This window comes from Rana temporaria, chromosome 12 (assembly GCF_905171775.1).
Source record: "Rana temporaria chromosome 12, aRanTem1.1, whole genome shotgun sequence".
NCBI classification, from domain to species: Eukaryota; Metazoa; Chordata; class Amphibia; order Anura; family Ranidae; genus Rana; species Rana temporaria.
This window is the reverse complement of record NC_053500.1, coordinates 550640-618088: the sequence shown is the minus strand read 5'-3', so window position 1 is coordinate 618088 and position 67449 is coordinate 550640. Positions and strand designations below refer to the sequence as shown.

Sequence of the window (67449 nt, the reverse complement as noted above, 5' to 3'; positions counted from 1 at the left end):
ATGAGTATATGGTAAAATAGGGGGAGCACCGCCAGTGTATATCCACAAGGGGGCAGCAGAGTGACGGTGATGAGTATATGGTAATATAGAGGAGCACCGCCAGTGTATATCCACAAGGGGGCAGCAGAGTGACGGTGATGAGTATATGGTAATATAGGGGGAGCACCGCCAGTGTGTATCCACAAGGGGGCGGCAGAGTGACGGAGATCTACAATGGATATAAAAAAACATTCACTTCTATTGAAATTTATCACATTTTGTTGCTTTGCAGCATGAAATGAAGACAGACACAGTTTTTGTTTTATCCAGCTGTATTTATTTCATGCAACTTATAATATCCAAGTGAAAGATAAAATATCAACATGTCAGAGATAAGGGAATAAGGCTGCATTCACATCTAGGCTAACGAAATCGCGGCGTTTTGTCGCCGCAAATCGCGGCGTTTTGTACCGCGATTTGCGGCGACAAAACGCCTTATATATATATATATTTAATAGGAAAGGCTGCACCAGACCATGGAAATAAATCAGCCAGCGGTGGGATTTGAACCCCGGGCCCCAGACCAATGCGGGGGTCGGGTCGTGTAAGAAGTCGGTGAGCCACAAGCAGGTTGGTGATCTCCCGGCCGGGTCTCTATCTTTGGTACGGAGGGTTCCCTGAAATAGGAGAAGGAAGGGGGAGGTAGGTGAGCAGGTTGGTGATCTCCCGGCCGGGTCTCTATCTTTGGTACGGAGGGTTCCCTGTGTCCTCCTGAAATAGGAGAAGGAAGGGGGAGGTAGGTGAGCAGAGGTGAGTAGCTCAGTGGATAAGGACGGTGATCAGGGCGGTGACGACCCGAGTTCAAATCCCGGAGCGGATTGGACGGACATGAATGGCTCAGAGAATGTGATGAAGGGCCCATACAACCAAAGCTGGGGCCCCTGAGTGATCCGGGCGGAAGTCCCTCAGGGGAGGAGCTTTGTGACTGGAGGCCCAGCAATGACCTTGAAGTTTCAGGATCAAATCTCAGCTACTTCTTGAGTTTTTTACTCTTTTATGACTTTTATTCTTGAAATAGTAGAACCAACACACAAGTCACTGAGCAGAGGCGAGTAGCTCAGTGGATAAGAGCAGCAACCAGGGCGCCATGGACGTGAGATCAAACCCCGTAGTCCCCAGGTCACGTCTCTGAGTGGATTGGTGGAAGGAATCACTGACAGAGGCGGCATTGACTCGAGTTCATATCTCTGAGTGAGTTGGTGGATAAGAATCACTCAGTGATGGAAGGACCGTAGACCCGCATTCATATCCTGCAGACCCCCCATTCATATCCTGCAGACCCCCCATTCATATCCTGCAGACCCCCCATTCATATCCTGCAGACCCCCCCATTCATATCCTGCAGACCCCCCCATGCTCAAATCCCTGAGGGAAAGCTTGGAGGCCATGGACAACCCACCAGTCTGCTCCAGTCCCAGGTCCCCACCGGCCTGTAACATGTGTGGCATCACCTTAGGTTGTGGACATCACGCTTCTTCCGTCCATGGTCTGTGACATCACTGCAACATATATAAATAGAATGGGCTGTCTTACCGGGGCAGCCCATTCCAAACTCTTGTACTTAGCAAAAAAAATTCAATTTTGTCTTCCAATATAGGGGCCACCCCTCAAGTACAACACAGTAACTGAGCCCCCTACTGGTGGGATATAGTAGAGGGCTTCAAATATGCTCCTCCACCACCACCAGGGGGCACCACACAGCCCCTGGAACTCACCAACCTCCACCAGAGGGATTTGAACCCACAGCCTTCATCACAGCAGTCTGAGTCCTTACTCTCTGAGCCATCACCTGCACACAGATACCAAGGTGTTCCTTCTCATAGTTAAGGTATTAATCTGCTGCAAATAAATAAAGAGACACCGAGCCTTGAACCTGCGACTCCAAAATCTCTATGGGGGTCACTGGCTGCCTACCAACCCTCAGAGCCACCTACCTGGCTGGAGGAGATGTCTGATTCAGATAAACATCAACCGCTCAGAACAATATGAAGGAAATAATGAGCTGCCGGCCCCGGGATTCCATCTCACGTCTCCAGAACTTTCCACAGAACATAGGCGACCCAACTACCTGAGCCATGAGGGAGGAGGACCTACTGGACAACGTTCTCATCCTTCTATTTCCTATACATCGGGTACAAGCCGAAATACCAAAAATATTCCAAGCCCCACCATCCGGAATAGAGGAGAATATTCTATGTTGTCATTGGATTCAGGTGTCCCAATCCCCTCCATGGTCACAGGTGTAGAACATCAGCACCTCGGCATGCAGACAAATTCTACAAACATTTGGGTCGCTCTCTGGAGCTCAGTGAATACAAGCGTGGTACCGGGATTGGTGGTCACCTGGGCAATAAAACCATCTGTGAAATTCTCTTGTTACTAAATTTTCCACCATAACCTGTTATTATAACAAAGTGGAAGGACTTTACTGGCAGGATATAGTAGAGGGTTAGAAACATTCCCCACTACCGTCCTCCACCAACAGGTGATCAGGAACTGCACAGCCCCTGGAACTCACCAACCTCCACCAACAGGTGATCAGGAACTGCACAGCCCCTGGAACTCTCCAACCTCCACCAGAGGGATTTGAACCCACAGCCTTCATCACACCAGTCTGAGTCCTTACTCTCTGAGCCATCACCTGCACTCAGACACCAAGGTGTTCCTTCTCATAGTTCAGGTATTAATCTTCTACAAATAAATAAAGAGACACCGAGCCTTGAACCTGCGACTCCAAAACCTCTGGGGGGTCACTGTCTGACTACCAAACCTCAGAGCCACCTACCTGGCTGACTACCAACCCTCAGAGCCACCTACCTGTCTGACTACCAACCCTCAGAGCCACCTACCTGGCTGACTACCAACCCTCAGAGCCACCTACCTGGCTGACTACCAACCCTCAGAGCCACCTACCTGACTGACTACCAACCCTCAGAGCCACCTACCTGGCTGACTACCAACCCTCAGAGCCACCTACCTGACTGACTACCAACCCTCAGAGCCACCTACCTGGCTGACTACCAACCCTCAGAGCCACCTACCTGACTGACTACCAACCCTCAGAGCCACCTACCTGGCTGGAGGAGAAGTCTGATTCAGATAATCATCAACCGCTCAGCACAATATGAAGGAAATAATGAGCTGCCGGCCCCGGGATTCCATCTCACGTCTCCAGAACTTTCCACAGAACATAGGCGACCCAACTACCTGATGAAGATGATAGGGAGGGAAACCCTATCAGGGGTCCTAGAGCAGAGGTTCTCAACCCTGACCTCAAGTACCCCCAACAGGCCATGTTTGCAGGTTTTCCTCACCTCATCCATCCATCCCCAACCCCTCACCTCATCCGTCCATCCATATGTCTGTCCCAGGATTCCAGAATGTAATTATAGAACACCTGATATACAGAACCCCTCCCACAAACTCTCCCCTCATCCATGGAAGGGGGATCCGAACTATGGAGTGTTTTTTTTTTTTTAATAAAATCATTTTTATTGAAAACATTTTTAAAATTACATATATACATCGTATACAGATACAGCCCCTCCCCCCCCCCCCCCCAAAAAAACCAAACTGCGGATCCCATACAAAAATATTTCTTTATATCAAAACCATCGTTCCTCCAATCACAATCTTACAACTTTCAATGGCTTTTCTAATAATAAACCTTCTTAATTTCTTCTATCAAATCAACAACATAAAAAAAATAAAAAATAGAAACATTTTAATAAATAAAACATTCAAAGCCACAAGAATCCGCCCACATTTTATAAAAAAAAAAAATGTCTTTTTGTAGCCACATTTGCATTTTATTAGCGTTTTTGCAGTGGGGCTCCACCCACACACATGCGTTTATTTTCTGCTCCTAGAAGCTCCGTGTTCTCCTGTATGTCCAACACATTATTTTCGGATATTTGTGTTTTCTGAGCTTCATCTTCTAGGAGCAGAAAAAAGAAATCGTTTTTCTTGGAATGTTTTTCCAGCAGAAATGCCGCTAAACTCGGCTGAACACGAATAGCTTTTTTTTTTTGTTAGTTCATAATTAGGGATCGTTTTCAGGCGTTTTGAGGTCGAAGGGTCACCAATGTAAAAAGCAGTAAAACGCCTGAAATCGGAAAAAAAAGAAGTTCATGACGTTTTTTGAGCTCCGATGAGAGGCGGGGCCAATGAAATGAATGCGATTTTGTTTGTTGGGCATTTTGGAACTTTTGAATTGAGCGTTTTTTACGAGCTGGAAACAATCCGGGTGTGAATGCCGCCTTACTGCAAAAATGCTAATAAAACACTCCTAAAACGCTACAAAAAAAAACAATTACCAGCATTTTTTCCAGCGTTTTAGCCCGAAAAAAAACTCTAGTGCGCATGGAGCCTCAGTTTAGGGCGATACGTATTCTTCTACAAATTTTTGGTAAAAAAATTTCAATAAGTGTTTATTGATTGGTTTGCGCAAATGTTATCGCTTCTACAAAATAGGGAATACATTTATGGCACTAGTAATGGCGAACTGCGATCTTTCACAGGACTGCGACATCGCGGCGGACACATCAGAGACTTTTTTGGGACCAGTGATATTTATAGAGCGATTAGAGCTAAAAATAGCCACTGATTACTGTATAAATGTCATTGGCAGGTAAGAGGTTAACACTAGGGGGCAATCAAGGGGTTAAATGTGTGTCCTAGGGAGTGATTCTCATGCCATGTACACACGATCAGATTTCCCGTCGAAATTCCGCTCAAGCTTGGCTTGCATACACACGGTCACACAAAAGTTCTCTAAACTTTCGACCATCAAGTACGCCGGTGACATACAACACTACGATGAGCCAAGAAAATGAAGTCCAATGCTTTAGAGCATGTGTCACATTTGTTTCTGAGCATGCGTCAAAATTTTGCGTGTCAGAATTGCTACAGACGATCAGAATTTTCGATTGGAATTTTTTTTCCGTCTGAAAATTTGAGAACCTGCTCTCAAATTTTTGTTGGCGGAAATTCCGACAAGAGAAGTCAGATGGAGACTGCACATGGTCGGAATTTCCAACCAAAAGCTCACATCAGACTTTTCTTGTTGGAAATTCCGACCGTGTGTACGAGGCATAACTGTGGGGGGAGGGGACTGACTGGAGGATGATCGCTGTTTATAATTACTATGAACAGCAGATTTGCCTTTCCTCCCTGTCAGAAATGGGATTTGTGTGTTTACATTGACAGATCCCTGTTCCGGCTCTCGTGCCTGCGATCATTGGTGGCCGGTTGCGTGCAGCAGGCGCGCACGTGAGCCTGCTATGGCTTTTAAAGCCGCCATATTGTTGTGGAAAATTTATGAAGATGTATGTAATATGTATTGTCATAGTGTCTCCCAGGGTTAGTTCTCCCGCTCTAAAGAGCTGACTGGGGAGGACTGACGCTGGTTGAGTCCCGTCTGGTAGTGGAAAACTTCCTGGGATTGGAGAGAGGTGTTTGCGGAGTGGGGATATGTCCGCCGGCGAAGGGCCCCTGTGCGATGCACAGAACGATTGTCTGGAGGGGATATGTTCACTCTGCAAGGACATTATCGGTTATGGGGGGATGTACGCACCGTGTGTCTCTGCTGTGTGTCTGATCAGCACAGGTCGGGATTCGTAGCGCATGCCTGCAGATAATCTCCCATCCACAGGAACGGTAGTATAATCCGGGTATGTGTTGTTCTCTGGACAATGCAGAATAAGGATTCACACCAGCGGTAAAATGGGAGCTTTTAAATTGTTATGGTCAGAAACGGAGTCCATGATTCCAAGCGGCTTCCTTTGGCTAGTTGAAGATGATGGCATACAGGTACAGGGGGTGGGAAATCATACACACTATCCCCGCCCAGATACGCCCATAACACTCCCCTAGTCATTGTTCATTGGTTGTTGTATAAACTCCTCCTGTTGGAAGGATTGCCTGTGCTTGAATGGCCTATTGGTATATAAATAAAGAGTACAGGCGGGTCCCGGGGTTACAAACAAGACAGGGACTGTAGGTTTGTTGTTAAGTAGAATCTGTTTGTAATTGTGAACTGGTACTTCTTTAACCACTTAAGGACCGGACCAATATGCTGCTAAATGACCCAAGGGGTTTTTACAATTCGGCACTGCGTCGCTTTAACAGACAATTGCGCGGTCGTGCGACGTGGCTTCCAAACAAAATTGGCGTCCTTTTTTTCCCCACAAAGAGAGCTTTCTTTTGGTGGTATTTGATCACCTCTGCGGTTTTTATTTTTTGCGCTATAAACAAAAATAGAGCGACAATTTTGAAAAAAAATGCAATATTTTTTACTTTTTGCTGTAATAAATATCCCCAAAAATATATAAAAATTTTTTTTTTTTCCTCAGTTTAGGCCGATACGTATTCTTCTACCTATTTTTGGTAAAAAAAAAATCGCAATAAGCGTTTATCGGTTGGTTTGCACAAAATTTATAGCGTTTACAAAATAGGGGATAGTTTTATGGCATTTTTATTATTTTATTTTTTTTACTACTATTGGCGGCGATCAGTGATTTTTTTCGTGACTGTGACATTATGGCGGACACTTCGGACAATTTTTTTGACACATTTTTGGGACCATTGTCATTTTCACAGCAAAAAATGCATTTAAATTGCATTGTTTATTGTGAAAATGACAGTTGCAGTTTGGGAGTTAACCACAGGGGGGCGCTGAAGGGGTTAGGGTTCACCTAGTGTGTGTTTACAACTGTAGGGGGGTGTGGCTGTAGGTGTGACGTCATCGATCGTGTCTCCCTATAAAAGGGATCACACGATTGATGCAGCCGCCATAGTGAAGAACGGGGAAGCCGCGTTTACATACGGCTCTCCCCGTTCTTCAGCTCCGGGGACCGATTGCGGGACTCCAGCGGCGATCGGGTCCGCGGGTCCCGCGGTCATGGAGCTTTGGACCGGGTCACGGGCACGCGACCCACGGCTGGGTACTAGTACAGGACGTACCTGTACGTGGATGTGCCCAGCCGTGCCATTCTGCCGACGTACATGTGCAGGAGGCTCCAGCCATAAAATCTTCTTTTAAGCTTTTCTGAAAACATAGAGAAGGGTTATCACCGATGTAACATTTGTTTTGCTGTCTGTGTGCATCTGTTCAGAAGATTGCACCTCACTTTCTGTCCCAATGACACTTGGATTTAGAAAGTTTGGGGAATTTAGGGAAACAAGGACTGGTGATAAAGCATCAGTGGAGAGGAGACACCTTTTCCCATATTAACTCTGATGTCTCGTACACGCGGTCAAAATTTCCGATGGAAAAAGTCAGACAGAATTTTTTCAACGGATATCCCGACCATGTGTATGCCCCATCGGACTTTTTGGAAATTCCGACGGACTTAGAAAGAGAACATGTTCTCTTTTTTTCCCCGACGGAAAAAAATTCTGTCGGAAATTTCATTTGTTTGTATGGAATTCTGACAGAGAAAAAACACTCATGCTCGGAAACAATTCCACGCATGCTCGGAAGCATTGAACTTCATTATTCTAGGCTTGTCATAGTGTTGTACGTCACCGCGTTTTCAATGGTCGGAATTTGATGTGTCCGTGTGTATGCAAGACAGCTTGAGCAAAATTCTGTCGGAAAAAAACCCATCAGAGTTTATTCTGACAGGAAATCCGATCGTGTGTACGCGGCATTACAGGAGAATTTCCCTTCCTAGGGGGAGATTTCCTCTCACTTCCTGTTGTCTCCTTCCGTTTGTAAGTCAGATGTTTGTAGGGGACCGCCTGTACTCCGAGGTTCGGCCCGGTCAGGATGTAAGCACGTAAGCTGTGGTCATGTCTGTTGGTTTGGGGATATGAGGGAAAAACAGAGTGATAGTTCTGGATCTCTTAGGCCGGGTTCACACCAATGAGAATTGAGTGCGGCTTAACCACCTGAGGCCCGCGCTATAGCCGAATGACGGCTACAGCGCGGACCTGAAAATCCAACTGGACGCCAATTGACGTCCGCCCCTTTCCTCGTTCCCCGATGCGCGCTCCCGAGCACGCAACGGGGAAACTCTGTGCTGGCCGTGTCCCTTGGACACAGCCAATCACAGATCGCCGTGAACGGCCAATCGGAGTGGCGATCTGTGCGGCCAATGAGAGATGATCTCATATGTAAACATATGAGATCATTTCTCATTCCCGGCTCTCGCAGACAGCGGTGCTGTCAGGGGAGAGAGGAGACCAATCTGTGTCTCTTGTACATAGGGACACAGCATCGGTCCCCTCCCCCAGTCAGTCCCCTCCCCCCACACAGTTATAACACACCCAGAACACACATTTAACCCCTTCCTCACCCCCTAGTGTTAACCCCTTCACTGCCAGTCACATTTATACAGTAATTAGTGCATTTTTATACCACTGATCGCTGTATAAATGTGAATGGTGCCAAAAAAGTGTCCGATGTGTCCGCCATAATGTCGCAGTCCCAATAAAAATCGCAGATCGCCGCCATTACTAGTAAAGAAAAAATAATAAAAAATAATAATTCTGTCCCCTATTTTGTAGGCGCTATAACTTTTGCGCAAACCAGTCGCTTATTGTGTTTTTTTTTTTTTTACCAAAAATATGTAGAAGAATACGTATCGGCCTTAACTGAAAAAAAAAAAAAATTGGGATATTTATTATAGCAAAAAGTAAAAAATATTGTATTTTTTTTCAAAATTGTCGCTCTATTTTTGTTTATAGCACAAAAAATAAAAAAACGCAGAGGTGATCAAATACCACCAAAAGAAAGCTCTATTTGTAGGAAAAAAAATTACGCCAATTTTGTTTGGGAGCCACGTCGCACGAGCAATTGTCAGTTAAAGCGACGCAGTGCCGGAAGCTGAAATTTCACCTGGGCAGGAGGGGGGTATATGTGCCCAGTAAGCAAGTGGTTAAACCGCATCAAATTCGCAGAACATTTCTAAATACATTCATTTCAATGAGGCTGGTTCACATATGTGCGATGCATTCGCACTGCGCATTGCCGAAAAAACGTGTGCGTTTTCTAGGAATTGCAGTGCGGCTCAGGTGCGAATTCAGGCCCATTATCTTCTATGGGGACGCATCCGATTCACAGATGTGTTCATTTCTCATCAGGATTTCTCTCCTTCTCAATACACTTCCCCCCTCCCCCTCCCCTCTCCCAGGTCTCCAAATTCGCATCTAAAACAGAGATGATCTGCTGAACAGCTCTCTTATCTCTCTGCAGAAATTCGCACCGCACAAGTGTGAATCCGGCCTTAATGAACTAGTAGGCATGAAAAAAGCCCCATTTCACAAATGGAATGGGAGAAGGCATCTTCAACAATACATAAAGCATCGGTAGCGACGAAACATCAGGAAAGAAATGATAAAATGATGATGAGATGGTAAATTCAGAGACCTGTTGGCGATAGGGGGACTGCGGCCCATATCTGGTATGGCGGTCACATGGTGAGGGACTTCTGGAATCAGATATTTGAGAGATATCAGGAGGTGTCTGGAGCCGAGATGAACCCAAATATAAATGTCTCAATATTGTCTATAATGTCAGGATCAATAAAAGCAATAAAGACGGATGTTCTTCACCACATGATGACCACAGCCAAAATAATAATAGCCCGTAAATGGAGGAATACAAAAAGCCCGACAATAATGGAATGGAAATGTGAAATATATGGTGTAACGGTCACCACCGTTTACGATATTCCATTCCATCGCCCCACGAAAGCTTATCCGACACTCCACAATCCGACAGGCACAACCCATTCCATTTCCCAGAATAACCGAGACAAAAGCTCTAGTTACTGGTTCCAAAATGAATGAATCTTTTATTGGTAAAACTCAGGTTTTTATACAGTTCACAACCAAAAAGCATGTTACAGGGACAATGAAACTCTCCACCCCCAAAACATCACACAATGGGGCTTCATACACATTCTTTTAGATAATGACATTCAGATGAGTTAATTATCTCCCAGCCGTCTGGACTCCGACAATAAGCGATTCACCTGCATAATACACATTCCTATGTCAGACGTCCTGACTCCGACAATAAGCGATTCACCTGCATAATACACATTCCTATGTCAGACGTCCTGACTCCGACAATAAGCGATTCACCTGCATAATACACATTCCTATGTCAGACGTCCTGACTCCGACAATAAGCGATTCACCTGCATAATACACATTCCTATGTCAGACGTCCTGACTCCGACAATAAGCGATTCACCTGCATAATACACATTCCTATGTCAGACGTCCTGACTCCGACAATAAGCGATTCACCTGCATAATACACATTCCTATGTCAGACGTTCTGTCTCCGACAATAAGCGATTCACCTGCATAATACACATTCCTATGTCAGACGTTCTGTCTCCGACAATAAGCGATTCACACCTGATCATCAATAGGCTTTTCACACCATACAGTGTCATTAGCATCCACAATGAAAGGTCTTTCAGAAGCCAGACTCAATTAACACCTCAAAGTTAGACATCTGACCTTTACAGACTTATAGCTAGATTCACAAAGAGTTAGGCCGGCGTATCAGTAGATACGCTGACCTAACTCGGAATCTGTGCCATCCTAAGTTTAGGCGTATTCTCAAACAGAGATACACCTAAACCTATCTAAGATACGACGGCTTGCGCCGTTGTATCTAAGGGTGCAATATTTAGGCTGGCCGCTAGGTGGCGCTTCCATTGCGTTCGGCGTAGAATATGTAAATCACTAGATACGCCTATTCACGAACATACGTGCGCCCGTCGCAGTAAACATACGCCATTTCCGTTAGGCCTCGTACACACGACCAGACATGTCCGATGAAAACGGTCCGTGGACCGTTTTCATCGGACATGTCTGCCTGGGGATTTTGGTCTGATGTGTGTACACACCATCAGACCAAATTCTACGCGGCGACGATGACGCGGCGACGTGGCGGCGACGATGACGCGGCGACGTGCGCGACCCAGGAAGTACAATGCTTCCACGCATGCGTCGAATCACTTTGACGCATGCGAGGGATTTCGGCCCAGCGGACATGTCCTTAGAGATACGCCGCCTAAAGATAAACATGCCCCCTAGGTGGCGTAGCCAATGTTAAGTATGGGCGTCGTTCCCGCCTCAAAATTTGAAAATTTTACGTTGTTTGCGTAAGTTGTCTGTGAATAGGGCTGGACGTAATTTACGTCCACGTCGAAACCAATACGTCCTTGCGGCGTACTTTGCCGCAATGCACACTGGGATATGTACACGGACGGCGCATGCGCCGTTCGTAAAAAACGTCAATCACGTCGGGTCACAGTTAATCTACATAAAACACGCCCCCCACATCCTCATTTGAACTTGGCGCGCTTGCGCCGGCCTATTCACGCTACGCTGCTGTAACTTAGCAGGCAAGTACTTTGTGAATACATTCCTTGCCTAGCTAACTTACGGCGGCGTAGTGTAAATACGATACGGCAAGGTACATGAATCTAGCTATTAATTAGTACAATAGACACAAAACAGTATTAGCATCACACAATAGACAATGGAATATCTTAGGAGTCTATTGACCTGTTCATAAAGAACAACTTGTAATATTCTAAGATATCCTTCAAAACATGAACTATCAGTTCTCAGTTACCCTATGCCCAAAAGGGGCACAGGGTGACCCTAGACCCAAGAGTCATTAGTGACGCTGGCACAGGAGTACCCCCCATCCTTCCAAAGGTCTCTGGGTGTCACGGGCCATTCCCTTACATCTGGAAAAACAGATAAGGGAAGAAGGGTGTATAAAGAATCCAGTGCCAAAAAGGTTGGGGACCACTGATTTACAGGACAATTAGAAATGGTATAATACATATGAATGTGTTTGTAATGTACAATTTATAAAAAGAGATTGAAAACAGAGTGATAGTAAAAGCCCCTTACACAAGATCCGACTTTTTGACAACAAGCCTCTAAGTTTTTAAAAAAAATCAGAGTGTGTGTACGCTCCATCGGACAAACGTTTTCGGTCTTCATCGGACAAATGTTCACTCTGCAAACGAACATACTTTACGGCAACAAAAGTCTGATGGTGCAAAGTACGATCGTGTGTACAGAAATCCATCGGACTTTAGTCCAAAGTACCAACACGCATGATCAAAACCAAGGGAAAAACAGAGTGATAGTTCTGGATCTCTTAGGCCGGGTTCACACCAATGAGAATTGAGTGCGGCTTAACCACCTGAGGCCGCGCAATAGCCGAATGACGGCTACAGCGCGGACCTGAAAATCCAACTGGACGCCAATTGACGTCCGCCCCTTTCCTCGTTCCCCGCTGCGCGCTCCCGAGCACGCAACGGGGAAACTCTGTGCTGGCCGTGTCCCTTGGACACAGCCAATCACAGATCGCCGTGAACGGCCAATCGGAGTGGCGATCTGTGCGGCCAATGAGAGATGATCTCATATGTAAACATATGAGATCATTTCTCATTCCCGGCTCTCGCAGACAGCGGTGCTGTCAGGGGAGAGAGGAGACCAATCTGTGTCTCTTGTACATAGGGACACAGCATCGGTCCCCTCCCCCAGTCACCCCCCTCCCCCCACACAGTTAGAACACACCCAGAACACACATTTAACCCCTTCCTCACCCCCTAGTGTTAACCCCTTCCCTGCCAGTCACATTTATACAGTAATTAGTGCATTTTTATAGCACTGATCGCTGTATAAATGTGAATGGTGCCAAAAACGTGTCAAAAGTTTCCGATGTGTCCGCCGCAATATCGCAGTCCCAATAAAAATCGCAGATCGCCGCCATTACTAGTAAAGAAAAAATAATAAAAAATAATAATTCTGTCCCCTATTTTGTAGGCGCTATAACTTTTGCGCAAACCAGTCGCTTATTGCGATTTTTTTTTTTTTACCAAAAATATGTAGAAGAATACGTATCGGCCTTAACTGAAAAAAATAAATAAATTGGGATATTTATTACAGAAAAAAGTAAAAAATATTGTATTTTTTTTCAAAATTGTCGCTCTATTTTTGTTTATAGCACAAAAAATAAAAAACGCAGAGGTGATCAAATACCACCAAAAGAAATCTCTATTTGTAGGAAAAAAAATTACGCCAATTATGTTTGGGAGCCACGTCGCACGACCGTGCAATTGTCAGTTAAAGCGACGCAGTGCCGGAAGCTGAAATTTCACCTGGGCAGGAGGGGGGTATATGTGCCCAGTAAGCAAGTGGTTAAACCGCATCAAATTCGCAGAACATTTCTAAATACATTCATTTCAATGAGGCTGGTTCACATATGTGCGATGCATTCGCACTGCGCATTGCCGAAAAAACGTGTGCGTTTTCTAGGAATTGCAGTGCGGCTCAGGTGCGAATTCAGGCCCATTATCTTCTATGGGGACGCATCCGATTCACAGATGTGTTCATTTCTCATCAGGATTTCTCTCCTTCTCAATACACTTCCCCCCTCCCCCTCCCCTCTCCCAGGTCTCCAAATTCGCATCTAAAACAGAGATGATCTGCTGAACAGCTCTCTTATCTCTCTGCAGAAATTCGCACCGCACAAGTGTGAATCCGGCCTTAATGAACTAGTAGGCATGAAAAAAGCCCCATTTCACAAATGGAATGGGAGAAGGCATCTTCAACAATACATAAAGCATCGGTAGCGACGAAACATCAGGAAAGAAATGATAAAATGATGATGAGATGGTAAATTCAGAGACCTGTTGGCGATAGGGGGACTGCGGCCCATATCTGGTATGGCGGTCACATGGTGAGGGACTTCTGGAATCAGATATTTGAGAGATATCAGGAGGTGTCTGGAGCCGAGATGAACCCAAATATAAATGTCTCAATATTGTCTATAATGTCAGGATCAATAAAAGCAATAAAGACGGATGTTCTTCACCACATGATGACCACAGCCAAAATAATAATAGCCCGTAAATGGAGGAATACAAAAAGCCCGACAATAATGGAATGGAAATGTGAAATTCAATATATGGTGTAACGGTCACCACCGTTTACGATATTCCATTCCATCGCCCCACGAAAGCTTATCCGACAGGCACAACCCATTCCATTTCCCAGAATAACCGAGACAAAAGCTCTAGTTACTGGTTCCAAAATGAATGAATCTTTTATTGGTAAAACTCAGGTTTTTATACAGTTCACAACCAAAAAGCATGTTACAGAGACAATGAAACTCAACACCCCCAAAACATCACACAATGGGGCTTCATACACATTCTTTTAGATAATGACATTCAGATGAGTTAATTATCCCCCAGACGTCCTGACTCCGACAATAAGCGATTCACCTGCATAATACACATTCCTATGTCAGACGTTCTGTCTCCGACAATAAGCGATTCACACCTGATCATCAATAGGCTTTTCACACAATACAGTGTCATCAGCATCCACAATGAAAGGTCTTTCAGAAGTCAGACTCAATTAACACCTCAAAGTTAGACATCTGACCTTTACAGACTTATAGCTAGATTCACAAAGAGTTAGGCCGGCGTATCAGTAGAGTATCAGTAGATACGCTGACCTAACTCGGAATCTGCGCCGTCCTAAGTTTAAGTGTATTCTCAAACAGAGATACACCTAAACCTATCTAAGATACGACGGCTTGCGCCGTTGTATCTTAGGGTGCAATATTTAGGCTGGCCGCTAGGTGGCGCTTCCATTGCGTTCGGCGTAGAATATGTAAATCACTAGATACGCCTATTCACGAACGTACGTGCGCCCGTCGCACGACCATACATGTCCGATGAAAACAGTCCGCGGACCGTTTTCATTGGACATGTCTGCTGGGGGATTTTGGTCTGATGTGTGTACACACCATCAGACCAAATTCCCCGCGAACAGAATACGCGGCGACGATGACGCGGCGACGTGCGCGACCCAGGAAGTTCAATGCTTCCACACATGCGTCGAATCACTTTGACGCATGCGAGGGATTTCGGCCCAGCGGACATGTCCGATGAGTTGTACTAACCATCGGACATGTCCGACGGACAGGCTTCCAGCGGACATGTTTCTTAGCATGCTAAGAAACATTTGTCCGCAGGAAACCTGTCCGCTAGCCCAGGAATCCAGTCCGCTAGGCCGTACACACGGTCGGACAAGTCCGCGGAAACTGGTCCCCGGACCAGTTTCAGCAGACATGTTCGGTCGTGTGTACGAGGCCTCAGAGATACGCCGCCTAAAGATAAACATGCCCCCTAGGTGGCGTAGCCAATGTTAAGTATGGCCGTCGTTCCCGCCTCAAAATTTGAAAATTTTACGTCGTTTGCATAAGTCATCCGTGAATAGGGCTGGACGTAATTTACGTCCACGTCAAAACCAATACGTCCTTGCGGCGTACTTTGCCGCAATGCACACTGGGATATGTACACGGACGGCGCATGCGACGTTCGTAAAAAACGTCAATCACGTCGGGTCACAGTTAATCTACATAAAACACGCCCCCCACATCCTCATTTGAATTTGGCGCGCTTGCGCCGGCCTATTCACGCTACGCCGCTGTAACTTAGCAGGCAAGTACTTTGTGAATACATTCCTTGCCTAGCTAACTTACGGCGGCGTAGTGTAAATACGATACGGCAAGGTACATGAATCTAGCTATTAATTAGTACAATAGACACAAAACAGTATTAGCATCACACAATAGACAATGGAATATCTTAGGAGTCTATTGACCTGTTCATAAAGAACAACTTGTAATATTCTAAGATATCCTTCAAAACATGAACTATCATTTCTCAGTTACCCTATGCCCAATCCTTCAAAGGTCTCTGGGTGTCACGGGCCATTCCGTTACATCTGGAAAAACAGATAAGGGAAGAAGGGTGTATAAAGAATCCAGTGTCAAAAAGGTTGGGGACCACTGATTTACAGGACAATTAGAAATGGTATAATACATATGAATGTGTTTGTAATGTACAATTTACAAAAAGAGATTGAAAACAGAGTGATAGTAAAAGCCCCTTACACACGATCGGACTTTTTGACAACATGCCTCTAAGTTTTAAAAAAAAAATCCGAGTGTGTGTACGCTCCATCGGACAAACGTTTTCGGTCTTCATCGGAAAAATGTTCACTCTGCAAACGAACATACTTTACGGCAACAAAAGTCCGATGGTGCAAAGTACGATCGTGTGTACAGAAATCCATCGGACTTTAGTCCAAAGTACCAACACGCATGATCAAAACCAATGTTAAAATCAACCAACAATAGCAGAAGTTGACCAAAGGGTGGCGGTAAAGAGCAGAAAAACCACGTGATTTTGGGAAAGTTTGCTGAAAAAGTCCTGTTGTGTGTATGCATACCAAGTTCACGGGCAACGTCCTTCAAACAAAAATCCACGGAAAAGTTTGTTGGAAGTCCGATCGTGTGTATGAGGCTTTAGATGCATTATACTCTAAGACTGAAATGTATGAAAGGGTGCTGATTAGCACAGGAGATATAGATTACGCATAGCGTATAGCCGTATTTCCATGACACATATGGGTACGGCGAATCACGGGACAGAGCCACATTGCTGCCGTGTATCTATAGGAGCCGATCAGCAAGTGGCTAAATATCGATTGTCTTCGATTTTAATATGATTTCTGACAATTTTCAGGTTGTCAGTAAAACAAAAAGTGCTCCGTCAGAAAAATTTCTATGTTATGTGATTAAAAAATGGGGGGGGGGGGGGCAACACTGATCTGGAGGGGCTTTTATAGTGTATTGTGTGCAGAATGTGACATAGCGGGATTGTCCCGTCACACAGATCTCATCAGAGGAGATTCATTGTAGACTCTCTATAGATTGATCTGAAAGGAGTCGTCTCCGGGAGATGTAGTCCTGGTCATTAGAGCAATGTCTGTGTAATGAGTAGATTTCCCCCATAACATCATGAAAATAGATAAATCCCAAGGACTCACCATAATAACGTCCCCCTCCAAAGGTCACCTGCACAAGGTGCTGTTCACAAGGAAGCTCTGCAGACCAACATTTCATCCAACATGTCCTCCTTGTGTGTACTGACAGGAGAAGATCTGGTGAGACAATGGACTGGTTGGGACAAGAGATGGGAATGTGTGGGTCAGGAATCGATGGGCCGGACTGTCCCAGCTGTATAAATGTATTGATCTCAGTTTTTTTTATCTCTGCACCCCCCCTTTTTTTCTGTTCTTCCTAATGACTCTTATAATATAAGATTGATGTGTGTGAGGCCGTGTACACACGATCGGTCCAAACCGATGAAAACAGCCTGAAGTCCAGTTTAATCAGTCCAAACCGTCCGTGTGTACGCCCCATCGGTCCGTTGTCCTTCGGACAAAAATTTGAGAACTTGCTTTAAAATCGAACCGATGGACCGCTGACCGATAGGTCTTATACATTTCACTTTGATCAGAACAGAAGGTCCATTTCTGAGCAAAACTAAAGAATAGGAAAGGAGGTGACACAAAGGTGGACGGCGGCCAACTTGGAAGGATGCAGCAGGACAATAACCAGGAGGTTCCACCCAATCCGACTGAAGAGTTCAGTTTCCTTCAAAATTGAAATAAGAGAGAAATAAAAGGATAGCAAAGTGTGAAGATTTTTTGGGCTGGATTCCCACCGGTGGCATTTTTAGCGCTTTTTGCATTTTGCAGGTTTGCACTTCAGTCCATAGAACTCGGTTTCCTATGGAACACGTTCTGTAGTACAAATCTGCAAAATGAAAAAAGCACTAAAAATCCCACAGATGTGAATCCAGCCTAATGCCGCGTACACACGATCAGAAATTCCGACAAGAAAAGTCCGATGGGAGCTCTTGGTCCGAAATTCCGAACGTGTGTAGTAAGCTCCATCTGACTTTTTCTTTCGGAATTTCAGGCAAGAAAAATTTGAGAGCTGGTTCTCAAATTTTCCGACAAGAAAAGTTCTTTTAGGAAATTCTGATCGTCTGTATGCAATTCTGATGCACCAAAAACCACGCATGCTTGGAATCAAGGCGACGCATGCCCGGAAGCATTGAAGTTACATTTTTCTCCGCTCATCTTGTGTTGTACGTCGCCGCGTACTTGCCGGTTGTGTGACCGTGTGTATGCAACACAAGTTTGAGCCAACTTTCAGACGAAAAAAAAATCCACGTTTTTCTTGCCGGATTTTCCGATCGTGTGTACGCGGCATTAGGGTGAGGTCAGTCACCATACAATGTAGGCTGCAACAACAAGAGTACAGGGAATATTTTCAAAGGCTGAGGTATTTTTTAATGAGCCAAGGTTCATGACTTTGGGTTGGGCTAACAGACTGCTCTAGCCCAAAGTATTGTACAGGTGAAAATCGAAAAATTCAAATATTATGCAAAAAGTAAGAAACGAAAGCCTCTTGAGGGGGGAGGGGCGAGCAGGCAAGTCAGGACGCTCTCTACTTTGCAGATAGAGAAAGGAGCTGTGTGTTAGTGGGCGTCCTGACACTCCTGCTCGCCCCCTCCGAAGGCTTTCTCCACACCAGGGAGAAGCCTTGCATTACTGTGTGGAGTTACAGACAGAAGAACAGGAAGTGAGGATTTCTCAGAAGAAATAAGGACATTTAAAAGCAACATGGAAGGATGAGATAAGTGAAGGAGGACTGCACTGAGGTAAGTGAAGGAGGACGGCACTGAGGTAAGTGAAGGAGGACGGCACTGAGGTAAGTGAGGGAGGACTGCACTGAGGTAAGTGAGGGAGGACTGCACTGAGGTAAGTGAGGGAGGACGGCACTGAGGTAAGTGAAGGAGGACGGCACTGAGGTAAGTGAGGGAGGACTGCACTGAGGTGAGTGAAGGAGGACGGCACTGAGGTAAGTGAAGGAGGACTGCACTGAGGTAAGTGAAGGAGGACTGCACTGAGGTGAGTGAAGGAGGACGGCACTGAGGTAAGTGAAGGAGGACTGCACTGAGGTAAGTGAAGGAGGACTGCACTGAGGTGAGTGAAGGAGGACGGCACTGAGGTAAGTGAAGGAGGACGGCACTGAGGTAAGTGAAGGAGGACGGCACTGAGGTAAGTGAAGGAGGACTGCACTGAGGTAAGTGAGGGAGGACGGCACTGAGGGAAAGGAAGATATTTAGGGAATTTTTTTTTTCCTTTACAACCCCTTTAAATGGTGAAACTAATATATGAGAAAGACCCATTACATGCAAAGCAAGATGGTTCTGCTACAATGTTTTTATTGAGATATGAAAAAGGGGAAACCAGATAACAAATTGCCACGCAGGGGATATGGACATGGAACATAAGAAAGAAGTTTACATAAAAGTAAATAATAAAACATATATTATGAGGGTATAGATTAGGGTTGTCCCGATACCACTTTTTTAGGACCGAGTACAAGTACCGATACTTTTTTTAATGTTGTCGCCGATACCGAATACCGATACTTTTTTTAATGTTGTCGCCGATACCGAATACCGATACTTTTTTTAAATGTCATGTGACAGTTTTCAAACCACAATACAGACTAAGGATATTTTCTTTAGAATTATGAAGAACTCTAACTCAAGACATTATAAAAGAATAAAAATGAGTAAAAATGAATAAAAATGTTTTATTTGCTTGTCACGCAGTAGTAAAAAACTCAAAGAATTTTCATAGAACATGTTGATAAATACAAAAAAAGTATTCTATTTAGGTATCAGGAGCATTTGCGCGAGTACGAGTACTCCCGCAAATACTCGGTATCGGTCCCGATACCGATACTAGTATCGGTATCTGGACAACCCTAGTATAGATTATAAACTGACACCGACCCGCCAGCTGGGGATCAGTGCGTGGTAGGTGTAGAGCAGCGAGCAAGAGGCCCAGAAACAGAGAAGAAGTGGGAAAGAGAAAGGAGACAGGGTCACATTAAATTTAGAGTCCTAGACTAGTCGGATGTAGATTAGGGAGCAAAGCAAGAGGGTTCAAGCCGTGATTTGTCATCATTGTGATGATTGTGGCTTCCAGCTCATGAAAACCCCAAATCCACAATCTCAAAAAATGAGAATATTGTGAAAAGGTGGAATATTCTCGGCTCAGTGTCCCCCTCTAATCAGATAATTATCCAGAACACCTGCAAAGGGTTCCTGAGCCTTTAAATGGTCCCTCAGTCTGGTTCAGTAGGAATCACAATCATGGGAAAGACTGCTGACCTGACAGTTGTGCAGAAAACCATCATTGACACCCTCCATAAGGAGGGAAAGCCTCAAAAGATAATTGCAAAAGAAGTTGGATGTTCCCAAAGTGCTGTATCAAAGCACATTAATAGAAAGTTCTGTGGAAGAAAAAGGTGCACAAGCAGCCGGGATGAGCGCAGCCTGGAGAGGATCGTCAGGAAAAGGCCGATCACAAGTGTTGGACTTTCACAAGGAGTGGACTGAGGCTGGAGTCAGAGCATCAAGAGCGCCACCCACAGGCGGGTCCTGGACATGGGCACATACACATTTATGGTAATTAAGGTTAAAGTGAAACGGACACTATTTATACTTTTGTAAGTGTTTAGAAAAAGAAATGCATTTAGTGGACATTGAAATTCTTTGGACTCTCTTTTCACCCTGGACAGTGAGAACATAGAGGCAACGTGCCGCCCAAAAATAACCAGCAGCTCCTGCGGGGGAAGTGCTGGAACACTTTCCACCCATTCTATCAGTACGAGATTCCCTTCCATTGAATGATCTCTCCATGTATCTCTCATTCATTCAACTAAAATTCTGTTGAGAAATAAATTCACCTTCTGGAGAATTCGTCCGCTCCCGGCTATGATGTCACACGCCAGCTCACCACAATAATTCCCTTCCCTCTGTTCCTGTTTTGAACTAATTCTATGGGAGGAGGGGCCTCATCTAATAAGGACATGGCCACTCTACATACCTTCTGGAGAATGTTACACATTACACACAAATTTAGGGAGCAACATTCTCCAGGTCGGACCCCCCCCCCTCTTTAAAATCAAAGCAGCCGTACAAGGCTCCACCCCCAATTCATTCAGCAATCTGTGAATGAGATAACTACAAGTCCCTTCCGCCACCCCAGCAGATGGTGTATATTTCTCGATGGACTGTGAGGGCGCCAATGAGCGTTCTTGTAGTTCTCTGACACTTCCTCCAGCTTTGTAACTGTCTGTACAGAGGTATGGGAGGAAGCTTCTGCAGGAGCCTGACATTGCACCCACAGGATCCTAATGCTGCGTACACACGGTCGTTTTTTGTGATGAAATAAAACGAAGTTTTTCAAACTTCATTTTAAAAAACGACGTTGCCCACACACCACCGTTTTTTCAAAATGCTCTAGCAAAGCGTGGTTACGTTCAGCACGTACGACGGCACTCTGTTCCATTCAAGCTCATGTCATAACTTGCTTCTGAGCATGCGCGGGTTTAAAAACGTCGTTTTACCCACACACTATTATTTTAATAAATGACACAAAAAACAACGTTTTGAAAAACGACATAAAAAATTGAAGCATGTTCGAATATTTTTTTTGTCGTTTTTCAGAAGACATAAAACAACGTTTTCCCCCCTCACGGTCATTTTAAATGATGTTTTTAAAAATGTTGGTTTTTTTTCATCACAAAAAGTGATGGTGTGTACGCGGCATAAGGAACACAAACACACATTTTTTCCTTGCAAAAATATCTGCATTAAATTTTTTTTTCAAACAGATGAATTTATCCTTTCATGTAAATGACACAAAGTATGAACAGCTCAATACTATTGGCATTTTCCATCGTCAGTCCCTCCCTTACCAATTGTCAGATTAGAGAAACGAAACTCACTGAGTATAAAGTACAGAGAGGAGACGGGAAATTCTTCACTTTCCCAACATCACCGAGATGGGCGCAGCTCTCCGCTATGTAAGTGACCAATATACATATAATGATAATAATGTGCCGGGAAAGATAGGAGGGAGCGATGTTCTGCAGATCTGTAGAGAGGTGAGTGATGGGATAATCTGCAGAATATATCAATATAGATCTGTCAGGAGGGGGAGGGGAGGGAGCGATGTTCTGCAGATCTATAGAGAGGTCAGTGATGGGATAATAGATAATATTTTGTGAATTTCTCTTCCATGGAGTAGATGTGACTCTTATCTTACGACGTTAAAGTGGAGGTTCACCCAAAAAACAATTTTTACCCTTAGATTGAGGCTCGTTTTGTGAAGGGGAATCGGAAATGGAAGCCGTACTTACCGTTTTAGAGAGCGATCTTCTCCGCCGCTTCCGGGTAGGGGCTGTGGGACTGGGCGTTCCTATTTGATTGACAGGCTTCCGACGGTGGCATACATCGCGTCACCAGTAGCCGAAAGAAGCCGAACGTCGGTGCGGCTCTATACAGCGCCTGCGCACCGACGTTCGGCTACTTTCGGAAAATCGTGACACGATGGATGCGAGCAATCAGGTAGAACAGGTTTAGGATGATTAAGGCCCCGTACACACGTCCGAGGAACTCAATGGGCAAAACACATCGTTTTGCTCGTCGAGTTCCATGTGAAGCCGCCGAGAATCTCGGCGTGCCGAAATTTCCCATTGACCAACGAGGAAATAGAGAACATGTTCTCTATTTCCTCGTCGAGATTCTCGTCGGTTTCCTCGGCCAAAAGTGTACACACAACCGGGTTTCTCGGCAGAATACGGCTCCCATCGAGTTTCTGGCTGAATTCTGCCGAGAAACTCGGTCGTGTGTACGGGGTCTAAGATTTTCCCTCATTAAACATGAAAAACAGTAAAAGTGGTTGTAAACCTCAGACATGAAATCTGAACACAGCACATTCCTGTGTCCAGAGCACTAAGCACTGCATGAGTCTCCTCCCCCTCCCATCTGCATGAGTCTCCTCCCCCTCCCATCTGCATGAGTCTCCTCCCCCTCCCATCTGCATGAGTCTCCTCCCCCTCCCATCTGCATGAGTCTCCTCCCCCTCCCATCTGCATGAGTCTCCTCCCCCTCCCATCTGCATGAGTCTCCTCCCCCTCCCATCTGCATGAGTCTCCTCCCCCTCCCATCTGCATGAGTCTCCTCCCCCTCCCATCTGCATGAGCCTCCTCCCCCTCCCATCTGCATGAGCCTCCTCCCCCTCCCATCTGCATGAGCCTCCTCCCCCTCCCATCTGCATGAGTCTCCTCCCCCTCCCATCTGCATGAGCCTCCTCCCCCTCCCATCTGCATGAGCCTCCTCCCCCTCCCTCTGCTATCTGCATGAGTCTCCTCCCCCTCCTCTGCTATCTGCATGAGTCTCCTCCCCCTCCTCTGCTATCTGCATGAGTCTCGTCCCCCTCCCATCTGCATGAGCCTCCTCCCCCTCCCATCTGCATGAGTCTCCTCCCCCTCCCATCTGCATGAGCCTCCTCCCCCTCCCATCTGCATGAGTCTCCTCCCCCTCCCATCTGCATGAGTCTCCTCCCCCTCCCATCTGCATGAGCCTCCTCCCCCTCCCATCTGCATGAGCCTCCTCCCCCTCCCTCTGCTATCTGCATGAGTCTCCTCCCCCTCCTCTGCTATCTGCATGAGTCTCCTCCCCCTCCTCTGCTATCTGCATGAGGCCTCGTCCCCCTCCCATCTGCATGAGCCTCCTCCCCCTCCCATCTGCATGAGTCTCCTCCCCCTCCCATCTGCATGAGCCTCCTCCCCCTCCCATCTGCATGAGTCTCCTCCCCCTCCCATCTGCATGAGTCTCCTCCCCCTCCCATCTGCATGAGTCTCCTCCCCCTCCCATCTGCATGAGCCTCCTCCCCCTCCCATCTGCATGAGTCTCCTCCCCCTCCCATCTGCATGAGCCTCCTCCCCCTCCCATCTGCATGAGTCTCCTCCCCCTCCCATCTGCATGAGCCTCCTCCCCCTCCCTCTGCTATCTGCATGAGTCTCCTCCCCCTGCTATCTGCATGAGTCTCCTCCCCCTCCCATCTGCATGAGTCTCCTCCCCCTCCCTGTGCTATCTGCATGAGTCTCCTCCCCCTCCCATCTGCATGAGCCTCCTCCCCCTCCCATCTGCATGAGTCTCCTCCCCCTCCCATCTGCATGAGTCTCCTCCCCCTCCCATCTGCATGAGTCTCCTCCCCCTCCCATCTGCATGAGTCTCCTCCCCCTCCCTCTGCTATCTGCATGAGTCTCCTCCCCCTCCCATCTGCATGAGTCTCCTCCCCCTCCCTCTGCATGAGTCTCCTCCCCCTCCCATCTGCATGAGTCTCCTCCCCCTCCCTCTGCATGAGTCTCCTCCCCCTCCCATCTGCATGAGTCTCCTCCCCCTCCCATCTGCATGAGTCTCCTCCCCCTCCCATCTGCATGAGTCTCCTCCCCCTCCCTCTGCTATCTGCATGAGTCTCCTCCCCCTCCCATCTGCATGAGTCTCCTCCCCCTCCCTCTGCATGAGTCTCCTCCCCCTCCCATCTGCATGAGTCTCCTCCCCCTCCCATCTGCATGAGTCTCCTCCCCCTCCCATCTGCATGAGTCTCCTCCCCCTCCCATCTGCATGAGTCTCCTCCCCCTCCCATCTGCATGAGTCTCCTCCCCCTCCCATCTGCATGAGTCTCCTCCCCCTCCCATCTGCATGAGCCTCCTCCCCCTCCCATCTGCATGAGCCTCCTCCCCCTCCCATCTGCATGAGCCTCCTCCCCCTCCCATCTGCATGAGTCTCCTCCCCCTCCCATCTGCATGAGCCTCCTCCCCCTCCCATCTGCATGAGCCTCCTCCCCCTCCCTCTGCTATCTGCATGAGTCTCCTCCCCCTCCTCTGCTATCTGCATGAGTCTCCTCCCCCTCCTCTGCTATCTGCATGAGTCTCGTCCCCCTCCCATCTGCATGAGCCTCCTCCCCCTCCCATCTGCATGAGTCTCCTCCCCCTCCCATCTGCATGAGCCTCCTCCCCCTCCCATCTGCATGAGTCTCCTCCCCCTCCCATCTGCATGAGTCTCCTCCCCCTCCCATCTGCATGAGTCTCCTCCCCCTCCCATCTGCATGAGCCTCCTCCCCCTCCCATCTGCATGAGTCTCCTCCCCCTCCCATCTGCATGAGTCTCCTCCCCCTCCCTCTGCTATCTGCATGAGTCTCCTCCCCCTCCCATCTGCATGAGTCTCCTCCCCCTCCCTCTGCATGAGTCTCCTCCCCCTCCCATCTGCATGAGTCTCCTCCCCCTCCCTCTGCATGAGTCTCCTCCCCCTCCCATCTGCATGAGTCTCCTCCCCCTCCCATCTGCATGAGTCTCCTCCCCCTCCCATCTGCATGAGTCTCCTCCCCCTCCCTCTGCTATCTGCATGAGTCTCCTCCCCCTCCCATCTGCATGAGTCTCCTCCCCCTCCCTCTGCATGAGTCTCCTCCCCCTCCCATCTGCATGAGTCTCCTCCCCCTCCCATCTGCATGAGTCTCCTCCCCCTCCCATCTGCATGAGTCTCCTCCCCCTCCCATCTGCATGAGTCTCCTCCCCCTCCCATCTGCATGAGCCTCCTCCCCCTCCCATCTGCATGAGCCTCCTCCCCCTCCCATCTGCATGAGCCTCCTCCCCCTCCCATCTGCATGAGTCTCCTCCCCCTCCCATCTGCATGAGCCTCCTCCCCCTCCCATCTGCATGAGCCTCCTCCCCCTCCCTCTGCTATCTGCATGAGTCTCCTCCCCCTCCTCTGCTATCTGCATGAGTCTCCTCCCCCTCCTCTGCTATCTGCATGAGTCTCGTCCCCCTCCCATCTGCATGAGCCTCCTCCCCCTCCCATCTGCATGAGTCTCCTCCCCCTCCCATCTGCATGAGCCTCCTCCCCCTCCCATCTGCATGAGTCTCCTCCCCCTCCCATCTGCATGAGTCTCCTCCCCCTCCCATCTGCATGAGTCTCCTCCCCCTCCCATCTGCATGAGCCTCCTCCCCCTCCCATCTGCATGAGTCTCCTCCCCCTCCCATCTGCATGAGCCTCCTCCCCCTCCCATCTGCATGAGTCTCCTCCCCCTCCCATCTGCATGAGCCTCCTCCCCCTCCCTCTGCTATCTGCATGAGTCTCCTCCCCCTGCTATCTGCATGAGTCTCCTCCCCCTCCCATCTGCATGAGTCTCCTCCCCCTCCCTGTGCTATCTGCATGAGTCTCCTCCCCCTCCCATCTGCATGAGCCTCCTCCCCCTCCCATCTGCATGAGTCTCCTCCCCCTCCCATCTGCATGAGTCTCCTCCCCCTCCCATCTGCATGAGTCTCCTCCCCCTCCCATCTGCATGAGTCTCCTCCCCCTCCCTCTGCTATCTGCATGAGTCTCCTCCCCCTCCCTCTGCATGAGTCTCCTCCCCCTCCCATCTGCATGAGTCTCCTCCCCCTCCCTCTGCATGAGTCTCCTCCCCCTCCCATCTGCATGAGTCTCCTCCCCCTCCCATCTGCATGAGTCTCCTCCCCCTCCCATCTGCATGAGTCTCCTCCCCCTCCCTCTGCTATCTGCATGAGTCTCCTCCCCCTCCCATCTGCATGAGTCTCCTCCCCCTCCCTCTGCATGAGTCTCCTCCCCCTCCCATCTGCATGAGTCTCCTCCCCCTCCCATCTGCATGAGTCTCCTCCCCCTCCCATCTGCATGAGTCTCCTCCCCCTCCCATCTGCATGAGTCTCCTCCCCCTCCCATCTGCATGAGCCTCCTCCCCCTCCCATCTGCATGAGTCTCCTCCCCCTCCCATCTGCATGAGCCTCCTCCCCCTCCCATCTGCATGAGTCTCCTCCCCCTCCCATCTGCATGAGCCTCCTCCCCCTCCCTCTGCTATCTGCATGAGTCTCCTCCCCCTGCCATCTGCATGAGTCTCCTCCCCCTCCCATCTGCATGAGTCTCCTCCCCCTCCCTGTGCTATCTGCATGAGTCTCCTCCCCCTCCCATCTGCATGAGCCTCCTCCCCCTCCCATCTGCATGAGTCTCCTCCCCCTCCCATCTGCATGAGTCTCCTCCCCCTCCCATCTGCATGAGTCTCCTCCCCCTCCCTCTGCTATCTGCATGAGTCTCCTCCCCCTCCCATCTGCATGAGTCTCCTCCCCCTCCCTCTGCATGAGTCTCCTCCCCCTCCCATCTGCATGAGTCTCCTCCCCCTCCCATCTGCATGAGTCTCCTCCCCCTCCCATCTGCATGAGTCTCCTCCCCCTCCCATCTGCATGAGCCTCCTCCCCCTCCCATCTGCATGAGTCTCCTCCCCCTCCCATCTGCATGAGCCTCCTCCCCCTCCCATCTGCATGAGTCTCCTCCCCCTCCCATCTGCATGAGCCTCCTCCCCCTCCCTCTGCTATCTGCATGAGTCTCCTCCCCCTGCTATCTGCATGAGTCTCCTCCCCCTCCCATCTGCATGAGTCTCCTCCCCCTCCCATCTGCATGAGTCTCCTCCCCCTCCCTGTGCTATCTGCATGAGTCTCCTCCCCCTCCCATCTGCATGAGCCTCCTCCCCCTCCCATCTGCATGAGTCTCCTCCCCCTCCCATCTGCATGAGTCTCCTCCCCCTCCCATCTGCATGAGTCTCCTCCCCCTCCCTCTGCTATCTGCATGAGTCTCCTCCCCCTCCCATCTGCATGAGTCTCCTCCCCCTCCCTCTGCATGAGTCTCCTCCCCCTCCCATCTGCATGAGTCTCCTCCCCCTCCCTCTGCATGAGTCTCCTCCCCCTCCCATCTGCATGAGTCTCGTCCCCCTCCCATCTGCATGAGTCTCCTCCCCCTCCCTCTGCTATCTGCATGAGTCTCCTCCCCCTCCCATCTGCATGAGTCTCCTCCCCCTCCCTCTGCATGAGTCTCCTCCCCCTCCCTCTGCATGAGTCTCCTCCCCCTCCCATCTGCATGAGTCTCCTCCCCCTCCCTCTGCATGAGTCTCCTCCCCCTCCCATCTGCATGAGTCTCGTCCCCCTCCCATCTGCATGAGTCTCCTCCCCCTCCCTCTGCTATCTGCATGAGTCTCCTCCCCCTCCCATCTGCATGAGTCTCCTCCCCCTCCCTCTGCATGAGTCTCCTCCCCCTCCCATCTGCATGAGTCTCCTCCCCCTCCCATCTGCATGAGTCTCCTCCCCCTCCTATCTGCATGAGTCTCCTCCCCCTCCTATCTGCATGAGTCTCCTCCCCCTCCTATCTGCATGAGTCTCCTCCCCCTCCTATCTGCATGAGTCTCCTCCCCCTCCCATCTGCAAGAGTCTCCTCCCCCTCCCATCTGCATGAGTCTCCTCCCCCTCCCTCTGCTATCTGCATGAGTCTCCTCCCCCTCCCTCTGCTATCTGCATGAGTCTCCTCCCCCTCCCTCTGCTATCTGCATGAGTCTCGTCCCCCTCCCATCTGCATGAGTCTCGTCCCCCTCCCATCTGCATGAGTCTCCTCCCCCTGCTATCTGCATGAGTCTCCTCTCCCTCCCCCTGCTATCTGCATGAGTCTCCTCCCCCTCCCTTCTGCATGAGTCTCCTCCCCCTGCTATCTGCATGAGTCTCCTCCCCCTACGCTATCTGCATGAGTCTCCTCCCCCTGCTATCTGCATGAGTCTCCTCCCCCTACGCTATCTGCATGAGTCTCCTCCCCCTCCCTCTGCTATCTGCATGAGTCTCCTCCCCCTCCCATCTGCATGAGTCTCCTCCCCCTGCTATCTGCATGAGTCTCCTCCCCCTGCTATCTGCATGAATCTCCTCCCCCTACGCTATCTGCATGAGTCTCCTCCCCCTCCCCTTCTATCTGCATGAGTCTCCTCCCCCTACCGTCTGCATTAGTCTCCTCCCCCTCCGCTATCTGCATGAGTCTCCTCCCCCTCCCCTGCTATCTGCATGAGTCTCCTCCCCCTCCCCTGCTATCTGCATGAGTCACTTCTGACAAGTTTTCCTGACACCAAGAGATAAAAGGTGACAGAGGAGAGACAGTCTCAGCTCTGTTCCTGTGTGCTGCGTGAAGGGGAGGTGGGGGGGTGTCTCTTCCCTCCAATCAGCTCCCAGAGCTCTGCAGAGTATAATTTCCGCTCCTTACTCCCTGTTTTCTGACAGTTTAGACAAACTGTATAATTTCAGTATTTTGAACAGATGTAGAGAAGACTGCAGATAAACGGGTACAACTTATACAGAGATGACACAAATCCTCCTACATATCACCAGAGGCCGATCACTTCACTGGGTATATGGAGGGATTACAACCATTTTAACCAATAGAAACATAAAAACAGAACCAAACGATGGCCTTATTATTATACAGGATGTAATGTGGGGCAGTTTATGCAACACTTAACAATAAAAAGGGGGCAGTAGAGTTATAATTACAGTTCAATACAGAAGGGACAGGAGGGCGCGGCTTGTGGAGCTTACAATCTAAAGGGAGGGGTGGTGGTACAAAAGGTGATAGCTGCAGAGAATGATTTGATGGGGGAGGCTCGGGGACAGTGATGGGGGAGGCTCGGGGACAGTGATGGAGGAGGCTCGGGGACAGTAATGGGGGTGGCTCAGGGACAGTGATGGAGGAGGCTCGGGGACAGTGATGGAGGAGGCTCGGGGACAGTAATGGGGGTGGCTCGGGGACAGTGATGGGGGAGGCTCGGGGACAGTGATGGGGGAGGCTCGGGGACAGTGATGGGGGAGGCTCGGGGACAGTGATGGGGGAGGCTCGGGGACAGTGATGGGGGAGGCTGGGGGGACAGTGATGGGGGAGGCTCTGGGACAGTGATGGGGGAGGCTGGGGGGACAGTGATGGGGGAGGCTCTGGGACAGTGATGGGGGAGGCTCGGGGACAGTGATGGAGGAGGCTCTGGGACAGTGATGGGGGAGGCTGGGGGGACAGTGATGGGGGTGGCTCAGGGACAGTGATGGGGGTGGCTCTGGGACAGTGATGGGGGAGGCTGGGGGGACAGTGATGGGGGAGGCTGGGGGGACAGTGATGGGGGTGGCTCTGGGATAGTGATGGGGGAGGCTGGGGGGACAGTGATGGGGGAGGCTGGGGGGACAGTGATGGGGGAGGCTCTGGGACAGTGATGGGGGAGGCTAGGGGGAACAGTGAAGGAGGAGGCTCGGGGACAGTGATGGAGGAGGCTTGGGGACAGTAATGGGGGTGGCTCAGGGACAGTGATGGAGGAGGCTCAGGGACAGTTGTTAGGTAGGTGTGGGATCAGCTTCCCTGAATGATTATTCAGGGATCTCCTAAAGGTAGACAGGGTAGGGGCTGATCGGACATACTGGGGCAGGGAGTTCCAGAGGATGGGAGAGGCTCTGGAGAAGACCAGAAGGCAAGCATGGGAAGAGGCAACAAGGGAGCTAGAAAGTAGGAGGTCCTGGGAGGAGCGGAGGGGACGATTTGGGCGATTTCTGCAGATGAGGTTGGTGATGTAGATGGGGGGATGTTTTGAATGGCCTTGTATTTTGTGGTTAACATTTTGAATTTTATACGATGGGGGAGGGGAAGCCAGTGGAGAGATTGGCAGCAATCATGGATCTGTTAGTGAGGTGTAATACACCAGCATTTAAAATCTAGCAGCATTTAAAATAGACTGAATTGTAGGCATGTGCATAGGGTGTGCCTGGGCACACCCTAATGACCCCAATTTGGTGCAGATTCCCCCTGTTTAGACCCTTGATATTTCACCAAAGCCCCCTAATGGGGGCTCCTAACAAATGCCCTACTGTCACCAATCTCTGTCCTACTGACACCATCCACTACTGTACTGACACAGTCAGTATATATACACACACGCACACATAGGTGTTTGAGCCTTGGGGTGCACACCCTTATGCAAACACCTATGGACTGAATAGAGCCTGTGTGAGGGCCGGCCAGTGAGGAGAGAGTTGCAGTAGTCAAGGCGGGAAATAACCAAGCAATGGGTAAGTTGTTTTGTTGTGTCGGTAGTCGGGAAAAGGAGAATTCTGGAGATATTTTGGAGGTTGAGGCGTCAAGATTTAGGATGCCAGTGATTGGATGTGGGGATGTCGTGCTTATTAAGAATAATTTTCCCGCACGATAATTGTGAATGAGTCATTTTTAAACAATAATATTTTTAACCACTTGCCGCCCGCCATAAAGCAAAATGATGGCGGCAAAGTGGTTTTAATATCCTGACTGGACGTCATATGACGTCTTCATATACGGGGGCGCGCATCGCGGCGATCGTTGTTGTGGAATGTCAGTCTGAAACCCCGCAACCGCAATCTAGCTAAAGAGTCTCTGACGGAGACTCTTTACCACGTGATCAACCGTGTCCAATCATGGCTGATCATGATGTAAACTGGAAGAGCCGGTGATCGGCATTTCCTCACTCGCATTTGTTAGACGTGAGTAGAGGAGAGCTGATCGGCTGCTCCTCTGACAGGGGGGGTCTGTGCTGATCGATTATCAGTGCAGCCCCCCCCCTCCCTGAGGATGCCCACACTGGACCACCAGGGATGTCACCACCAGGTATGCCCCCCTAGACCACCAGAGATGCCAATCAGTGCCCACACTGGATGCCAATCAGTGCCCACAATAAGCATCACTGATTGACAGGCATTATTGTTTGGCACTGATTGGCATCCATCAGTGACATACATTACATCAGTGCCACCTATCAGTGCCCATCAGTGCCGCATATTAATGCCCATCAATGCCATCTCATCGGTGCCCATCAATGCAGCTTATCAGTGCCCATCAGTGAAGGAGAAAACATACAAAGTTTTGTAAATGAAACAAAAAAAAACATTTAGGTAGATTCACAGAAAGTTACGTCGGCGTATCGGTAGATACGCTGTCATAACTCTGAATCTACGCCGTCGCAAATGTAAGCGTATTCTGGAAACCAGATACGCTTAAATTAGGCTAAGATACGAGCGGCGTAAGTCTCCTACGTCGTCGTATCTTAGGGTGCATATTTATGCTGGCCGCTAGGTGGCGCTTCCGTTGAGTTCGGCGTAGAATATGCAAATGACTAGATACGCCGATTCACGAACGTACGCTTGCCCGTCGCAGTAAAGATACGCCGCTTTCGTAAGAGGTACGCCGGCGTAAAGATAAAGCTGCCCCCTAGGTGGCGTAGCCAATGTTAAGTATGGCCGTCGTTCCCGCGTCAAAATTTGAAAATTTTACGTCGTTTGCGTAAGTCATCCGTGAATGGGGCTGGACATAATTTACGTTCACGTCGAAACCAATACGTCCTTGCGGCGTACTTTGGAGCAATGCACACTGGGATATGTACACGGACGGCGCATGCGCCTTTCGTAAAAAAGTCAATCACGTTGGGTCACCACCCATTTACATAAAACACACCCCCCTCATCCTCATTTGAATTTGGCGCGCTTACGCGGGCACCATTTACGCTACGCCGCCGTAACTTAGGAGGCAAGTGCTTTGTGAATACAGCACTTGCCTCTATGACTTACGGCGGCTTAGCGTATATGCGATACGCTACGCCGCCTGAAAGATGCGGCAATCTACCTGAATCCAGCTAATTTTTTTAGGCATTAAACACCTTAACAGTCTGTGTTCCCACATTGAATGAATCACTCTTTCTATTGACCGGTTGGGTTTAGAATCAACAACCTGTAATATTTCAAGATATCCTGCAATACATTGTGAATTATCATTACTGTCCCATCTCATGTAATCCAAGATATCAGTTCTCAGTCATCCTATGCCCCTAGTAGACATAGGATGATTTTAGACATAAGAGTCATTGGTGAAGCTGAAACAGGAGTATCTCATACCCTTCAAGAGCTTCAGGGTCCCACGGGCCATGCAGTTACTTCTCTCCCCTTTCGGCAGGAGACTAACACAGGAGGAGACCCCAGACAGGTTGACTCCGAAGTTAGTCCATACTTCCATTCCTCCAATGCTGGTATCCACACAGTACCCCAAATAAATTGCTCCGAACAGAGAAATACTCACCTAGCCAACCTCTCTGAGAACCTGCCTGCCGCTGGGGAGAGGCCTGGACTGGCCCTTCTTCCTGGAGTCCTTTCAGCCGCTGGAGAGAAGACAGGGTGGCTGGGATCAGTCCATCATGCTTAGTGGTGTGTAAAAAAAGGGGGGAAACTAAAGCGCTAGCCAATACTAACAAAGTGAGGAATATATAGAGAATAAATACAAACTATAATCAGCTGATCAACTCCTTTCTGTGTCAGGACCTAAAGTCTCTTCAGGAAGTAAGGAAGAAGTAATCGAGCAGTGTTTTAAAACATCCATAAAGTCTGTGAGTCCAAAGCCATATACACAGGGAGAAGGACGCCAACTCTGGGAGACGCTCCAGCCAAGGATCCACAAGATCGCAGCCGCTTATCCAGCGGGGAGGAAGCTGTCTATGGGCTACATCCCATCCGAGGATTCTCAAGGCTGTTTTCCCATGATAGGGAGGTAAGCGCTCTGTGAGCCCAGCTGTCCTGAGGATTGTTTTACATCACCTGTACACGGATACACAGTCATACTGATGTTATTTGGGACACTTTATTTTCATCAATTTTGACCCACGTTAGCATTCTCATAGTCGTTGCCACAGTGTGGACTAGCTATAGAGATATATTTTGCACTTTGGACGTTTTTTCACATTTATTTGTTATTTTATATGTGCACCATTCAGTGATTTTTGCACTCATCATTCACTTTATTCAAGTCCATCATGCTGTTGGGGATCTGGGCCAACTGCCCCTCATCCCTGGGGTATACCAGTGGAGACTGAAGTCCCATCCACTACCCCAGGAACTCCCTCTCCTGCTAGTTGAGAGCAGAGGCTCGTGGCACTCTGCTCTGTTGCCAGCTCTTCTGCTGGGTTGCTGTGAGTGGAGACCGCAGTCCCATCCCTCGATATCAACTCGAGCTGCAGTTGTGTGCAGCGGCCAGCAGTATCCTGCCCTGCTGCCAGTGATTCAGCTGGGAGTAAAAGCTTTACCACCTCAGCTTGTTGCTGGAGAGAGGGGCCAGCTGCCCCGGCTCCCTGGAACTCCACAGTTGGTTCCGGTGCTGGACAGAGATTGGTAGTACTCTGCCCGATTGCCAGCACTTATGCTGGGGATGCATAAACCGTAACATCCTCTGAACAGTCCATTAAGTCCATACGTTCTGTAATCTGTGGCTGGGGAGATGAGCCAACTGCCCTAGCCCCCTGGAACTCCACATCATCCGCTTCGGCTTTAGGGATGGCAATCTTCAGATTTTCCACTGCCGATTCATCAGCCAGGATTTCAGAGCTGTCATCTGAAATGTCCTCATAGTCCCAGGCAACGGGAGCCCCACCCTGCTGCTGAGCCGAGTCTAGCAGCTGTCTGTAGGCGATCTCCAGCTCCCATTCCTGAATGGCCAGAAACTCCAAATCTTCCTGTGCCCAGTGCCCTTCCGAGACATTCAGTGCTTCCTCTCTGTGCTCCAATATTTCCTCCAAGCGCCACTCCCTATCATCCCCAAAGTCAGGATCACTGGATATCCTCCAATACAACAATCCCAGGCCATCATAGTCAAAGCACTCTTGGGCTACATACCACCGGAGGGCTCTGTAGCTCTTGTCCAATCGCATCTCTGCCCGGATCAGCCTGCTTAACTTCGCTGTCCATTCCTGTTTCGGTTGTTCCCCCAACAACGGCATTCGTGCGTCATACTGCGGCCCAAGAGCTAGCGCTTCCTTCCAGAGTTGGCAACGAATCAAATCCGACCATCCCAGCAGGGCCTCCTCTGATACTTGTCCTCTGTGCTGTATCCTCATCTCTCACCGCTCAAAGCTCCAATATCCCATGGGATCACCCAGGAAAAATAAGGGCTCAATAGTGAAGTACCGTCAGGTTGGGGTATATTAAAAATAGTGTCATGCAGTACACTTAATCGGTACAAATTTAAAAATCCAGATAAACAAAAACAAACATTAAAAATAAGCGTGCGCCCGTGCTTCCGGGGTCACGTTCAACGCGATGACGTCAGTGCGTGGCTCCGCCCTGACATGTTTCGACGTATCAGTCGTTTTCAAAGGGCCTTATTTTTCCTGGGTGATCCCATGGGATATTGAAGCTTTAAACGGTGAGAGCACCTGGAGTGGAGAGGGGACTTCCAGACAGACTGGACGAGAGGTAGTGGAGGCAGCCAAGGATTTGATCTTCTATCCTGATGGAGTGGATTGATGTGCTGGTTTAAAGCGTCTTTGTGGTAAGAGTTTAAACGTACTCCTCTCCCGGGTGTGCTGCAGGATTCCTCGTATACACTCAAGCTGGTGGTGGAATTCTTTTTATCCTCGTCTCTTCAATATTTTCTCTTCTTTTGGAGTTAATTTATGAACTTGGACATGATTTTTTGAATCTGCTATTGTATGAGGATTGTTATATACTTACACCCCTGAGTGAATTACAGGAAAGTGTCCTCATTTATCATATCTGACAAGTGTTCTCAGGTGTGCTAGCCTTGGTCGGATCAGGACTTTTACATCTATACACATTTTTTGTATTTTTATTTGATTTAGAATCATTACGCATAGATTTGACTAAGATCCGACCGGCGTAAGTCTCTTACGCCGTCGTATGTTGGTTGCAATTTTACGCTGGCCGCTAGGTGGCGCTTCAGTCGATTTATGCGAGGAATATGCTAATTAGGTAGATACGCAGATTCACAAACGAACGTACGCCCGGCGCATTTTTTTACGTCGTTTGCATAAGGCTTTTTCCAGCGTAACGTTACTAATGCTTCTATGAGTCGTACGCAATGTTAAGTATGGACATCGTTCCCGCGTCGAATTTTGAATTTTTTACGTCGTTTGCATAAGTCGTTCGCATAAGTCGTTCGCGAATAGGGCTTTGCGTAAATTACCTCCACGTCGAAAGCATTGACGATTTGCGGCGGAATTTCGAGCATGCGCACTGGGATTCTTTCACGAACGGCGCATGCGCCGTTCGTTAAAGACGTCATTTACGTGGAGTCATGTTTTATTTACATAAAACACGACCCACCTATTCTCAATTTAAATTACGCCGGCTGATTTACGCTACGCCGCCGCAACTTACGGAGCAAGTGCTTTGTGAATACTGCACTTGCCCGTCTAAGTTGTGGAGGCGTAACGTAAATAGGATACGTTACGCCCGCACAAAATTACGTCCCCCTACCTGAATCTAGCCCTGTGTTCCCACATTGAATGAATCACTCTTTCTATTGACCGGTTGGGTTTAGAATCAACAACCTGTAATATTTCAAGATATCCTGCAATACATTGTGAATTATCATTACTGTCCCATCTCATGTAATCCAAGATATCAGTTCTCAGTCATCCTATGCCCCTAGTAGACATAGGATGATTTTAGACATAAGAGTCATTGGTGAAGCTGAAACAGGAGTATCTCATACCCTTCAAGAGCTTCAGGGTCCCACGGGCCATGCAGTTACAATGACCACAGACTAAAAATAGGAGATTTATTCACCAGACATCTATTCATACAAAATAGTTATATACTGTATACATATATATATATATTGGTAGACAAAAACAATATTGCTTCCTGAGGATGCAATATTGATTGGGAAACGCGTAGAGGCTGCTGATACCCACAGAACCGTTCGCTAATCGTGAGGTGGGAGCGCTGGGGGAACACGAAAGGAACGATTTTTACTTTGCACACATGGTTGGAGAAGCTTGGTGCCGGCATACGGGCACATCTAAATGTGAGTGCAATACCTGTTTGTTTTTAGATAGTCAATACATTTTTTACATACTACACCATGAGGGGCACTCCTCTTTTTTATGAGCCATTGTAGGAGAGACAGAAACCCCATTGGCATATTGAAGGCATCTGGCAATTGGTGAACAGACGTGTAAAAGGAGTGGTTATCCTGGGAATGAACCAAAGGCAATTGATTGATTGAGATCTGGTGAGTGGCCATTTCTAGCGGTGACGGGAATATCACAGAAGTGGTGTCATTATCGCTGTGTTACAAACTCACGGGAGAAGCACTTGCATGAACATTTGACCAGCACACTGGGACTTTAATGAATAGAGGACCTATTTTTCAATCCTCTATCTAATTGCCACATATATGTTTGTTTCATTAAATTTTTATATTATATCCTTTTCAATTTTTTTCACTTGTTTGCCTTGGATGGGCAGTCACCTTTTATATATTGGATAAGGGTACGGAAGTAATATGGCCCAGGGGGTTTAGTACACACCCCACACTATATAAGGCCGCCTGGAAGTCGGCCTTGTGTAGTGTGTTGCAGTGGTTAAAGAGGGGGTTCTCCCATAAATGTTTTTTTAACCTTTGATACCCTTAGATGCATGCTCATTTAGTCTAGGGGAATCGGCTAGTTGTTTTAAAATCCGAGCATTACTTACCGTTGTAGAGGGCGATCTTCTCCGCCACTTCCTGGTATGGGTCTTCGGGAGTGGGCGTTCCTTCTTGATTGACAGTCTTCCGACGGTCGCATCCATCGCGTCACGAGTAGCCGAACGTCGGTGCGGCTCTATACTGCGCCTGCGCACCGACGTTCGGCTACTTTCGGAAAATCGTGACGCGATGGATGCGACCGTCGGAAGCCTTTCGGAAGCCTGTCGGAAGACTGTCAATCAAGAAGGAATGCCCAGTCCTGAAGACCCATACCAGGAAGTGGCGGAGAAGATCGCCCTCTACAACGGTAAGTAATGCTCGGATTTTAAAACAACTAGCCGATTCCCTTAGACTAAATGAGCATGCATCTAAGGGTAAAAACAGCATTTTACCGGTGAACCTCCGCTTTAAGAGAGAGAGAGAGAGTGAGTGTAATTTCCTTGTGTGGAGAAAGCCTCTTGAGGGGAGAGGGGGCGAGCAGGAAATGTCAGGACACCCACTAACACACAGCTCCTTTCTCTATCTGCAAAGTTGCCTGCTCGCCCCCTCAAGAGGCTTTCTCCACACCAGGGAGAAAGCCTTGCATTACTGTGTGGAGTTACAGACAGAAGAACAGGAAGTGAGGATTTCTCAGAAGAAATAAGGACATTTAAAAGCAAAATGGAAGGATGAGGTAAGTGAAGGAGGACTGCACTAAGGTAAAGGAAGACATTTAGGGAAAAAAAATGTTACCTTTACAACCCCTTTAAGACCAATGTCTGGGTGGTTTATATTTATTGTCCTGATTCGCCTGGCGTGCTCGGCAGACTAATTTCCAAGCCATTTGATCAGGAGGTCTATCTCTTCACTGCAAGAAAAACCTAAGTCTCTGATGGCATTTTGAAAGGAAGACCACCGGGCTCTGTAGCTTTCAGGGCAGTCATTAAACTTTTCAAGTCCTTCGGTGACTAGCTCATGTCATGCAAAGAACCTTGCAAAGTCTATGGTGGCTTGGTTAACCTGTTGTGTGGTCCCATAGTGATATGGCTGTGTATAGTAATACCTTTTGAGGGTGTCCAGCTGGCCTCTGTCATACCGTTCTGACTTGGATGTTGGTTTCGGAGGACGATTAGAAGGCTCTGTTACCTCACGTATAGGGAGTTTGTCGTAGGAGGCCTCACTTTGCGTGCATTTCTCCTGTTTGCAGGCTGGAGACTTGTCGCTGACTTGCAGGGGGGACCGTGTAATGTCTTTGGCTTGTCTCTTTGACGTCATCTTTGTCACTGCTTGGCTTGAAATGTTGATTGATTTAATTTGAAGTTCGTTGTAGAGAATCTTGAGTTTCAGCTTCTGGGTTGAGAATATTGCTGCGTCTGCTGCATTCGCTTCTTGGGTATACAGCCAATTCTAAGGCCTCTGCTAAGGCTATGGCGGCTGCTGCTTCCTTCTCTACAGTGAGTTTCTGTGGGGCTACTTCTAGGAGGGCTTCTTCGGCCTCTGTGCCTCTTGCTGCGCTTTCTGTGCCTCTAACTGTGCTTGTTGCTGTACTTTATGTGCCTCTTGTTGCACTTTCTCTGGCTTTAGCTTCACTTTCTCCCTCCCAATCTGCATTTCTTGCTCTGCAAAGGCTGCTCGGGTCTTGGCGGCTTCGGCTTTTGCACATGCGATAGCGAGTGCATTGCTTGCGGAGGACAATCTAGAGGAGCCAAAAACTTGGGACCTTGTCTTGAATGAGGATGGCTATGTGACATGTTGCTTGCAGGAATGCTTGTCTGTGTAGAGACTGCTGTATCGCTGTATGCGCTGACAGGGTAGCAGGCCTCTGTGTAGTCACTGTCCTAAATCCCACTTGCTGGATAGCTGCTGTTTCACTGTTCTGTTCTTGCTACATGTTTGCCCCTGGCGTGTATGTAGCTCAACATACAGCCTAAACCTTGCATCCCAAATAACCAGACTGTCTGTAACGTTGGATCTTTATTACGATGAACAGATGGTGGCCATATAAGATGCTGAATAATGGCGAAACTAGAGATAAACGAATAAATGAACATATAAGAATTATATGAACACAAACAAATGTATACTAGGCATATAGATAAACAGTCTTTATCATACCAGCGATGCTGTCCCAGGAGAATCAAGACTTAGGAAACATGTGGTGCAGACTTAGCTGACTCCATGTGGACTGTCCAGTGGAAAAGAGATGAAAGAGAGATGATAGGAAGTGAAGACAGTTTTCAGTAACACGACAGGAAATGTACATTACCATAGAACTTGCCCATCAACAGTCCTTTGTTAAGAGTGACATCTAGTGGACAATATTTGAATTACAAGCCCAGAAGATATTCCTGTATTTCCTTGTAGGTCAAAGGCATGACACACATGGTGAATTTAACACATGGAAAAGCAATTGACAAACCGGCCAAAACCAACACAAACCAAGATTTCTTCACTAGAAAACCAACATTTCTCCCCACAAAAACTGACTACATAATTGAGACACCGAATGAACACTTAACCATAATGACAAACACTTAAGGCTACATTGACTAGGTACCATAGAACAAACATATCCCTAACTGCCAACATTACATAAAACACAAAATAACACGGCTCAAACATACTTTTGCTCCCAAATAAAGTTCATATACATACTCTGGCATCAGCTTCAATAGGAACAAGACATTGAGAAATACAAACAGTAATGCTTATATGCATGATCTTTTCATCTCAAAACATTAGAGCTCCCTCATGCTAGACTATTCAGAGGGTGTAGCCTTTTCAACAAACGGCTTCTATTGTAAGTGATGTAACAGCCATGCCTGGCCACCCTTCCCCCTCTCAGCCACATGGCCACTTGAATATGCAGCAACCATTTTCAAAACAACTTCAGTACAAACCATCTGTGTACTTTAAAGGGGTTTTCCACCCATTTTTTACGTTTATTAAAAGTCAGCAGCTACAAAAATTGTAGCTGCTGGCTTTTAATAAACAGGCACTTACCTGCTCCAGCGTTCCAGCGACGCGCCGGCCGGGGGTCCGCTCCTCTCCCCCCCTCCCCGGCCTGCGTCTTCATTGTCACTGTGGGCACCCGGCCGTGACAGCTTTCGGCTTCACGGCCGGGCACCCACTGCGCATGCGCGAGCGGCGCGGCCCGGCGCTGCGCTGTTTGATTGGACAGGCGATCGCCTAGGACCTGACGTGTCCTAGGCGATCGTCTACAGGGAGGGGCTGCCAAAAGGCGATTAAGCTTAATCGCCTTTGCAGCCCCTCGGCGGAAGGAGGAAGTGAGACAGGAAGTCCCCTTCTCCTGCAGCCCCCACTCCCCCCCCAAAAAAATTACATGCCAAATGTGGCATGTAAGGGGGAGAGGAGTGGGTTAAGAGGAAGTTCCATTTTTGGGTGGAACTCCTCTTTAAGTTAAAAACATACACAACTCACACATGTCCATTTCTCATATGCATTACAAACTTATTACACAGCATCAGTTACTTGCACACAGTGGGCTAGATTCAGATAGCATCGTCTATCTTTATGCCCGGCGTAACGTATCTCAGATACGTTACGCTGCCGTAATTTAGGGCGCGAATGCTGTATTCATAAAGAACTTGCGCCCTTAGTTACGGCGGCGTAACGTATCTGTGTCGGCATAAGCCCGCTTAATTCAAATGTGGATGATGTGGGTGTGTTTTATGTATATTAAAGCGGGAGTTCACCCAATTCCTTTTTTTTTTTCTCTTTTCCCCCTTAGATTCATGCTCGTTGTGTCTAGGGGAATCGGCTATTTGTTTTAAAATATGATCCGTACTTACCCGTTTTCGAGATGCATCTTCTTCCGCCGCTTCCGGGTATGGGCTGCGGGACTGGGCGTTCCTTCTTGATTGACAGTCTTCCGAGAGGCTTCCGACGGTCGCATCCATCGCGTCACTCGTAGCCGAAAGAAGCCGAACGTCGGTGCGGCTCTATACTGCGCCTGCGCACCGACGTTCGGCTTCTTTCCGAAAATCGTGACGCGATGGATGCGACCGTCGGAAGCCTCTTGGAAGACTGTCAATCAAGAAGGAACGCCCAGTCCCGCAGCCCATACCCGGAAGCGACGGAGAGGATGCATCTCGTAAACGGTAAGTACGGATCATATTTCAAAACAAATAGCCGATTCCCCTAGAGAAAACGAGCATGAAGCGAAGGGGAAAATGTGTAAGGTATGGGTGAACCTCCGCTTTAAATGTGACCCCGCGTACTTGACGTTTTTTTTTACGAACGGCGCATGCTCGAAAATCTGCCGCAAAACGTCATTGCTTTCGACGTGAACGTAAATTACGTACATCCCTATTCGCGAACGACTTACACAAACAACGTAAAATTTTCAAAACTCGACGCGGGAACGACGGCCATACTTAACATAGGATACGCCTCATATATCAGGGGTAACTATACGCCGAAAAAAGCCTAACGTAAACACCGTAAAAAAATGCACCGGCCGAACGTACATTTCTGAATCGGCGTATCTAGCTTATTTGCATATTCCCTGCTTAACTATACGGAAGCGCCACCTAGCGGCCAGCGTAAATATGCAGCCTAAGATACGACGGTGTAAAACACTTACACCGGTCGTATCTTAGGGCAATCTATGCGTAACTGATTCTATGAATCAGGCGCATAGAACGACCGGCCGAACTCAGAGATACGACGGCGTTTCTGGAGATCCTCTATGAATCTAGCCGAGTGTCAGCCTGTTCAGTCATACTTCCCCAATTAATAGCCCTACTTACAATTACAAAAATATAACCTACAATTAAAATCACGCCATTATACAGAAAGCGGCAAAAAACATAAGGTTCTTTTGCTTAGCAATACTTGACCCCATCCAGAGGACAAAGAATCAAGATTCCGAACACAGAACAGCAAAAATGTTCAAAAAAATTGAAGTATGGTTTTCTTACCATAGGTCAGCCTTTGCTGGATCTGGACGTCTTTTTGGCTTTTCCCACTCGAGGTTCGCTAAATTAGGAAGATCTGATGGCCTCTTACCTGGCTCGCCAAACTGTATGGAAAATTTTAAGCTTCTCCCTGAAAGCACAAATATAGCTCTCTTGTATAATGCCGGGAAAAGTGCACTGTTTTATCTCTAAATAACACAGACACAGATGCTGGTTTTACATTGAGCTTAGCAGAATCCTGTCTTAGGATGGGCAGCCCCGTTTATTTATACTGTCAACATGAATAACAAAAGGAAGGTGGTGGCTTCAGAATCAGCCAGACATTTGTATTCTTTCAAAAGAACAAATCACACACATGTATATATTCAAATAGAATACTAGTGTGCAGATGGTCGTGTGCAAAGCCATGCGGCATACTTTCTGTGAGACACAAAGGGCCAGATTCACGTACGATCACGTATCTTTGTGCGGGCGTAACGTATCTGATTTACATTACGCCTCGGCAAATTAGACGGGCAAGTGCTGTATTCTCAAAGCACTTGCTCTGTAAGTTGCGGCGGCGTAGCGTAAATCGGCCGGCGTAAGCCCACCTAATTCAAATGTTAAACAGGGTGGCGTGTTTTATGTTAATGTGCAGTGACCCGACGTGATTGACGTTTTGCACTTACGGCGCATGCGCCGTCTGTGGAATATCCCAGTGTGCTTTGCGTCAAAGTACGCGGCAAGGACGTATTGGTTTCGACGTGTACGTAAATGACGTCCAGCCCCATTCACGGACGACTTACGAAAACGACGTAAAATGTTTAAATTTCGACGCAGGAACGACGGCCATACTTAACATTGGTACGCCGCACTTACGCCACCATATAGCAGGGGTAACTATACGCTGGGAAAAGCCTAACGTAAACGGCGTAACTTAACTGCGTCGTGTATCTAGCTCATTTACATATTTAGACGCGTAAATCAGCTTACACGCCCCTAGCGGCCAGCGTAAAAATTCAGTTAAGATCCGACGGCGTAAGAGACTTACGCCTGTCGGATCTAACAGATATCAATGCGTAACTGATTCTAAGAATCTTCAGTCCTCTGAGAATCCGGGCCAAAGTGTCTCACAATTTGAACACTACTTACAGGGCTCTGAACATGATTGTGTGCACATTCCCACTGCTACCAATGACGCAAGCCATACTCTATCATGGCTCGGGGGGGCATAATTTTTGTATGGTTATGCTTTGGTTCCCATGTATGCAGATCTGTTTGCTTGGAGTCGTTAATGCATTCGCCATGAAGTGGCCAGTCTCTTGGTGAGGCATGAAAGAACATCCCTAAGAGAGCAAACAGATCTGCCATGTCCACAGGAAGGCTTTTGCAGCCAATGGTCTTCCACCAACGTCTGTATGTGTGAAAACCCTCACATGAGCGCATTACAGCAAAACCGATACTGGGGGACATCTGACAACATACATTAATAAAAATTTCCACAACAATAGAGATGGTATTGTAAGCTGTGGGAGGTTATTCACTGACCAAGAAAAAAGGTGTAGATAAAGAATAGAAGGGGTCCGAGGACAGAGTCTTGGGGGACCCCTACAGAAAGAGGAAATGGAGAGGAGGAGACAGAGTTGTAGGTAACACTGAAGCAGCGCAGTGGTAGGTAGGAGAAGAACCAGGATAGAGCAGAATCTTAAAGTCCAAGATAGTGGAGTTTATTGAGAAGGAGCGGGTGGTCAAGTAGTAAGAGTATGGAATAGTAGTCATTGGTTTTAGCTGTTAGTAAATCATTAGTGAGTTTTAGTAGGGCAGTTTCAGTGGAGTGTAGTAAGCGTAAGTAGTAAGTTTAGAGGTGAATGGGAGCAAGGAGATGGGTCTTAAGTTGTTCATGCTGGTGGAGTCCAGTGAGGGCTTTTTAAGTATGGGGGTGATCAAGGCATGTTTTAGAGGGGTGAGGTGACCGTAGTAGTTGCAAGGGAACAGGATACAGGAGACAATTGGTTAGGTGGGCATCTGAGAAAAGTTTGGTAACCTCTTTAGTAGTAGCTGGTTAGACGGGGTATGTTAAAGCGGAGCTCCACTGATCGGAACCCTCCCCCCCTCCGTTGTCACATTTGACACCTTTCAGGGGGGAGGGGGGTGCAGGTACCTGTCTAAAGACAGGTATTTGCACCCACACAGTATCGGGGAGACTGCGGGCATGATGTCACCCCCCCCCCCCGTTGTGTTCTGGGAACACTCGGCTCCCAGTACACACAGGGAGCCAATTGGCAGGAGTAGCGCGACTCGCACATGCGCCGTAGGGAACCGGGCAGTGAAGCCGGAGCGCTTCACTTCCTGGTTCCCTCACTGAGGATGGCGGGGGGGGCAGCAGAGTGACTAGCGATCGCTCGTCCTCTGCTGCGGACGGTGCTGGACTCCAGGACAGGTAAGTGTCCTAATATTAAAAGTCAGCAGCTGCAGTATTTGTAGCTGCAGGCTTTTAATATTTTTATTTTCAGCGGAGATCTGCTTTAAGGTTTACAGTAGAGGTGTGCTCATGTATTACATCAATCTTGTCTTTGAAGTGATTGGCAATCTCTTGGGCAGCGAGTGAGTTACTGGATGGAGGGGTGAGTGAGTGAATAACTTGTATAGCGCTACAAATGCGAACTGAATCACCTTAAGGCGCTTATTTCCATCCGGTGTTGTCCTTATCCTTCAGAAGAGATGAGTCTTACGTTTTTTCCTGCAGGCCCAATGGTTTTCTTCCATGCGGATGTTTGTGGGCAGAGCGTTCCATAGCCGTGGTCCTTTGACTGCAAATCTTCGTTCTCCCTTTGATTTGTAGCGGGACTTGGGAATGTGGAGGAGGTTTTGGTTAGTTGATCAGAGAATGTGATTGGGGGTGTAATGCTTTATTTTCTCACACAAGTATTGAGGAGCGTTTCCTTGTGTGCACTTGTGGGTAAGACAGAGGGTCTTGAATGTGATCCTATGCTTTACGGTTAGCCAATGAAGGGTCCTTAGTGACGGAGTGATGAATTCATATGTTTTTTTCCCCGTTACCAGTCTGGCTGCCGTGTTCTGGACGACTTGTAGACGCAAAATCTGATATTTAGGTAGGCCAATAAAGAGGGAGTTTGCATAGTCAAGTCGGGAATTGATGATAGTTCCAACTACTACTGCTATGTCTTCTTTTGGAATGAAGGGGATGAGTCTACGCAGCAGCCGGAGGAGATGGTGGGATCCACTGACTACTGATCCTATTTGTGCATCCATCGACATTTCAGAGACAAAGATGACTCCGAGACTTTTGACTTTGGTGCTCGGGGTGATCATCTGTCCAAGGATGGTGGGTGGTGTCCATGAAATCTCAGCTTTTGTCTTTTTCAGTTTGCTTGGAGGAGAAGAAGTTCTGTCTTGGATCCATTGAGTTTGAGGGAGCTCTCAGTCATCCAATCATCGATCAATGCGAGGCATTTTCCTAGACTGTTATATTGGTCTTTTTTCCTGATGATGCGAAAGTAGAGTTGAGTGTCGTCAGCATATGAGTGGTAGCACAGGTCCCGTTTACTGATGATTTTGAGGAGTGGGCGGAGGTAGATGTTGAAGAGCACGGGTGACAGGGGTGATTCTTGAGGGACTCTGCAAGAAATTGCGCGAGTTTCAGAGGAGAAGGCTCCTAGTTTTACTGTCTGAGAACGATTTTCTAGAAAGATGCGAACCATGGTAGATCTGCGTCTGTGACTCCTGCTACTTCTTTAAGGCGAATGAGTAGCTTTGTGGTCTACAGTGGCGAAAGCTGCACTGAGATCCAGCAGCACCAGGGGACATGATTCCCCGTCATCTGCTGCTTCGAGGGCATCATCCCATATTTTGAGAAGTGCTGTTTCAGTGCCATGGCCTGGGCAGAAACCTGATTGGAGAGGGTCCAATAGTTTGTGTGTGTCCAAATGGAGTTGTTGCGGTTGTACTACAGCTTTCTCCATAATCTTGGAGATGGTGTTCAGGCTTGTTATCGGTCTGCGGTGATTTGGGTCTTTAGGGTCATGGTTAGGGGGGGCTTGATTATGCCTTGCTTGAGGGAGATTGGAACCATACCTTCTTTGAATGATTAGTTTACGAGATGCGTTATGGTGGGTGCCAAGATATCGGTACATTCTTTCAGGAGTTTTGTCGAAATGGTGTCATTTGTTGATGTACTGTCTAGAAGGCTTTTGATGTTTTTGGTAGTGTTGATGGTGATCGGGATCAGCACAAAATTTGTCAGTTGTACCATGTTTGTATTGACCTCCTCTTCTTGCTGTGGCGTGGAGTGAGGTTTTCAATTTTGTCAATAAAAAAATCCGATAGCTCATTACAGAATTCTTGAGTTTGATTTGCTGGAGGTTCTAGGCAGGTGGGGTTCATAGTCTGAGCGACTAATTTGAAGAGTTCGCGGGGACATTTTATGGCTTTTGATATGGTGTTTGAGAAATGTTCTTTTTTTGCTTTGAATATTGCTTTATGGTATTTATTAGTGAGTGCTTTGTAGTTTGTGCGGTTTTCCATTGTGGGATTTCTTCTCCATGCTCCTTCGGCTCTTCTGCGTTCTTGCTTCTGTAAAGTAAGCGTGTCATTGAACCAGCCTGAATTGTTTTTGCCGCTGAGTGCTCTACGTTTTCGGAGCCACTGTCTCTGCTGTTTGTAGCAATGCTCTGCGGGGGACAAAGCAGGAAGAGAAGAGCTGACGGGGCCTGGATGACAAGGTATAAGAGAGACAAAGTAGGTTTGTTTGGCACTGGCAGCATGGAGGCAGGTTTTGTATATAAGGAGGGTAGACTTATACAGGGTGAAGTCCTGAAGGGATTTGGTTTTACGACATAGTTCATTAAGAGCCCAGCAATGTCTCTTAAGGTTTCTGGTGTAATCAAAATGCCATGGTTGTAATAGTCTGCGTGTTTTCTGATTCTGCGTGTAGTTAGAGGAGCAAGTGCATCCAGTGAGGATGAGACTGTTGTAGACAGAGGTGGCCAGGTCAAGACAGGACAGGGGAGAGATTTTTTCACAGAAGCGGTCAATAGCAGAAAAGAGAAGAGGAGGGTTAAAGTGTCAAAAGTTTCTACAAGCAGTTTTTTGCTGCTTAGAGGTATAGGTGGTTGGAAGAATACAAGGTTGAGGGTATTACCATCAGAGTGAGTGGAAGTACTTGTCCATTGTGTAAGGTCAAAAGATGAGGTTAAGTTGAAAAGTTGAGCTGTAGCTGGGCTGCTAAAATTAAACAGGAATGTTAAAGTCAACAAGAATAATAGTGGGTATTTTAGAGGAGAGAAAGTAGAGTAACCAGGCAAAGAAGTAATCGAAAAAGCATGATACTATACTGTCATGCATGCACACACCCTAACTTTTTCGATAATTAGTGTTTGAAGGTGTAAACAGCTTTCATTTATATATGACTATATAAGGCCTCTTGCGTGGATGACTCTTGCATTGCATTTTGTAATGGCTACCCAGCTAGGGAGAGGGTCTCAGCCGTTGGAGAAGTCCTTTTCCCTGGCAAGCTGCGATATGCAAGTACCGCTGGTATCCCCGTCCAATAGATCCAGAGAGAGGGTTCCCCTTCACGAACGAGACAAGGCTACGTTGAAGGGTCAAGCAGGACTGATTTAATGGGACATTTTCCTTAGCTTATATGTGGTTACAACTGTGACAGGAACAATGACAATCTCCGCCCCCCTTCACACAGATACTTTGAAATAATGACATCTCCTTGAATCAATCAGTCTCTAGACATTCCGGCACCAAGACCCACTTAACATGACCTGGCCAGGCACATTCCTTTCTCAATAGAATTCAATTAACCTTTAGAACAATACACACTCACACATCATCACGTTAGCATACACCTGGCAGGAGGCTGTAACTACACAAAGGAGAGGCCATTAGCTATGCAAAGGGAATATTAGCATTCAGCAGTGGAAAAAGTCACTCTACAATTAACCCTTTGAGCTCAGAATAGTTCATAGGTCCGTTACACATTTCTTTTCGATTTTCAATGAAAATCATTGCACCAGAAAAAGCATGATACTGGTCCAGAAGGCCAATAAACCACTTCAATCCTCAAAGAAATTGGAGAAAACAAATACAGTGGGTCTTGAACGAGGAGAGGGATAGAGAGGGAGGGGTAGGAAGTATTTGAAAGGTGCTCAGTGGGGATAGAAGGAATCCAACTCCACCTCCTTACCATCTGCTGGGTCTGGATGAATGAGTCCAGCGGAGGCCACCATGGGAGAGGGCAGCAGGAGAGTCAGAGTCAGAAGTATGTTTAAGACACTGTGACGAACGCCGTAAATGCTTTCTCTGTCCGGTACCACATGATCCAAGATCTTTTAGCCCATCCAGTCACCAGCCGTAACACAGTGTAGAGTGAGAACATCAAACTGATTTTTTTCACACATGAACACAACAGATATCCAATTCGGGACCATCACCTCCGTTTGGAATTTAGGGCGGGGTAAACTGTCCAATCAGCAAGGAGAGCTGTTGGAGGAATCCCCCCCCCCCACAGCCAGGGAAGACCGAGACAATAAAACAATGGAATACAACCACAACCCAAACGATGAGACAACACACAATATATAAATATATACAAGTTTCCAGTGTGGCTGTAAAGAGAGTGCGTCTAGTACAGATCAGAATGGGGTTCTCGGGCTCCCCACCCAAAGTGACTCTTGTCATACATCTCTCCTTACGGCAGGAGACTAACACCAGAGGAGACCCCAAACGGGTTGACTCCAAAGTTAGTCAGTAGTTCCAGTCCCCCAAATGCCGGTATCCCCACAGTTCCCCAAATTGTCCCAAACAGAGCATTACTTACCCAGCCAACCTCTGCCTCTCTCAGAGAACAAGCCTGCCAGTGGGGAGAGCGTAGACTGGTCTTTCTCCCGGGAGTCCTTTCAGCCACTGGAGAGAAGACAGGGTGACTGGGTTTTACTGGGAATCTTGTTGATGGGAGAGTCCATCTGCATTTTGGTGTTGGCTCCCCATTCGGTACTGAATAGTGAAGTTATAGGGTTGTAAGGCCAAACTCCAACTTAGCAGGCGACTGTTATACCCTGAGACCCGATTCAGCCAAACAGGGTTGTGGTCCGTGAGAATGGTGAACTCCCTGCCGTACAAATAGGGTTGCAGTTTTTTTAAGGCCCATACTGTAGCCAGGCACTCCTTTTTGATGGTGTCATAGGCCACCTCGCTGTCCAGCAACTTTCTGCTAAGGAATACCATCGGGTGTTCTTTCCCCTCCTCATTTACCTGGCTGATGACAGCCCCCAGCCCATATGTGGAGGCATCTGTCTGTACAATGAACCTTTGCTTGTAGTTTGGAGCTTCAGGATGGGATCGTGGGAGAGATCCTCTTTTAGCTGGTCAAAGGCGGTCTGGCAGGTTGGGGTCCACGTCACCATCCTTGACATGGTCTTCTTGGTCAGGTCCGTCAGTGGCTTGGCAATTGTGATGAAATGGGGAACAAATTTGAGATAATAGTTTGCAGTGCCCAAAAAGGGCGCAGTCTGCCTCCCCCACCCGGTGTCCCAAGTATTGCACCTTGCCCATTCCCATCTGGCACTTATCGGGCCTTTTTTTGCATATCCTAATTGGGACGTCCTGGGATGAGGATATTATCTGCTTTCTGTCCGATGTGTATGCAGGCACAATCCTGCATAGGCTCAATTGACTAACTTTTTAACTAAAGTAGTCTACCTCTTCTGGTAAGCGCATCCTTTTCTCATCAGCACAGTTATTGGGTGGTTAAGAAGACTGGAATGTGGTGGTGGCATTTTCCTTTTTTTCACTAAAGAGCAAGATTATATCAACCAAGAAGAATTTCCTTCACGTTGTGTGTACTTCGTATATGACACATTTATCACAAGATTTGGGACTTTAATGTCATGTGTTCATGACAAAGAGACATTGTTTTGAAATCTTATATTTAATAATAGTATTTTGTATTTAATATCATTATTTTCTTTCACAGGATTATTATATTTATTTACTTATCACTGAGTGGTATAGCGCCCTCTATCTATCCCTTCATACATTACAATCAGCATTGTTTAAGAGGTGCAGCTTAATTTGTTTTTTTATATTGATTTATTATATTTTTGGCGCTGAATTTCACTTTTTCACTTGGGCCGGATAGTGAGGTTGGCCCCTGCAATTAGGTCTAGGACTGTACCCACATGCCGGAGGTGGTCTTCCCATGTTTCACTGAAAATGGCAATGTCATCAAGGTAGGCGCAGGCAAAGTCTTGACAGCCCTGCAGCAACTGATCCACCATGTGCTGGAAGGTGGCAGGGGCATTCTTCATCCCAAAGGGCATGCTGAGAAATTTAAACAGTGTTCCGGATGGCTTCTGGAACTCGGTAAGGGGTTTGTTGGATGGGCCGCGTTTGCAAGGTTTCCACATGATGAGTGGTGAGGGTCGTCCTTCCGGGCTGAGAGGAAAAGATGGGACGGCAGTGGTGCACAACGGTCTTCATGGACACCTGCTGTTCCTGGCTGAGCTGGGGGCCCAGGGGTTCCTGGTGTACGTCAGCCGAGTGGCGCGCTACACCTCCAGGAGATCAAGTATGACTTTGTCATCTTCTTCAGAGGGTAGGGGGCAGACCGCCAGGACAGGAAGGTTTCTGTCATGGTATTCAATGATCATATTGACGTGCACAGTCTTTTGCCGCTTCCCCCCGATCATCCAGAGCGAGAACATCGTTGGTCTCATTTAACTTCTTGATGATTCAAAAGGGTCCCTCCAATGTAGATTTTAATTTGTTTTGGGACTATCGTCAGGACCTGTTGGCTCTCCGCAAACTCGCGGGTTCGAGCTTTGCGGTCATACCATGTCTTTTGGCGGGTTTGGACAGCCTTGAGTTGGTCCGCCACGAGCCCAGCAACTTATACCATTCGTTCATGCAATTCTAGGATGTAGAGGACCACAGGAACCCACAAACTGTGTAGTTGTCCCTCCCAGTATTCTTTTAGCAGGGTCAGGGGGCCTCGGACCTTCCTCCCATACAGCAGCTCAAAATGGGGAAAACCCAGTAGATTCCTGCGGGACCTCCAGGTAGACGAGTAGAAGGTGGGGGAGGTGCCGCTCCCAGTCTGGTTCCTGGTCGATAAGGCACGTAGCATGACCTTCAGAGTCCAGTTGAAACGCTCACACAGTCCGTTGGTTTGGGGGTGATAGGGGGTGGTCCCGGGTCCAGAAGCCTGTCAGAGTAGGGTCATCGACTAAGTCCTGTTTAAACTGGTCCCCATCCCAGGTTATTCCACTAGTGGCAGGCATTGAGGAAGGGTAACTCACCACAGGTGGCAGATTTCCATCCAGGTGTTGGAGCTCCTCATGCGGCTAGGTGGCTTCCCGCCGGGCTTGATTTCGCGTGACGGCCCCGACAAAGTGACACTGGAGGTCACCGACATTCCCAAGAAGCACATCTGCAGGTAATCCTCCCATTACTCCGACATCACAGCGATTGGGGCCCAGTCCATAGTCCAGGGTGACAGTAGCGAGGGGAATGAAGCATTTGGTGCCGCCTGCCAATCGCATCACTATTCCTGGGCCGGGCTGGAGAGCACCAGGGCTCACAACTTGTGGGTCCACAATAGTGAAGAACGCATCCGAATCTCAGAATCCCAACGCCGTTTGACCGTCCAAGGTGACCTCTTGTAGGTGCTTTCCTTGGAGAAGCGATGTAGGGGCCTCAGCCGATTGTAGGCCAAAGACTCCTGGAAGAGTGTCCCAGTCGGCAGAAGAGGAACACCAGTCTGGAGGGGGTGGCAGCAGGTCCTCAGGAGCTTGGTACAGATCCACATAATGTACTGGTATGCCAGGGCTAGGTCCGAGAGACTTAGTTCTGGCAGGGCAGCTGGCCTGATAGTGACCAGGCTGCCCACAGCCGAAACAGAGCCTTTCCAAGGTGGGTCTTGCTGTGGAGAAATCAGGTGGTGTGGTAGCGTGACCCGAGGGGTTGGTGCTGCCTGGGGGTTCATCCGACTATGGGAAGGCATCTAGGGCCCAGAGGTGGAGCTGGACCTTGGGATCAAGAGGGCCTCATCCGCTAAGGCTGCAGATTTCTCTAGGGTGGCAGGGTTTCTCTCCCACTGTCGGAGCTCGGGGGGCACTTGAAAAAGAATCGTTCCTTCAGGACAGTCTGTATGATCCCCTCAGGGGAGGCGGCTCCCCTTCCAGCCATTGGCGGCATGCTACAGACAGCTTGTGCGCAAACATTTTGAAGGAGGTCTCGGGGACCCGAGGGGTAGTCCGGAACTGAGCCAATACGCCTCTGGCGATACAGTGTAATTGTCCAGTACTGCGCATTTTAGGTCCTCATAGCTACGTTTCTTGAGAAGGTCCATCATGCGATAAGCCTCAGCGGCTCCCCTTCCAGCAGTCCTACTACATGGTGGGTCCAGTCTGCTTGGTAGGGCTTAAAGTGGTGGCTCGGTTTTTTCTTTGCAGTCTCCCATTCCTTTTGTCTTTTTTGTGCCTTTTCAATGGCTGCAAGCTTTCTTTCGGTGGTGACATCCTTCCCCAGAATGGCCATCTCTTTCTCATACCAGACAACCCAAGGGCTCCTGCTGCCTGGGCTGGGAGGCTCTGCTCTTTCTTCAATGGGAAGTGCATGACCCCCATCTGTGGTCGACTCCTCCTGTTTTCCTCCAGCAACTGGACCAGCTGGTCCTTATTCAGTCCCCTGTGGTTGAGACCCAACATTCTGGCTCTTTCTTGGAGACTGCTTGCTGTCCAATGGTGATACTCTGGGGCATCAGTGCTCCTGGTGTGCAGACTTTCATCAGCCATATTGAGCACTCTCGTCCCGCTGCTGCCAACCAGTTGTGACAAATGCCTTAAATGCTTTCTCTGTCCGATACCACACAATCCAAGATCTTTTAGCCCACCCAGTCACCAGCTGTAACACAGTGTAGAGTGACAAACATCAAACTGATTTATTTTCACACATAAACACAACAGATATCCCACTCGGGACCATCACCCCTCCTTTGAAATTCAGGGCGGGGTAAACTGCCCAATCAGCAAGGAGAGCTGTTGGAGGAACCCCCCCCCCCCACAGCCAGGGCAGACAGAGACAATGGGCCAGATCCTCAAAAGGGATACGCCGTCGTATCCCTGTTTCTATCTTTGGAACTGATCCACAGAATCCGTTTCCAATAGATAGACAGAAGATCCGACATGTGTAAGAGACTTACACTGCTGGATCTTAGGATGCAGTACCGCATCCGCCGCTGGGGGCATTTCGAGTCGAAATGCCGCTTTCGGGTATGCAAATTAGCACTTATGGAGATCCACGAACCTTTTCTGCTTTGTTTTTTCTCCGTAAGTATTAGTTTGCCTGCGTAACTTTAGGGCTGCTTTTACAAAGTGTAAACTGTTTACACCTTGTAAAAGTAGACCCTTCTTACCCGCGACGCTGTTATTTTTTTTTTTTTTTCTCGCTTTTTTTTTTTTTTTCCCGACGCAACTTTTTTTACCCGGCGCGATTCACAAAACTCGGCGTAACGTAAAACCGCGATATGCCCGTCGGGAAAATGACGTCACGAGCATGCGCAGTACGTCCGGCGCGGGAGCGCGCCTAATTTAAATGGGACTCGCCCCCATTTGAATAGGAACGCCTTGCGCCGGCGGAATTTAAGTAAGTGCTTTGTGGATCGTGCAAGTTACGGCGGCTGGCTGTGGATCTGGCCCAATAAAACAATGGAATACAACCACACCCCAAACGATCTCAGCAAAAAAAAATCCAACAGCATGAGACAACTCACATTATATAAATATATACAAGGTTCCAGTGTGGCTGTAAAGAGAGTCCTTCTAGTACAGATGACTCCTGTCACACACACTATACTAGTAATGGCAGTGATTACCGACTTACAGTGTGACTGTGATAGTGTGGCAGGCAATTAGGGACTGGTGCAAACTGACATTGGCTGGGAGGAATGTTAACGGACCATGGCCCGGATTCACGGAGAGCGGCGTATATTTCATATGCGCTACGCCAATGTAACATTGAGAGGCAAGAACTGTATTCACAAAGCACTCGCTCCCAACATTGCGCCGGCGTAGCGTAAATTGTCCGGCGTAAGCCCACCTAATTCAAAGTAGGAAGGAAGTGTGCGTGATCCATTTAAATGAGCCGTGACCCCATGCAAATGATGGGCCGAACGAACGGCGCATGCGTGCGCATGCTCAGAATCACGTCGAATTTACTCCCTAAGATACGACGGCTCAATGCCTACGACGTGAACATAACCTACGCACAGCCCCATTCGCATACGACTTACGTAAACGACGTAAAATACAACGGCTGTTATGATGTCCATACCTTTGCATGGGATACGCCTCCTTATATGTGGAATAACTTTACGTCGGACTTACGCCTTACGTAAACGGCGTAGATTACAGCGACGGGCATAAGTACGTTCGTGAATCGGCGTATGTAGGTCATTTACATATTCGACGCGTAAATCAATGGAAGCGCCCCTTGCGGCCAGCGTAAATATGCGCCCAAGATACGACGGCGTAGGAGACTTACGTCGGTCGGAGGAAGCCAAATTTCAGGCATATCTTACTTGCAGAATCAGGCGCATAGATAAGACGGCGCATCCGTGCACTTACGCGGCGTATCAGTAGATACGTTGGCGTAAGTCTTTCTGAATCCGGGCCTATGACACTATCTGTCGTCACTAGTGACACTAATACAGTGATCAGTGATAATACTATACACCAGGGCTCAAAATTTCAAGTCCTGAGCTACTAGCCAGGCCTCAAGGCACCACCCAACCCCTACCATGTCCCGCCCCCTAATCCCACCCCTAGACACGCCCTCATAAATGATCTCATGAAATGACACTTAAATGTTTTATGCAGAATTAAATTATAAAAATAAATATTAACAACTTTATCCGTGCCCAAAATGCAGCTTGCCCATGTCTACCAATGTAGCACGTGACCCCAGTGCAGCCACGTGTCCCCAGTGCAGCCACGTGTCCCCAATGCAGCCAGTGTCCCCGATGCAGCAAAATGTCCCCAGTGGAGTCTGTGTCCCCATTATAGCCAGTGTCCCCATTGCAGCCAGTGTCCCCAGTGGAGCCAGTGTCCCCAATGCAGCAAAATGTCCCCAATGCAGCCAGTGTCCCTGTGATGCATTTGCCTATATGTCTCAGTTTAATTCTCCCTGCTTGCCCTGTGTGATTCAGTCCTCGGCTAACAGGTTATTGACGTGCCAATGTCCCCTCACTATTTCTAAAGGTTAATTGATCTATTGTGTTGTGTGAAGGAGATCTGTGTTTAAGTGGCTTGTGTTAATTATTCTGATTGCTCCAGTGTGGTAATTATCTCTCTATATGCGGGGTCGAGCCGTCTAGTTAATGTATTCAGTACAACTAGTAATCAGCGTCCTTGATGTCATTGTCTAAAGAAAATGTGTTTTCAGACTCGGCTCCGTCGTGTCTGCCTAATCATCTGTATGGAAGCCCCAGTGTGAGGGGGGCGGAGATTTGTCATTGTAACAGTTTTGGAAATGACATATAAGCTGTGTGTTATAACATTAAAGTCTGTCTTGTTCTAGCAGTAAGCCTGGACTAATGTGTGGCTTAATGGGCGATCTCAGGAATATCCCTCCTAGTGGAATATTGGGGTGATGTTCTTATGGAAGAAGGGAATCTTTGACGGGGATATCATACCAATACCGTCACAGTCCCCAATGCAGTGAGTGTCCCCAATGCAGCAAAATGTCCCCAGTGGAGCCAGTGTCTCCATTGCAGAAAAATGTCCCCATTGCAGCCAGTGTCCCCAATGCAGCAAAATGTCCATATTGCAGCCAGTGTCCCCATTGCAGCCTACTTGTGCTGGGTAAGAGAGAGGAAAGGAGAGGAGCCTGGTTGTTCAAAGCACGGGGAACATAACAGCTTTCAATTCAATAGCTGTGTTCCCCGCCGCGAGCCGTCATATACAGCCCCTCCCCCCTTGTCTGGGAAAGTTTGATAGACAGATCACCTGTCCAATCCTGGGATGTCACTTACAATTCTACTTCCTCCTCCCCTCTACCTTTCTCTGTTGGGGTTCCCCAAGGTTCTGTTCTTGGATCTCTCCTAGATTCAATCTACAGCTCCTCCCTTCGTCAGCTGATTGCCTCCAATGGCTTTCAATTTAATTTCTAAGCTAATGACACCCAAATCTTTCTCCACTTCTCAGCTTTCCTCTTTTATTGGTTGAACTAAATGGACTTTTTTCAACCTGACTGTGACAGAGAGAGGCTCTGTCCCTATGAAAATGGAGAGAAAAGGAACACAGAGTGGAGTTTAAATGGAGAAAAACGTTCTCCAGTTTTTGCTATTGCTGAATGGGACTCTGTAGTTTGGAGATCCCCAAGAGTTTTGGGTGGGGCAGGATCTCCAACCCTGTGTCCGGGTCTTGTGGATAGCCAGCAGGTTATGTGCCCAGGTTCAAACAGCCCATATAACGAGGGGCTGGTGAGAGCAGTAGGAGGAAGGTGGAGTTGCAGAAGTGGCAGCTATTGAGTGAGAGTATCGGTCTGAAGATAGACATTCTGGGCAATAAGAAGTTTAAAGCTGTGTGCGCTTGAGGAGCCCAAGACTGTGTGCATCCAACCTGTGGGCCTGGAAAAGCTGGTGGTCTGAGGAACCAGTATTTATAGCAGCAGTGCTGCTGAAGAGTAGCCAGGTGGGCTAGCAATTTCATTTGGATTTTGTGTATTTTGCTGGAGAAGACCCCTGTGTGGGAAAGCTTCAGTTGGACTTTTTGTTTTGTTTTTTCCGTTTAATAAACTTAGGTTACCAGGGCCTTAACTATAATGCCTGTCTGACGTTGACTCACTGCACAATGCATCTAGCACTAAGCTAACGATCCCCATGTTACATGACTAATTATATAACGATATAGTTCACTGCATCAGTCTCCTCACGTATCACTAATATACTAATAGATATATCAGTCTGGATGTCACACCACTTCCTCAAACTTAATTTACCCAAAACTGAGCTCACAATATTTCCTCCCCCATGTGTCCCTTCCCCTGACTTCTCTGTCAAGATCCATGGCACAATTATCAGCCCATCCCCCAACAATAACTTACAAAGCCATCCACAAATCGGCCCCCAGCTACACCACTAGCCAAGTATCAAAATTCCAACCTAATCATTCTCTTCAGTCCTCCTAAGACCTCCAGCTCTCTAGTTCCCTTGTCACTTCCTCCCATGCTCGCCTTCAGGACTTCTCCAGAGCCTCTCCCATCCTCTGGAATTCCCTACCCCAATCTTTCTGACTATCTCCTACTCTGTCCACTTTTAGGCAATCCCTGAAAACCCTTCTCTACAGAGAAGCCTATCCTGCCTACACCTAACAACTGTATTTTAATTTTCTCCATCTGATCATCCCCCCACAGCTATTACTTTTTGTATCTCTTGACCCTCCCTTCTAGATTGTAAGATCTCAGGATCAGGGCCCTCTGATCCCTTATGTATTGAATTGTATTTTAATGGTACTGTCTGCCCTCATGTTGTAAAGCACTGTGCAAACTGTTGGTGCCATATAAATCCTGTATATTGATTTTCAGAGTTTATTTCTGCTTTATAGCCCAAAAATTTCCAATGCAGGTGGGCTGTGCCTACACTGCATGAGTCAACTGCTTCTTTTGTCCAGGGGTGAGCAGAAAGCTTATTCTCACCTGATCTTTCAATCCTCCAGAAAACAACACTCCCCCATGGTCCAAAGGTAGACTGTTCCTGGTTCCTGGACAGGCCTTGTGCTGGGAGGATGAAAGAATTAGGTAAACATATCTCCACTTTCCTCTCGCCTAGAAAATAAGCAGCTGACCCGTACAGTGCGGCCACAGCCCCACTGCATGGGAAACATTTTTCCTGGAGTTGGGCTTTAAAGGGGTTGTAAAGACAAAAATATTTTCCTCTTAAATGAAAGTCTGACAGTAGCTGATAAAGTAAAAAGTAATGTTTTGCATTATAACTAGTTTGATACCTGATGAAATCGAGCTGTTTTATTCACCTCCGTCACTCCTGAATCGTTATTCTCACTGACTTCCTGGTTTGCGGTGCGCATTCATTCTTGCTACATCACGGCCTAATGGGAACTACAGTTCCCATTAGGCTTAGCCTCCATGCCTGTGAGGGATAAGAGAGCATCTTCACGCAGGGCTGTAGTCATAGGGAGGGGGTGAGGGGCACATTCTGCTTTCCACCATGCAAAACGGCTCAGATGCTGGTGGAAACCAAGAAGAGGAGTGAAATGGCATTTTCAAACCTGGATTACTGTATTTTGGAGGTCAAAAGGAAAAACGAGGTAAGTGATATTTAAATGCTCTAGCTTACAGCAATCAATTGATCTAATAAAAAACAAACCTTTAGTGTTCCTTCAAGTTATTATCCTTAGAAGTGATTTAGGCCCCCTGAGTTCTGAATGTTTGCGTCTTCTGTTTACACACAGTGTCTCTCAACTCCTTAATATACACAACAGTATTACATACACAAGTCCTACTCTTGATACTATTACACACAGTGGACAAACATCTTCATCTGACTTTTGACCGATTATGGTATCATACAGATATTAAAAACCGCACTTCCAAATGTGGCTGCTGACATGTATTCCTCTCTCTTTCAGATCTGTTTGGTATAAGAAGATATCATCATGAGTCTGGGTAAGTTGCATTATGGGTTTGTTAGGGTTTTTTATACATACAGTAGTATACAGTACCCGTGTTCAGAGTTCTCAATGATTGTATTTTCAAATTAAGGTGACAAGCCGATGGAAAGTTGGACTGAGAACGATGTCAGCAGCTGGTTGTCTTCAATTCAATTAAAACAGGAATACATCACTAAACTTCATGAAGAAGAAGCCACAGGTGCAGTGCTAAAAATCCTCAGTGAACGTGATCTAGGAAAAATGGGAATGAAAAAACTTCAAATACAACTTTTACTCAGAAAAAGAGATGAACTGTTAGAAAAAGAGATTCAAAGAAAATCACCAAAGCGGGAGGACAAAGGGGAGGGGATAAGCTCCATTAATCCCCCAGACACAGGTTCATCATCTGCCAAACACAAGACAGAGGGGGAAGATCAGAGAAATAGTAAAATCCTACAAGAAAAACCTAGAGATACTCAGTCTGATCCAACAAAAAACAAGGAACAAACACATCAGACCAACAGAAATACTCAGAATGAAGCTACACCATATCCAGAAATGTCCAGTCCAGATGTAAATAAACTTGTGGAAAAGCAGTCTATAAAAAGTCCTAGTTCAGAAGAAGGACCCAGGGAGATCACGAAAAAGAAAAAGAAAAAAAACTCAGGTGCTAATACAAAACCACATCAGACAAAGGAAGGTCAACCGGGGGAGGGAGAGGAGACAACTTCAGGAAAGAGTACTGTATCTCACAGCTTAACAGAAAAAATGAACCCTTCTGGAAATAAAACCAAGCCGCCCACAGAAAATTCATTGGAGAATAAAGAGATTCCTCAGGGCACGTCACCAAAAAATCAGAATGCCCCTCAATCCGATACATCAAGGACACACAAAGAAAATATAACCAGAGAAGATAAACCCAAAACGCAGAATCCTTGCTGTACAAGTGCATTTGTAGAACCTTGTCAGCCACCTGGAAAAAAAACGGAGCAACCTCCAAAAACTAAAGGCCAAACAGATACAAAAGACCAATTTGCAGAAGGTTTAAGTCAAATAAATGTGTCGTCAGAGAACAAACCTCAACAAAACATTTGCAATCCAACCTCAGAAAACAAGTTAGTGTCTCCTGAGATCAGCAACATTGACAACATTGAGCCCAAAGAAGGTCAGCAAAATGCCACCACCAGAAATAAACCCAACCAAGTGGACAAACCAGTTCAGAAAAGTAAAAAAAAGAAGTCCGAGACACCTCATGAGACCATAAACCAAAAGCAGAAGGATGGGCAACATGTAAAAAGAACAGCTAAAGCTGAATCAGAAGACAAACCTCAAGAAAACCAGAGAAAATCATGTTCAGATGAGAAAAGTCCCACAAAGCAAAATTACAGTATAGAGGGAAAACTCCCAGAAATTAATATCAATTTAACAAAAAGATCTATTGAAGAGGACCAACTACCTCAGAGGAAAAGCATCAATGTTTCTGAAGAGCACCAAGATACAATGAGCCCAGAAGATAAAAACCAAATAGTGGCAAAAAGTTCTGAAAGGATCAATGGTTCAAAAGAGAACGCCAGACCAGTCCAGAAGCCAAAAGACTTACAATCTTTTACACAGAGCATTTTCCGACCCTTCAATAACCATGGTACAAATGTAAAATATGTGAAAAACCAGGTACTTACCCCTGAGACAGGTGTCATTAATCTGATCACTCCTTGTCATGAGTACAAATCATTTGCTATTGCCGCAGACTTGGATAGGCCAAGACTTCTAGCAAAACTACGAAAGGAGACCTTTAAATTTGCTGCCGCCTGTCTAAACATGAGAACTAATGGAACCATACACTTTGGCATCACGGACAGTGAGAAAGACAAAGGCTTCAGACATGGACAGATAGTTGGTATTCCAATTTACAATATAGAATGGTATGCAGATTTAAAAAATGATTTGGATCAGTGCTTTACTGAAGCCAGTGAATATGAAGCTGCAGCGGCGTGTATTTACCCCCCTGAATTTATTGAGGTTGTTGATGCGGAGTTGGAAGAGAAAAGGTTTGTTGTGGAAGTAGATATTGAGCCTCTATTTATCAGAGTAAAGGAGAAAACATTTCATGTGTGCTTGCCAAAGTTTGATAAGAAAAAGAATAAAACTTCTTATCAAGATAAAACTATATATGAGAGGATAGGGACAAAATCACAGTCCATAAAAATAGAGGAAATTAATACAGTAAACCATAGGAGATGTGAAGCAGATAAGAGGAGAAAGGAAGCCGAGGAGGCCAATGTCAGTGAAGCACACAGATATGAAAATCTAGGTAGAAAAGTATCTGTCCTGCTAACAAATGGTAAGCAGTACTTCGATGACACACTGCAATATGTACTCATCACAAACCGGTGCGAGAAACACCAACTACAACACTTAACCTTTTTGAAATACTTGAAAATGTTGTGTGTTTTTGATTTTGATGCAGAGTCTGACACCAGTGGGCTACACTCCAAGTGTAAAGATTACCATCTGTCAAATATATTCTCCTTAAAGAGCTATGCCAGTGAGTACGGGAAGAACCTGGATGACATTATTAATAATCTGGGGTTCTTCAAGCACACAAGCTGGATATTTTGTAATGGACGAAAGAGTTTTGATGGGGAAGATTTACCATGTGATGAGCAATCTTGGATCAAAGACAAAATGAAGCACTTTAAGAAAGCAGTTTCTTTAATATGTGATAATATTAAGAGAGGATCCTTCATTGTGCTCTTCATGCTGTTTTCCCCTGTGGAAAAGCCAATTGTTAAAGCCTTGATGGAATTTTATGAGGAATTGAGCGGGATGGAGTACATCACTTGTATCACAGAGTGTGAAGAATATTACACACAGTGGGCTGGCTTGGCACAAGCAACATGTAACAGAACAGAACTTGACCAAAGAAGTGTTGTTGGCATGAAGCTCAGCCATGTTGACGCTACAGTTCAAGACATGATTCCAGAAAAAAACTTCAACAGAATGTTACCCGTCTCTACAAAAGGAGTTTGTGTTCTTACAACACCTAAAGAAGAAAAAATGAACTCCCTAAACATCTTGTGTGTAAATGAGTGTGAAAACACCAACCTTAAGGCCATAGACCCCAAGACACTTGAAAGTGATTTCTATCGAGGAGGAAAAATAAGCTGGAAACATTTGTGGCTCGCTGAGCAGAAAAAATGTGGGGCATTCATTAAGCGCAATGCTTGTAAAGAAGTTGAGGGCATGCTGAAGGGCATCTTATATGAAGACACCGTGAAACTCCCTATAGCACGGATCAACATTTTTCACCAGCCAGGCAGTGGGGGGAGCACAGTGGCCAGGCAAATCCTCTGGAAAAACAAAAAGAACTTACGGTGTGCCATAGTGAACTCAAGATACCAAACTACAAAGGTGTGTGAACATGCGGTGGAGCTCAGAGAGTATGAAGAAGGGGATACTAAAAACTGTTTGCCGGTTCTCCTTCTTCTAGAAGACTGTACCGAAGAGTACATTGATGAATTAAAACACAGTTTACGAGAAGCCATGGTTCATAAAAAAGTGAGACGTGCAAAGACTCACTTTATCCTCTTGACCTGTAAACGTTCAAATGCACCAGAAAAGTCTTGTTCAGCCTCACCCATCGACACGGTCGCCATCACCCACAAGCTCAGAGATAACGAGAAGCTGCTGTTCAAAGGCAAAGCTAAAGAACTCAAAGAAAATTTTCCTTCTGATGATATGATCATTACTTTTGTTTTAATGAGTCAAGAGTTCAATAAGAAGTACCTGGAAGACTTTGTGAAGAATGTGATGGAAGATCTGGACCACTCTTCTCCAGTAACTCGTCTGATCAGATACGCAGCATTACTAAATCATTATGTTCAAAATTCTTATATCTCCCTTTCCCACTGTGAAGTCCTTCTGGGAATTCAGTCCTTTGTTACTCAAGACTACAGACTGAGCCAAAATCATGATCTCAACAGCTTAAGTGAGCAAGCACTGATCATGGAGCTAAGGGATGAATTAACATTCATTTCTGCCATTCGCATTTTACATCCTCTAATCGCAGGGGAAATTATAAATCAATATTCTACCCGTTCATACCCTCAGAGTAAGATTGCCCTGGAACTACTCAACGAATCTGCTGCTCTCAACCACAGATTTGCAAAGCAGCAATTTATAAAATGTATAAAAGACTTGTTTTTCCGGCGACACAAGAAAAGTCGTGGTGACAATGCAGATAGTTTCTTCTCACCACTAATAGAACACGTATGTAAGGAGGAAAGAGACACTGAGATGGCCATAAAGCTGCTACAGGTTGCCTTTGAGCAATTTGATAAAGATGCACATTTTGCACAACAACTTGCCAGACTCCATTATAAAAATTCTAAATTTGAAGAAGCAAAGAAATGGGTGGGAACCGCCAAAGCAAAGCTGCCGGATGATTCATATATATTGGACACTGAAGGACGCCTCTACAAGGAATGGTTTACCGTAAACCATGACAAGTATAAGGAGAACGGAAGCTCAGTAGATGAAATCCACCTGATTGAGCTTGGCCTTAAGTCCATGGAATGCTTCAGAGAGGCACAGAGAGCTGCAAATAATGACAAAGATACAATCAATAACTCCGGATATATGGGGGAAGTAGATACTGGATGCAACCTGCTAGAGCTGCTACTAACATTATTTGAAAACATAAAGAAAGACAAGGCAGAATTGGTGGAATATCTTACTGATGTGAAATACATTCCAGAAGAGATAAAGGACTCCTGGGCTAATCTACACGATCGTTTAAAAAGTTTGTACCAAAATATGTATAAAGCTCTAGAGTGGATTTCAGAAGACGTTGGCTGCTTTCAGGGGGATAAAATTGATGTCTGGGACACAACCAAGAAGGATGATTTTGTCGGGAATTGGTTAGTTAAGCAGACCAAATTATTTGCTGATTGTTTTAGATCTGTAGACCAGGCAGGACATTCTGCATCAGCTGAAGAAAATCCATTTGCCAGGAAGATGGCAATTTATAGCCTAGGGGGCAGCAGTGTGGCAACCATTCTGTCATTGTTATCCAATTCAAAGGTTGAACAATCAGTTTCAGATTTGGAGAAGATCATCAACTGCTATCCTAGAGACTTATCTGAAGACAAGCTGGATGATGGTGACCTCATTAGCCTCATAATGTGCCATATTGCTCTGGGAAGTGTCCAGCCGGACTCTACAAAACTTTTGGAATTCAAGAAATTGCTGGAGATAAGCCAACGGTTTCTGAATGAGCGAAAAACATTTCCTGCAAGTGCCTACTTTCTTATTTTCATGCTTTACTGGCCAGATAAAAACTTCCTAACCTCACAATATGCAAAGAAAGGCAATGTTCTGAACTTTGCAATGGAAAAAGCTAAACAGCTGCACCAGAAAAGAATTAAGGACGTCCCCGTCCGTAAGAAAAGAACAAACGTGCTCTTCTTCCTCGGGAAGGGCACCGGCCTGCAGAAGTTCATTTTCAGAAGTGCTATAGAAAGGCTTCTAAACCATCCATTAAATGAACGCACCTTCCGATTTGACAGCGACCCAAACGATAGAAAACTAATTCAGGACAAGCTAAAGAAAGTCGATGGATGGACAAAAAATAGAAAAGTCTACACAAAGGGCCCTTTCGGAAAAGGGAAGATCGAGGTCTTACCTCTAAACTATTCATCAGTTCCTCATGGGGATGAAAATGTGACTTTCTACCTGGGATTCACCTACATTGGATACGTAACTTACGGGATTGAAGTAAAAAAAACATTAAAGTGGATCTGAACCCAAGAAGAGAAATGTCATATATTGCACCTTGCCTGCCCTTAGATGTGATGGCTGCATTTGTTTTCTTTTTTTTTTCATTTGGTGATACTGTGATACACTTCTTGTCCTAGGGTGACAAAGCCTACTCACTGTACTGTATCAGTGGAGGAGGCAGCAATGTCACCCAAGGACTGAACTACAGAACACCTACCCCATGCCTACTTTTTGCCAGAACATGGAGGGAGGTGTTCTGTGGTACACACAGAGAACTAGGAACAAGGTGATACCAGTCAGAGCACAGCAAGTTATACGCTCATGAGATTTGTGACAGGATTGAATTGGTATTTGATGCTCTTATTGAACATGGCAAGCTTTACACACATTTTAAGCAGTTGCAAAATTTGGGTCCAACTTCTCCTTTATCACACCAGCAACAAAGTTTTCCATGAAATGAGCACGTTCCTGAACTATTTCACCAGTATGCTTCAGCATAATATGTATGCCTGTAAAAAAGATATATATGTATTTTTTTTTAAACGATTTAATAACTACAGCTGGTTTCATTTAGAAAAATAAACCAAAAAGTTATATAAAACTTGTTTATCTAATAAAGATTTTTTCTCTAATATTTGCTCCCAGCACTTATAATTGTGAATTACTAAGTAAATTGTGTGAAATGTACCCATATGACATCTTCTGCTTCAAAAACCTCATCAGGAACACTTCCTCCAGCTCCGGGCTCTTCCTCAGCACTCAAATTATAAGTGGAGCGTTCCTCTAGTTCAGGGGTGCCCAACCTTTTGAAGAGCGAGGGCCACTTAAGCAACTTGGTAACCATTCGAGGGCCACTATGAGCGGAAGACAGGTCACGGCTACTCTATAGGCCCTCCTATCCGCCCAGATGAAAGGGGATGAATTCTCTTCTATTTTTCGGATTGGAGGTAGGTGGGCATAAACAGACATCTGTCGCTCTATAGAGGTGAATTAAGGGTCCCATTTGGTCGGGCCGATTTTGTGAAAAGGGCCTAAGACTGCTTTCACACTGATGTGCTGCGGTATACACACACCATGGGTGCAGTGAAGTGCACCTGTGTCTATCCTGCGGGTTAGCAGAACTTTGCCATAGACTCCACCTGTGGCAAAAGCCGGCACTGTAGAGGAAGCATCGGCTTATGGGGATCTGCTCTGCAGCCGCTTTTTTCCTCTACCACCAGCTTCATTCACAACACAGATACTGTGGTATGGTTGGTCGGCAATCTGCGATCTGGGCTTGCCAACCCTCCATTCCAGAGAAGGAGGTCGCGTGCCACATCAGAGAGCTCCGCGGGCCACATGTGGCCCCCGGGCCACTGGTTGGCCACCCCTGCTCTAGTTCCTGCCCCTCTTAGGGTGACCCCACATGAGATGTTCCAGAAGGGAGAGGGACCCTCCTTCATAATGTCCGTGGCAGGAACAGACCTGAGAATCTGAGTACAGAGATCTCACCCCGAGGAAGAGAAAACACCAACAGATAATTGAACTCCATATCATTTGTAAAATACTGGAATATGATTTCTGTCTGGAGCAGCTAACATTCCCCAATATAAACAATTCTTGCTGAATTTCAGGAGTGCGTCCTGTGATATGGGGGTGTTTAACCACTTGAGACCCGCGCTATTGACAAAAGACGTCAACAGCACAGCTCTCAGATGCCAACTGGACGTCATTTCAAGTGCATTACCCGCGCGCGCCTCTGGGGGGCGCGCAGCAGGTAAACACTGTCCTGGCGATTGGCTGGGGAGCCGATGCGTGTAGCTGGCGGCCGCGATGTCAGCCGGGTACACGCGATCGTCGGGAACACAGCAGGACGTGGAGCTCTGTGTGTAATGATGGGGAGTAAACACAGAGCTCCACGTCCTGTCAGGGAGAGAGGAGACCGATCTGTGTCCCTTGTACATAGAGACACAGCATCGGTCACCTCCCCCAGTCACCCCCCTCCCCCCACACAGTTAGAACACACCCAGGATACACATTTAACCCCTTCCTCACCCCCTAGTGTTAACCCCTTCCCTGCCAGTTACATTTATACAGTAATTAGGGCATTTTTATAGCACTGATCGCTGTATAAATGTGAATGGTCCCAAAATTGTGTCAAAAGTGTCTGATACGTCCGCCGCAATATCGCAGTCCCAATAAAAATCGCAGATCGCCGCCATTACTAGTAAAAAAAAAAAAAAAAAAATCATTCTGTCCCCTATTTTGTAGGCGCTATAACTTTTGCGCAAACCAGTCGCTTATTGCGATATTTTTTTATTTATTTTTTACAAAAATACGTCGAAAAATACGTATCGGCCTTAACTGAGAAAAAAAATTGTTTAAAAAAAAAAAATTGGGATATTTATTATAGCAACAAGTAAAAAAAATATATATTTTTTTTTTAATCGTCGCTCTTTTCTTGTTTTTTCTAGCGCAAAAAATAAAAACCGCAGAGGTGATCAAATACCACCAAAATAAAGCTCTATTTGTGGGGAAAAAAGGACGTCAATTTTGTTTGGGAGCCACGTCGCACGACCGCGCAAATGTCAGTTAAAGCGACGAAGTGCCGGAAGCTGAAATTTCGCCTGGGCACGAAGGGGGTTTATGTGCCCAGTAAGCAAGTGGTTAACTCAAGTGGTAAATACGTTTTTTAGCGAGTCCACAGCAGTCATTTGTCAGGTTTGAGGGCATGGCAGCCCATTTTTATTAAAAGGAAACACAATAACAGTTCACACACAGGATTTCCCACGCAGGGGTTCTTCTCCAGTAAAGATCACTTAACAGAAAATGCCAAGGCTCCTGGCTCCCTGGGCTTACTTTGACGTACAGTTACCTGCTAAACCTGGCCCACTCCTGGCCTCAACAGGATTC

General features: G+C 47.1%; 1 protein-coding gene across 1 annotated transcript; it reads left to right on the top strand.

The window, feature by feature from the left end:
* The first annotated feature begins 21815 nt into the window (after positions 1 to 21815).
* On the top strand, positions 21816 to 65103 carry LOC120919415 (sterile alpha motif domain-containing protein 9-like). Its single transcript, XM_040331577.1, has 3 exons — positions 21816 to 21850; positions 58759 to 58795; positions 58892 to 65103. Exons 2-3 carry the CDS (start codon positions 58786 to 58788, stop codon positions 64579 to 64581), a joined length of 5700 nt encoding a protein of 1899 aa, XP_040187511.1. The 5' UTR covers positions 21816 to 21850; positions 58759 to 58785; the 3' UTR covers positions 64582 to 65103.
* The last annotated feature ends 2346 nt before the right edge of the window (positions 65104 to 67449 follow it).